Here is a 72,089-nt window from a genome sequence, read left to right as displayed (position 1 = left end):
TAGCTGCATACATTAACACATATAGCCCTGTTCTTTGCAGATAATTCAAAGCATATACACACACACTTTGCCTGTTTCAACTCAACAGAATAGATGATAGCTGTTTGCTGGCTCACTTCAAAAAGCAATGCTCTGATCAATCAGAGTCAACTTGCCTGGTTTAAAACTGAAACTAAATCTGGCTGTTAACTGCTTCTCAGCATTAATGGGTACATTCTCCATGGTAATGGCTTTACCACTAGGAGTCCATTGCCAATAATCAAGACCATCCTTTCATGTAGTGTAAATGTTGGTTTTCCCTTTCAAATGTGCCCTTTTTTCAAGCAATACACACATTACTATATTTTCCTTCATTCTCTGTTCCCCTGTCAATGGCTTCTTTTACATCTTCCTTTCCTTTCACCCAAACTATTGCTAACAAGGGTGTAAGCCGTACAGAGGAGACTCCTACTGCTCCACTAGTCATGAAAGAGCCTTCAGCTGCTGTGATTCCAATGCTCTGTAATTATCTTCTCAAACCCTCCACTTATTACATCTCCCTCTCCCCTAACTCTTCTTGCCCAACTCCTCATGTGCATGTGCCTTGAAGCTTTTGTGAAATATTCATTGACAGTTTGACTTTGATAAATGGCCTCTATAAATGAATGTCACCATTGTATTTTGTTAAGTTCCTCATTAACTGTTTTTAAAAAAACTGTAAATTTTAATTATTGTGGTTGACCGTACCCATATGACTTTTTTTGACTGCTGTTGAAATTCCAGGTTTGTGGATCACGTGTTGCAGAGCTGTGAGTGCAGTGATTGTAATACGGTCAGCTAGAAGGACCTCATAGCATATGAGTTCTCTGATTGGGTCTGTTAATCTGGTCCGATCAGGGACCTCTGGCTGACAAATATAAACAGGGGTGTCAGAGGTTCTGTTCACTCCGATAACTGGCTCTGAGGAAGCAGGTTCAGTGTCAAGGACTCTTGACATGTAAATAAAGAGTGACTTGGTGCTGAGATGCTCTCCTTAGTGGAGTTATTTCAGTGTGTTCCTGCAGTTCTATTAATGAAGTGCAATTTCAGAGTAAAATGCAATATTCTCTTGTTTCTGATCAAAAGGAGCAGCAGACAAGGTTGATGGCCTAGGGGGTGGCGAGGCCGAGTAAGTATTGAAGGAGGAGGAAGTAACGTCAGGACGAGGCATCCATGGCTTCACCCCAGCCTGTGGTCTCCTGGCGAGTGAGGAGCAGGTTGCAAGCTTGATCCTCTAGTCCAGATTTGCAGGCTGAGCCGAGGCTCCGGCTTGGTGGCTAGGCTCGGGCACCTGACAGTGGAGCCAGTGACAGCAGCGAGTTTGGTTCCAGCACAGGACCCTGTGGCACCAGCGATGGCTGTGGCAGTGATGTCAGCCCATGGCAGTGGCAGCACTGGTGGAGGTGAGATGGCATTGGAGAGTGGTGACTTTTTGCTCCAGCGGCGTGTCAAAGAGCGGTGGCAGCAGTGTTTGTCAGTGTAGCAGCAGGGACAGAGACAACGGGTGGAGGAGCCCAGACCCAGGCCCATCACTGAGCTAGAAGTGGGAGCTGTTCCACAGTCCACCTAAATTCATTGATAATAAGACGATAAGATGAATTTAATTGTTTTATTTTCCTGGCTTTTTATTCAGTGTTTTGGTTTACTTTCTGTGTTTTAAATGGTGCTGCAGAGTGGCGTGAGTAAACAACACTTTTGACTACGTTTGTAATAAATACATGTGACAACTAATAAATAAATCAAAAAATAAATGAATGAAAATATCTTTAATCTCTCAATTATTGTTGCTACGTAAAATGCAATCTAGTGAATAATTTGACAGAAAGAAAAGCTCAATTAATGACATAAACATAGCAATGCTGTATGTTGACAACAATGTACAGTACATGTGCTAAAGAAAATTCATTAAATCCACACAAAATTCAGCTACAACTACAAAGTAACTGCATTCAACAATGTAACCATAGGCAAGATGGTGTTGTAGTGATACCACTGGATGTCCTAATCCGGAGGCCTGGGCAAATGTTCTGGAGATTCCCATGAAGCCAATTCAGTTGATAAATCTGAAATATAAAGCTAGTCACTGTGACAGTGATCAGACAGCAATCACTATTGATGTTTTAAAACATATCTGGTTCACCGGCACCAATTAGAGAAAGAAATCTTCCTCATGGGGTCTGGCTGAACATGTGACTCCAGGCCCAAAGTCATGTAGTTGACTCTGAACTGCCCAATGAAATGGTTCATTAAGCCACTTCTTTCAAAAGCAATTAGAGAAGGACAACAAATGCTGGCATTGCCGCTGACATTCATGTCCCACATTTCACAAATGAACTTCTGACAAATCAGCTTTGCTGCTTATCTTTTAAGTGTTACATTCTTGGCTAGACAAAAGTAACATTTCCAGGTTCAAAAGCTTGTTTTTTTTTCTGATGTAGTATCAGAAGGCACAGCATCACACAAGCAGAAAAGGTTTCTGAGAATTCAAGGAAGGGAAGAGATACTCTGTTCCGCTGTTGAACAGTTCTGCTCATTTTCACTGGTGCGTCAGTAATCTTTCACTTTTTCCCCTTTTAGCATCATTCCAAATCCACCAGCCAGTAGTGGAGGGTTCCAGACCTGAAACGTCAGCTTTTGTGCTCCTGAGATGCTGCTTGACCTGCTGTGTTCATCCAGCTTCACACTTTGTTATCCTGGGGGCCACAGTGCCTCTTTGGTGATTACCTCAAACAAGATAAACTTACCTTCAGGCTGGGCCTTAGGTAAACCAGGATTCCAGCCTAGTGCCAGGGGCCAAAGAAGCCATTCTCTTTAAAGGCAGGAGACAATCCTTCCACTGCTACCGCACCAGGTACATGGATAAATTAACAGTTGATCTATACACATGCACACACAGCCTCAAGAAACCAAAACCCAAAGGTTTGCAGCCAATGACGTCAACTGAATTTTAAGATTGAAACAAAGTTGTTGTACTATTTAATAACGTAAATTTAGCTCTCGGATCTGGCAGCCATGTAAAACTGTTGACTGTTGAAGACCAGTACAGGCTATTGCTTATGCCTAACATTTTACAGGGAATAACATTCTTTTGTTTAAAGTATACAGTTGCATGCAGCGTTGTGAGAGACGCACTGACAAAATCATGCTGTAAAGTCATTCCTTTTTAATTTAATATCTTTTCCATGTGTCTTATGCGAAAGTTTAATTACACAGCTCCATCACAAGAACAGAGCAGAGCTAATTAAGAGATGCTGAAGCCACTCAGTTCTTGTTTGTACTGCACAGCACGCGGCTCTGTTTTCAGTCCTTAAACTCCACTCATGAAAGGAATTAGAAGCTGTATAGTTTGAGCTTCAGATAATCCCTGGCTGATTAGCAGAATTCTCATCAGTGCAGGTTCAGAAAGTGCTCATCTCGTGGTGTTGATAAAACCTTCAGTCACAAAACATGCAAAGAAAAACAGTGCCACATCTGATCCTTCCAATCACAGGGAGCTCTCAAGTTCAGTTGGTCAAGACAACTAATCCTGTGGCTGGTTTAAGCTTGTCACTGAACATCTCTGAGACACCCCAACTGGATACCCACAAATCCTGAGCTAAATTGTGGGCCTTACCAAACTGCAAATGAACAAACAAAAGCTTTAAGAATGGACTCCAAATTATTTATTCAATGGATTGGTTTTAATAAGAACTAAATTCAACAGTAAGCAAGGACACCCTCACAGGAGTATTGCTTACAGAAGTGATATATCAATCAGCTTGAGAGCAACAGGAGAATCTGCATATCCTGCTCAATATATGTCCTCATTTGCAAAGTTTGCAATGTGCGTGCTGTCTGGCTGAGTCCAAATGATTAATTCTGTCCATGCTCCATTTAAAAAAAACACTGAAGATAACTGAGATTTACAAAGCACATCTAATGAAAGTGAACATGATGTTAACCCTTGACAAGAACAGGATTTTTTTTATCCATAATCACCCTGCAGTAGTCTAGATTAGTCATTTAGAGTGCCTATCCATTAGCTTAACTGACATTTTCACTTCTCCACTCAGCACTGATTTCACTGACAGCTCATTCAGATATCACCAAGAACGTGTGGATGCCCTTAGTTCCTTGGGATTCAGCATCATTGACTGTCAATCATCTGAATCTGAAAAATGCACATTCAGTTTTGTTTTCTTAAGGCACGATGAAGTCACATTTAAATGACTTACATAAAATTTTAGTACATAAAGCTTACGACTGAATACAATACATATTTGCAAGTATCAGATACATGGGCTTGCAGGGTAACAAATGTTGTTTAGCTCAGTTAGCTGGGTAGCAGCAATGTAATGTCATGCTGATTGTGTGAGTTCAATTCTTTTAGCAGCCAAGGTTATTATAATTGATTCTCCTTCTCAATCTCTTCCCTTGCATGAGGTATGCTGACTTTCAAGTTAAATCAGTCATTCCCTCTCTCTCTAATGAAGGGGCTGGACTATTATGGTTTTATATTGAAAGGTTCATTTTAATTGAAGGGGAAGGCTTGAATTATTCAGAGAAGCAGCACAGCAAGTTTATTATGTACAGAGTTAATGGAAATGCATCCTTCGCACTCAAAATTACACATTTTGGTGCAAATGCAAATGTATTTTTTTGTGAGCTTATCCAGCAGACTTTGGAGATTTTACTACTATTAAGGATTGTAATTAGCATTTGATGGTCTGTACAGTATAATGATTTCAAAATATATGAGTCCCCATTCGGTAATAAAAGTATGAAAATTTGGCATCAATATGGTGGAGGATTTTGCTATTGTGTAAGAAAGATTGATGTTTCACATGTTTAGAAGTTGCAAAGGTTTGTGCGACAAAACCATAGTTTGTTTACAATGTTGGTTGACACCACAAAATAATTCTTACTCTGATTGCTCGGTTTAAGTAGAAGTTCAGTCAGTAACTGCTGCTAAGCTTTCCTTTTTTTCATTAATGTCATTTGGAGATTGGATCAAAAGTGTCATCATCACTCCCAAAGTTAATATACATTTGTAAAAGTTATGTTATTTTATGCAACAACTAAATTAATTCTTATTAATTGCCCTGTAGCCAGCAGAAGGAAGTTACTTCCTACATGTTAGCCTAAATTAGATTAGATTCCCTACAGTGTGGAAACAGGCCCTTTGGCCCAACAAGTCCACACCTCCCCTTGAAGCATCCCACCCAGACGCATCCCCCTATAACCCACACAGCCCTGAACACTATGGGCAATTTAGCATGGCCAATCCACCTAGCCTGCACATCTATGGGCTGTGGGAGGAAACTGGAGCAAATCCACGCAGACACGCGGAGAATGTGCAAATTCCACACAGACAGTCACCCAAGGCTGGAATTGAACCCCGGCCCCTGGTGCTGTGAGGCTGCAGTGCTAACCACTGAGCCACCGAGCCACCATGCCACCCCTAGGTGTGGATATTATCCAGGTCTTGTTGTACACTGACTCTGACTGCTTCAATGTCTACGGAGTCATGAATGGTGCTAAGCTTTGTGCAATCATCAGCAAACATCCCCACTTCTGACATTATGATGGAGGAAAAGTCATTGATGAAAGCAGCTGAAAAAAGCCTAGGCCACCGCCCTCAGGAACTATTGTGGAGATGGCATTTTCCTGAAATAGCAACAACCGCCACCATCTTCCTTTGTGTCCATGTACAAGCCCAACCAGTGGAGAGTTTTCCCTGATTCCCATTCACTCCAGATTGTTAGGTTCATGCAACACTAAGTCAGATGTAGCCTTGACGTCAAAGGCAGTCACTCTTGCCATACATTTGGCTTTCGGCTCTTATTCATTTTTGAACCAAAGCTTTCATGAGGTCAGGTGTTGCGTAGTCCTGTCAGAACTCAAAGTGAACATCAGGTTAGTAGGAATTGCACATGCTGGAGAATCTGAGATAATAAGGTGTAGAGCTGGATGAACACAGCAGGCCAAGCAGCATCAGTGGAATGGGACAGGTGAGATTTCGGGCCTCGACCCTTCTTCAGAAATGCATTTCTGAAGAAGGGTCTCGGTCCGAAACGTCAGCCTTCCTGCTCCTCTGATGCTGCTTGGCCTGCTGTGTTCATCCAGCTCTACACCTTGTTATCTGAGCATCAGGTTATTCCTTTTCAAGTATGAGTTGTTATCACTGGTGATGACCTCTTCCATCACTCCACTCATGACTGAGAGCGTTCAAGCTCATATCTTCAGTAATAGTGTTGGAAGGATACCAAGGCCCATAGCCTTCACAGAATCTAGTGCCTTCAGCTCTTTCTTGTTCCCATGTGGAGTGAATCAAATTGGTTGAAGTCTGTCATCTGTGTTGCTGGAGACCTCAAGAGAAGGCCAAGATGGATCATCTACTCAGCACTTTTGGCTGAAAATTGTGGGTCAGCATGATCCATTTCACTGATGTCCTGAGATCCCCCATATTTGTGTAAGTGTCCACTACCATTCAAAACTAGAGGTAGCAAGAATGCAACAATCAGATTGGATCCATTGGTTCTGGAATCCTTGAGTCCTGTCTGTCACTTGCAGATTGTGTTATGCTGTAATTTAACCAGGTGGATTCCTCATACTTAAGTTTGTCTGGTGCTGCACCTGACATTCCTTCTTGCACTCTCCATTGCACCTTGGCTTAATGGTAGCTCTGGAATTACATAGAGTTTTAGTTGCCATACTACCTGAAGGATGTAGAGGCTTTGGAAATGATACAGCAATGGTTTTCCAGGATGCTGTCTGGTTTGGAGGCTATTAGCTATGAAGAAAGATTGAAGAAATTTGACTTGCCTTCACTTGAACTGCAAAGGAGGAAGGGCAATCTGATAGAAGCTTACAAAATTATGAAAGGCGTGAATGGGATGGATAGTCAGAGTCAGCTGGGAAATCTCAGTTACCAGAGGGTATAGGTTTCAGATAGGATGGGATAAGTTTAAAGGAGATGTGGGAGGCCAATTTTTTACACAGAGGGTGGGTGAGTGCCTGGAATGCACTACCAGAGAAAGTAGTAGAGGCAGATACAATAGCAATATTTAAGAAGCATCTTTACAGATATGTGAATAAACTGGGAATAGAGAAATAACAACTGCATAGATGCAAAATGTTTTTAGTTTAGAAATGCATCATGTGTTGTCGCAGGCTTTGTGGGCCGAAGGGCCTGTTCCTGTGCTGTACTGTTATTCTTTGTTTTTTAAAAAGTGGGATATGCCAGGCCATGAGTTTGTAGCTTGTATTGAAATGAAGTTCTGCTGCTGCCGATAGCCCATAAAATCTCATGGAATCCCAGTTCAGAGTTGCCAGGTCTATTAGAACTCTATCAGATTTAGCAAAGTCACAGTGACACACCATATGTTGGAAGGGATCCTCAGAATGAAAACAAGACTTCATCTTGACATGGAATAAGTTATGGCCGCTCTTACCATTACTGGCATGGACTGGTGAAGTTGTGGCATGCAGATTGTTAAGGACGGGTCAAATACATTTTTGCTTGCTGTGGGCCCAGTCTAGTAGCTATGTCCTTTAGGGCTCAGCCATTTTGGTCAGTGGTAGTGATGCTGAGCCAATCTTGGTGATGGACATTGCAGTGTAGCCACTTCTTCCTAGTCCACAAATAGAAATTGTTGGTGAAACTGAATAGGTCTGACAGCATCTGTGGGGAGAAAGCAGAGTTAATGTTTCCAGTCCAGTGACTGTTTACCAGAATTGATAACAGGAAGGAAAATGTGATATTTATGATGGAGAGGAGGTTTGGAGGAGAATTAGGAGGGGTGAGTGGATGGGTGGAGACAGAGCCCAGAGAGAGAGAGGATGATATGAAAGGAGTAGGAGATGAAGGGATTATTAGTAGTAGACCAGAAAGAAGAGAAGCTGAATAAGTGATAATGAGAGCTGCGAGTAGGAGAGAATGGGTTGGTTGTGCTGCAAACAATCCATGTCATAGCAGGATAAGGGTGAATGATTGGGTAAAACACAAGGAAGGACAGAATCAGGATCTAAAATTATTGAACTGAATGTTGGGTCCTAGAAGCTGCAGGATCTGCAAGCGAAAAATGAGATGCTGAGATAACAACGTGTAGAGCTGGATGATCACAGCAGGCCATGCAGCATCTTAGGAGCTGAAGAGCTGATGATTCGGGCCTAGACCCTTCCTTTGCATTCAAACAATGCTGGTTGCTACTTGGACACTTGAAAGGATGAGCTCCAAACTTTGTACAATGGCCTGTGTTAAATTGTGAACAATTAATGAACATGAACATCAGGAGCAACAGGAGGTAATTCAATCCCTCAGTTCTGCCCTGGCATTTATAAGATCATGGATGATCAGATTGTAACCTCACATCGGCATTCTCTATCCCTGATAGCCTTTCACCCCCTTGCTTAACTAGAATCTGTTTAGCTCCACCTTAAAAATGATCAAGGATTTTGCTTTCACGCTTTACCATTCAATATGTAGATTAAAACCTCCCAAGGTTATCAGTGTTTTCGGACAAGCTGTCATTATTTGTTCCTTGATGCTGCACCTTTCTATATTTTTGTTGTTGGGGGAGATTGTACACAACTCCAACAATTGCTCTCTTGCCTTTATCATTTTCATTTCTTTTCAAAATGTTCCTACATCCTGGTTGGTGGAACATTGATCACTTCTCTCCATTGTGCCAATATCAACTTCAGCTGCACCTTTTTCTAGTCCCCTGACAGTCTCAAATGTCCTGGACCCTTCAATATACATGTCTCATTCCATGTCATCCTGCAGCTATGTCTTTGTACTAGCTATCATTTCTTACTTATTCAATTATATTTGTCTGCCCACTGCATCTGCTTTGCTCTGAATGCTGTGTGCGTGCATTGCAGAGCCTTTAGTTTTACTCTTTTACTCTTTATTCAAGTCTTATCTGTAGTTGGCTCTTATTTTCATACTGTCTAGCCCTTCCTGTCATGATCTGTTTACCATTTCAGAGACAGTTGATATGACTTGTGAAGTTACAATCATTGACATTGACCACTTGGAGTGAGGTCATTCAATTTCTTGCTGCACTGCGTTCAGGACTTCCAGGCTTGACCTGAAGCTGTGCAGCCATCTGCTTCCACTGCCTTTGGCTGTCATCTGGATGGCATCTTTTTGCATGGAAAATGGAGAGGATCCATTTCAATTCTGGAGCCATCCTGCAAATTGTCCAAAAAGCTTAAAACCCACTCAGTCTTCTCTGCTGTACCATTCCTCAGTCACTTCTATGTCGGATTCTCTTCAACCGCAATTGCTAGCATATGTTCCAGTCAGAAATGTATCTTGAACTAAAGAAATGAACAGTAGCTTAAAGTGTGGGGTGGTGACTCATGATCTTGGCCCCTTCTGTTGTGTCCAGTGAAGGAACAGCATAGTTATTGCTGTTTACATGCATTGTTCATGGCACTTGGTAGGCAGTGTAAAGTTAGTGTGCTCTCTGCATTGCAATCAATGAGCGCAGGTATTTGTGCTTTGCAAATCCTGGACTTTTTGTGGCAGGAGGAGGATTCTATTCAAGTTAGCCCTGTAATGGGAGAACATGCTCTATCATGACTACTGCTAAAGCAAAATAGCTACCATGTAGTCCCTGAGGCTTATAAGACTTTCCTTATGTTAAGGGTCTGATGGGAAGTCTTGCACTGAGGCTTAAAGTCTTTAGATTGTTAACATTCTCCATCACTCAGGCAGTGGAAGTAAAACTAACAGTTTAATCCCTACGTGGAATTACATGTTTAAATTTTTTTTGATGTACTGGACAAACTTACATTTCTGCTGCTGCATTAGCTGGTCATGAGACTGCTATCCAGGCTCCATTTTCAAACACTCAAGGAGTTGCTGTCTGGAAGATTTCTCACAGTAAAACAGCTGTGGTGTCTTGTGAGAGGATCCGAAGACTGGTATTCAAATCCATTAAACACGAAGCAGAGAACTTTTGTCCACAAATGCTGAGTAATTTTGTGACTGTTTCAGGTTTTCCATTAGGTTGTTTTAATTTTAGATTATCAAGTGGTAAATTACTTGGCAGTGCATGCTTTATCTATGTCAATGGAGAAAGAGCAGATGATACTTAACCCAGTCTTAACAGCAGATTGTTTTTGTCTTCTTTTCCTGTCAGTAGGGCACCAACACTGTGATGGAGTATTGTTCCATAGAACAAACTGTCAGCCTTGTTTCCTCATCCTTGTGGCTATCATTTTTACATGAGCCTGAATGAATGTTTTGAGAAAAACTATGCAAGCCTGTATTGTACCCTTACCCAACTTTTGAAAACAAATTTTTTACCCCATGACAAATGATGCCTTTGTGTCAAGTCTGTTTTTTGTATCATTTAGATTAGAAAGTGGACTGTTTTGCCTGATCAAATTTTAATATGAAAGCTCAAGGGTGGTTCGGCTGAACTTAAGTCCCAGCAAACTTAGAACGGAAATTGATCGAGATCTTGTTCCTTCGACAGTCAATTGATATTTTACGCAAAATTAACAGCATCTCACCGTGAGTGCTTGGAATCTGAAATAAACACAAAAAGTGATGAAGTAACACAAAGGGTCTGGCAGTATTTGCAGAGGAAGGAATTGAGATAATGTTTTAAGCATACATGATTCTTCTTTAGAACTGGTACTTTAGATTTATACCATTGGACAATGGGACATTGCACATTGCAGTGGATAATACCAGTAGCACCATGCCAGTAAGTGAACAGTTCATTTTGAGTTGGTTGATTTCACAGGTCACCACCGTTTTCCTTCGACTGTAGTCTCACTTGCTTTCTGGCTTCAGTAAAGAGAGTGAGAAACTTCTTTTCATTTTCGCTGAAGTGGCCGCGTTCGCCAATAGGACAGATGGACCAGCATTGGAACTGTATTTTCACCCCTGTAAATTCTTGAATCAGGAAACACAACTACATCTGCAGCTAGAAATGTAATCCGCAGGAGGTGGCCTTCTACCGAGGGGTGACGGCAGTGGTCAATCCCTCTAGCCATGCAAGATCAGAGCTCAATTTGTTTTAATTTCTAATAAACATGCAAATTAGTATCAGGAACCATCGTTCAGCACCTTGAGCGTATTCTGCCGCTCAACAAGAGAATAGCAGATCTGATTGCAACCTCTACTGTTGTAACCTTTCACCATATTCTTTCACAAGATTCAATTTATCTTTGTCTTAAAAAATATTCAATGACTCCACTTCCACAACCTTTTCAGGGAGAGGTTTACAAAGACTCTCCAAAATCTGGGAGAAGAAAAATTGCCTCATCGCATTTAAATAGGCAAACCCTTGTGTTTAAATGTAGCTCCTAATTCTAGATTCTCGGAGAAGAGGAAACATCCTTTCCATGTCCATTTGGCAAGATCCCTCATGATCACAATTAAAATAAAGCAAAGAACTGTGGATGATGGAGCAACAAAAGCAGAAATTGGCCGAGAAATTCAGCAGGTCTGGCACCATCAATCGGAAGAAAGCAGAGTTAATGTTTTGAGTCCAGTGACTCTTCATTGGAACTTTTAGTAGCTAGGACAAAATGATATTTATGCTGAAGCTGATGTGGGGGAGGGAGGGTGGGAAGATCTCTCGGGATTGTATATATATTGATCAAGTTGCCTCTTACTTTCTTTACTTCAGTGGATGTATGCCTAGCCCACCCAACCTTTCCACATAGAACAACAAGGAATCACTGGAATCAGGGAGAGACCCAGATGAATAAGTGCAGTGAAAAGTCTAAAAAAAACCCCATGTAAGAAGGGAGGAAGCCAGAAGATGGGAACTTATAGGCCAATTAGTTTGACCTTGTTTGTTAGTAAGACATTAGATTCCATTATTAAGGATGAGATTGCAAAATATTTGGAAGTACGTTCTAGGTGTTAATCTAATAAACCTTCTTTGAAAAGCTTCCAAAGCACTTACATCCTTCCTTCAGTAAGATGACCAACACTGTAAATGATATTCTAGATGTAGTCTCATCAGTGTCTTGTATAACAGAAGCGTAACCTTCCTACTTTTCTATTCAATGCTCCCCTGCTAAATCATTAAATTTTATTCCGTTTTCTTACTTCCTGCACCTGCATTACTAACCTTTTTATGATTCATGAATGAAGACAACCTCTGAATCCCAGAGCTTTGCAATCTCTGACCATTTAGTTAAAATGATTTTTCTTCTTCTTCCTGCTAAAGTGAACAATTCCACATCTTCTCACATTATTTCTCATTTGTGACGTCGTTGCTCGCTCACTTAATGTAACTTATAACTTTTTAGTTGGTTCCTTACATCTTCTCCGCAATTCACTTTCCTACCTACCTTTGTGCCGTCTGCAACTTTGCAAACTGTGCTTTCGGTCCCTTCATTTAACTCATTTGTTTAAATTGCAAACAATTGTGATTCCATGATCAATCATCAATCGTTGCATCTCTCTGACCTGAAACAGACCCATTTATGCCTACAAGGCAGAGGGACAAAATAAGTACGTTGCATCAATCTGCACACTGGAAGACACCAGCAACATACCAGAACCACAAGAGAGTCAAGGAGCAGAGGTGAGTGTAGTGGCCATCACTAAGGAAAAGGCACTGGGAAAGCTGAATGTTTTGAAGCTAGATAGATCACCTGGATCAGATGGACTACTCTCCAGAGTTCTGGAAGAGATAGCTGAGGAAATCGTGGACATTGGGAATGATCTTTCAGGAATCACTGGAGTCCGGGACGGTCCTGTATGAATAAATGCAATAGGAAGTCAAAGAAAAACCCCTGTTTAAGAAGGGGGGAGAGGGAGACAGAAGATAGAATAGCCTATCCATGTTTGTTGGCAACATTTTAGGGTCCATTATTAAGGATGGGATTGCAGACTGTTTGGAAGTACACAGTAAAATAGGATTGAGTCAGCACGACTTTGTCAAGAGGAGGTCATCCCTGACAAATCTGTTAGAATTCTTTGAGGAGGTAATGAGCGAGTTAGACAATGGACATTCTATGGGCATCATCTATTCGGATTTCCAGAAGGCCTGTGACAAGATGCCAAACATTGGGTGCCAGAGCAAAATGTTGATCCATAGCAAGCACATTATCTGAACCCTCACCTCCTTCCTTGTCACCTAATGTTGGGTTTCTTAATCATGATTTTGACAAAGGTTTGCTTTCTTACAGCACTTGCAGTCATAGAGATGTATAGCACTGAAACATGGTCCAACTTGTCCATTCTGACCAGATATCCTAAATTAATCTAGTGCCATTTGCCAGAATTTGGCTCATATCCCTCTAAACTCTTTCAATTCATGTACCCATCCAGATGCCTTTTAAATACCCCCAGCACGTCTCTGGCAGCTCATTCCATACACGCACCATCCTCTTTTAAAAGTCCCTTTTAAATCTTTCCTTTCTCACCTTAAACCTAAGCCCTCCAGTTTTGAACTCCCCCTACCCTATGAAAAAGACCCTGGCTATTCACCTTATCCATGCCTGTCATGATTTTATAAATCTCTATAAGGTCATACTTCAGCCTACAACCCTCCAGAGAAAATAACCCCAGTCTAGTCAGCCTCTCCCTATAGCTCAAGCCCTCCAACCCAAGCAACATCCTTTTAAATCTTCCTTGCATCTTTTCAAGCTTATCATCACCTTTCCTATAGCGGGGAGACGAGATTTGAGCACAATTGGAGCATTCATTGGAAGGTTACAGCTAATGAGAAGGTACAGAGAAAGATCAACTCTAACATATGAGATGTCTATGCTTATGTCTGGTAAAAGTGGTGACAAACTATTCTTGAATCTGTTGGTACGTGTTTTCAAACTTTCGTATCTTCTGCCAGATGAAAGATGGTGGAAGAGGGTGGGAGGCATCATCAATTGTGTTGGCTGCTTTCCTAAGGCAGTGGGAAGTATAGATGGAGTCAATGGAAGGAGGGCTGGTTTGTGTGATGGACTGGGCTGTGCTCACAGCTCACTAATTTTTTGTGGTCTTGGACAGAACAGTTGCTGTATCAAGCTGTGTTGCATCCGGATAGGATGCAAGAAAGATTCCCAGTAAAAGAACTACCGTTCATGTTGCCAGGTGTAGTTTGTGACATCTGCTCAAAAGTTAGGATCAACTTAAGGAAATGGCATATAAGCAAGCAAAGACAGGAGGCACGACAGGAGATTAGACAGAAGATTTTAAAACCCAGCAAAGAATGACAATGAAGTTAATAAAGAGGGATACCTTAGACTTTAAGAGAAAGTGAACCAAAAACGTAAAAGAGATAAGAGCATCTACAAATATTCAGAGAAAAGAGTTAACAGCATTTGCATTGGTCCAATTGGAAATGAGACTGGAGAGTAAATAATGGATATACCACATGAGGTGAACAGGCATTTTGCAGCAGTTTTCACTATAGAAGTTATACATAACAACGCAGAGGCAGAGCTAAATTAAGAATTGGAAGGGAGGAACTCAGAAAAATCACTAATCATTATAAATCTTTGGAGTTACAGGATGTCAAGTGCCTGGGCCCTGAAGGATGTAATGTCAATGTTTTAAAGGGAGTGGTGAATGAAACTGTTGATGCATTGGTTTTACTTTCAAAACCTCCCTTGATTCATAAATTGTCTCATTAGGTTGGAAAATAGCGAACATAATTCTTTATTTGCAAAGGGAGGAAGACAAATATTAAGGATCTACAGGCCAGTTAGCTTAACATCTGTCACAGTGAAAATGCTAGGTGGTATTATTAAAGATGTTACATCAGAGAACTTGGATAAATGCATGATGATGAGTTAGAGTCAACATGGTTTGGTCAAAATCATATTTGACCAGTTTATTGGTGTTTTTTGAGGATGTAACACATTGTAAATGAAGGGGAATAGGTGAATATACTGTACTCAGATTTCCAGACCATATTTAATAAGGTGCTACACCATTAGATATGTGGAAAGTAAGAGGTCTTGGTAAAGGAGGTAGCATGTTGGCATGGATAGAAGATTGGCTAACTAACTGGAAGCAGGCAATAGGCTTAAATGGTTCTTCTTTTTCAGGCTGGCAAGATGTAACAGATTGTGTGTCACAGGGATTAATGAAGGGGCTTGAACTGTTTAAAATCTTGATAAATAACACAGATCAAGGAATGGAGGGCTTTTGTAGTGCAGTGGTAGCATCCCTTTCTCTCAGCCAAGAGGCCTGTGATCAAGTCGCAGCCATTACAGATATATTTGCACGAGTTGATATAAAATGCATGGATTGAAGGACAGAAGATGCGATTGAAAAATTTGTTGATGACCCAAATTTAGAAAGAAAGTTATGATGTGGACTCAAGGAGCTGACAAGGTGATATAAGTAGGTTAACTGAGTGTGGAAATATGAAGTATAATGTGGGAAAATGTGAATTTGTCTATTTTGGCAGGATGAAAGAATGGAAAAAGAAACATTATCTAAATGGTGAAATGTTCAGCGGTTTGAGATGTAATGGAATCTGGGAGTCTTCATGCATGAATTGCAAAATGTTAGTATGAGCTATGAGAAAGGATTAGAAAGGCTGAGTAATTAGGGCTGAGCAAGTGCATGGCCTCTGATAGTCTGCTGTGTGCTAAAGGCTTGGGGTGTTTCTCCCTCAGCCAGCTGCTTGTCTGTGATCTGCTCAATGGAAGGTTTTCCTCAATCTAGTCTAGAAAGAGATCCAACTGAGGCGAAAGTCTTGGAGCTGGTAGTGTTGCTGCTGAAAGTTTTGTTGGTGCATCCTCTGAGAGTTCAGTGGCTTCCTCCAGGTGGCGCCGAGGGTTTGAGATGCTGGTATTTTCTTGGGGTGGTTCATTCAATGCCACTGATGTCTGAGTAAGTGGACAAAATATAAACTGTTGGAAAGAGATAATAGCTTGTGCAGTTTGTAGGCCATGAACCTTGGTGAGAAGTGTGTGCAACTGGCAGAATTCGGTTGAGCGTAAAGGACCAAATCGATTAACGATCTTCTTCCTGTATTAAACGTGTGCTTTTTCATCCAGGGTACAGCACTGATAGTCAGCATCCAGGCTGGCTTGGTCTGATGGTGTGGTCCCCTGTAGCAGTCAGCTAGGAGAAGGACTGCCTTCCTCTCCATCATACATACAACAGCCCCTTCAGGCCTCTGTGCCACAAATTGTAGAGTGAGCTTTCCTTTCCTTTGGGCTATAAAGCTGGAGCACCAGAGTGTGAGGGTCTGTTTCTGGCAAGCAGCTTCTAAAATGGATGTACAACTAGGCTTTCCTATATGGAACCGGTAGCTAAAATTGCTGAGGGTTTCGGTAAATGTGAGAACCTTCACCTCTCCTGCCTCATGGGATTCCTTGAGGATTGAGCCCAAGAGCAAAGAACACTACAGCACTGGAACAGGCCCTTCAGCCCTCCAGCCAACACCACCACACTTTGCACTTTCTCACCGAACATAGAAACAAAGAAGTTGGAGCAGGAGGAGGCCATTCAGCCCTTTGAGCCTGCTCCTCCATTCTTCATGATCATGGCTGATCATCTAATTCAATAACCTGATCCTGCTTTCTCTGCATAACCGTCTATCCCATTTGCCCCAATTGCGGTATCTAGTCACGTCTTGAATACATTCAATGTTTTGGCATTAACTAATTCCTGTTGCAATAAATTCAACATGCTCATTGCTCTTTGGGTGAAAAACCTGCCATCTGAAATTGTCTACCCCGAGTCCTCAGACTGTGATCCCTGGTTTTGGACACACCCATCATCAGGAACATCCTCCCTGCATCCACCAGTCTAGCTCCTGTTAGAATTTTATAAGTCTCTATGAGATCCCCCCTCATTTGTCTGAACGCTAGCAAAAACAATCCCAACCGAGTCAATCTCTTCTCACACGTCAGACCCGTCATCCCCACAATCAGCCTGGTAAACCCTTGAGAGAAAGAACATCCTTCCTCAGAAAAGGAGACCAAAATTGCACTCAATATTCTAGATGTGGTCTCACCAAGGCCGTGTACAACGGTAGCAACATATCCCTGCTCCTGCACTTGTAATCTCTCACAATGAGGTCAACATACCATTTGCCTTCTTTATCCCCTGCTGCACCTGCATGCTTACCTTCAGTGACTGGTGCACATGGACACCCAGGTCCCACTGCGGACTCCCCTCTCCCAATTTTCAGCCATTCAGTTAGTAATCTGTTTTCACTTACAGGATCTGTATCCCTCTATTCCATTCCTATTCATGTATTCACCCAGATGTTTCTTGAATGCTGTTAACGTGTTTACTTCCACCACCTCCTCTGGCAGCCTGTTCCAGGCACTCACCACTCTTTGTGTGAAAAACCTGCCTTGCACATCATGTTTAAACTTTCGTCCCCACACCTTGAACTTGCGTCCCCTAGTAATTGACCCCTCTACTGTGGGAAAATGCCTCATACTTTCCACTCTAGCTATGCCATTCCCAATCTTATAAACTTCTATAGGTTGTCCCTCAACCTCCTATGCTCCAGTGAAAACAAAAGCCAACATTTCTTCATAGCTAAAATCTCCCATACCATGCAACATCCTCGTAAACCTGTTCTGTAGCCTCTCCAAAGCATCCACATCCTTCTGGTAGTGTGGTGACCAGAACTGTATGCAATAGTCCAAGTGTGGCCTAACTAAAGTGCTATTAAGCTGCAGCATAACTTGTCTATCCTTATACTCAGTGCCCCTTCCTATAAAGGCAAGCATGTTATAATTAGCAATTTTAACTAGCTTATCTACATGTGCTGCCACCTTCAGTGATCTGTGGGCCTGCTCACCCAGATCTTTCTGCCTATCAATACTCCTAAGGGTTTTGCCATTCACTATATAATTTTACACAGGTACTTGACAAATGCATTACCTCACACTTGTCTGGATTAAACTCCATCTGCTACCTCGCTGCCCATGCCTCCAATGGGCTTATATCCTACTGTATCCTCTGACAATCCTTCTCTCCATCTACAACTCCACCAGTCTTTGTATTAGCCTGATTGTATGATTAAGTTTAATCACATCTACAGTACTGCGAGAAGTTTTAACTCCCTTCTTTGAGGAAAGACATAATTTCATTGGAAGCAGCTCAGAGAAGAATCACGAGGATGATCTCTGGTGTGGAAGGATTGTTTCATGAGCAAAAGCTAATCAGGCTGGGACTCTACTCACTGGAGAATGAAAGGGAATGCGTTGAGACAAATAATATTCTTAAGGGGCTTGATGTATGTAAATACTTGGATGATGTTTCCTCTCACAGATAGTCTAGGACTAGAGGGCATAGTCTCAGAATACAGGGGTGCCAATTTAAGTCTGAGAAGATGAGGAATTCCTTCCCTCAGAGGGTTAAGAGTCTTTAGAACTCCTTGCCACAGACAGCTGTGGGAGCAGTGTTCTTGTGTATTTTTAAGGCTTAGACAGATAGATTTGTGATCAGTAGGGGCATCAAGAGTTACGGAGAAAATGTGGGAAAGTGGAGGATCAGCCATGATTCAGTTAAATGGTGGAGTAGGCTCGAGACGCCAAATGACCTACTCCTGTTCCTATTTCTTTTGTTCTTCTGAATAGCAGAAGATGGCATAGGCAAGGTGCTCAATGCCATGGCTGACTGGGTGTCATGAATCTCACTCCACAAACACTTTAAACAAAACTGGTAAAGTTCTGTCAAGAGGAGGCACTACATCAATACAAGCATTTCTTTCTCATGATCATGTTGCTTTGCGGCCAGTCAATTGATTGCAGTATTTTTTGAGAGGCCTTTGATAATGTTGATCTGAATGTGATGCACGTGCAACATTAGCACTCTCACTCACTAAATCCTTTTATTAAAGTGAATATGTGTCAAAAGGAAGTTCCAATCTGCAATTTTTCATGAAGGACCCAATCCAAAATGAACTTGAATAATTTATAAATGCAGCTGGAAGTTCTTTTACAAAGAAAATCAATTTTTAAAAAGCCCCGGTGTGGTTGGAAACTGCATTCATCAGTACGTCCATGTGAAATAACAGAAGCCGATCATCAGGTCACCTTTTATTTGCACATGGAGAGTCCTTGACGCCAATCCAGCTTCCTCAAAGCCAGCTCTCAGAGTGAACAGAACCTCTGACACGCCCATTCTTAGCTGTCAGCCAGGGCTCCCTGATTGAACCAGATTAACAGCCCTAATCAGGGAACTCATATTCTATGGGTCAACCTGGCTGACCTTGTTACAATCACTACACCATAATATAAAATTTTAAAAAAAGCACAGTAAGAATCAAAGAGAAAATATCAGGTGCAGAGTATTTAAAAACAAGAGCAGGAGTAAGCCATTCAGTCCCTCAGGCCTGTTCTAACAGCCTCTCACATTGTGGCACGGTGTTACCTGAGCTCCATTTGCCAGCCTGGTTACAGATACTTCTTGATAACCTTATGTAACAAAGTTGCAATGCTGTCGGTAGGTGTGTTGCCTGAGAGTCAGAAGGTTGTGGAGTCAAGCTTCACTCAGTAACGATTGGGACGGAGATAACAAAGTGTCAAGCTGGATAAATACAGCAGGCCAAGCAGCATCAGAGGAGCAGGAAGGCTGACATTTCAGGTCTAGACCTTTCTTCAGAAATGGGAGAGGGGAAGGGGATTCTGAAATAATTAGACAGGGTGGGGGGGAGGTGGATAGAAGATTGATAAAGGAAAAGATGGCGCGCGACTGGGAGGTCACAAACAACTGCATCTCCCAGTCGCGAACCACTTCAACTCCCCCCCCTTCACTACTCAGACGATTCCTTCCTGTGCATAATATTTACTTCCCAGACAACATCATAAGAAAAAGATAGTTGCATTGCTGATTGTAGCTGTTTGCTGCAATTGTCTGTCATATTTTCATCAAAAGTACTTCAAGTAAATCATATCGCGATGTGCTGAGTCCTGAAAGGAGCGTTGTAAACAGACCTTTTCATATCTTCACAATCTTCCTGCCAACTTTGTGTGTCCAACCACCATCTCCATGTAATTCACTTTCCTTTATCTCTGAATGCATATAATACATCAAAGAACTGTGGGTGATGGAGGTTCAAACAAAAAATAGAAATAGCTGAAGAAGCTCAAGAGGCCTGGCAGTGTCTGTGAACAGAAAACATAGTCTGAATGTTTCGAGTGCAATGATCCGGAACTGGCAGCAGTGAGGAAAATATGGCATTGACATTGATGACAGGTAGGGTTCGGAGGAGGCATGAGTGATAAGTGGAGAGGGGGCCTCGGCAGAAAGAAAGCAGAAAAGCTGGGATGACAGGGGGATGGTTGATAGTGAGTCAGGGAAGAGAAGCTGGGTAGGTGATAATAGTGTATGTGAGTAGTTCTCAAAACTCATTCATGGTTTTTCTCGTCCTACCTGGAGGCTGTTGATGAAAAATTGCAGCATTTTGAATGTGAAAACCCTTGTCATTATCCTGGAAATGCTCGGTAGATGCCAAAAGTGAGATGTGAGTTTTAAAACAGGTGTGCCATATGCCAGATAATAAAATGTGAGGCTGGATGAACACAGCAGGCCCAGCAGCATCTCAGGAGCACAAAAGCTGACGTTTTGGGCCTAGACCCTTCATCAGAGCGTCTGCAGTTCCCATTATCACTGTGCCATATGCCAACTTATCCCAGATAATTTGCATCAGCAAGCTGCACAGACTACTTTCTAAGCCTTTATTTCCATATCCAGGTCTCTCACAAATGCATAGTCCCCTGGGTCCTTGGGGAATATCATGAGTCATATCCAGCCAGTCAGACAGGATTCCCTTTAATCCTTTTCTTTTGTTTTGCAAATGTTTATCAGGAAAAAAACCTTTTTGGAAAAAATTGTTGTATGGTTATTCAGTTTAAGCAAAAAAAACCTTCAAAAAAACCTGAAAATCAATCTCAATTTTTGTATTTTGAAACATATAGTAATATTGGCACTATACAATGTACAGATTGTAATGATGAAATGTGGTCTGTAATGGAGACAATTCAAGTTTTGTCTACCACTTGGAGAGCTGGTGTAAGCTGCATATCTCCTCTCTTTGAAAAGGCCCAGGAAAATATGTGCCACTGGTATTTAACAGGGGAAAATGATTCAACTTCCCCAGGATCAAGACTCCATGGCAGAATTCATACCCACTCAGAGGTACTGGTCAATCAGAAATGGACAGATCTTTTGAACCAGGGAGATGGGTGCTGCCCCTTGTGTTGAGACCAGGGATTGTCACTGGATCCTAGGCCTTAGGTGAGTGATGACATATGAGATGGGAATTGTGGGAAAGGGAAAGAAGCTGTAAGTGCGGGGGATTAGCACTGGGCACCTTTGACAAAAGGATTTGACCCATCTCCACCTCCCCAAATCCAATGCCACAAACAACCTGCATGTGTTTCTGTCTTATGTCCCTCTGGAAGCCAGTGATGATGGAAGGAAGCCTTAAACAAATATTAATTAATTAATGAGTGATAGAACAGCAAGGCTGTCCACAGGCCTCACCACCACAGACTTAATCAACATGGAAGGGGGATGGTCTCCACCCAATACCCTTCTACCTGATTAAGTGCCCCGTTGTCACCAACCACACCAAGTATAAGATCAATAAATACGACACAAATTGTGCTTTCTTTAGTTAGTCCTTGCAAATATTTGAAGCTTGACTGTAAGTTATTGCTGGAGTCAGGGAACAACAATAGTTACAGTCACTGAGGTGAAGCAATTGCTGGAGATCAAATGCAGTCAGATATGTACCTTGTTTTCTTTTGTGAAGAATGGGAGGTCAGAGAAGGGACAGAGAAAAGGAAAATGCTCCGAAATGTGGTTAAAAGAACCGCAGTGAATTAAAGATGGTGACTTGTAACAAGGCCTCAAGTGTACTGGAGGATAATTGGTGCCCGGTTAACTGAATACTAGAAAAAGTACAGCACTAATTTAAATTTTATACTGTTTATTGAGAAAAATGTACATTTATTAATTGCTTCAATAGTTCTGCAGAGATTTAAACAATTAGTGGATGCACAAAGTGTCTACCTGCTGGGTAACAAAACTAGAATCAAAGTAAACTTCATTTAACCATGTAAAATTTGTGAACTGTACTTAAACATTTGGAGTTTATGTGGACCAGAATGTCAATCATATATACTTTCAACATCAGCACTTCAGAGCTAAGCTAATCTCGGATATCATAACAAAGACACACCATTGCTTTTTTTATTGCACAATTTTTTCTTTAAAGATTGTTGCAATGTAAACAGAGGAGCTTTTGAAAATGAAAAAAAAGTACATGGGATCTATCTGGCTTGAGAGACATACTTTTTAAACAGAATTGCTACAACTACTGATTGATGCAATTAAAATACACAAAAAAAATCTAGACCATGGTAATTAATGCTGGAACTAAAATAATTAACATATTTATGAAACACTGCAGTCAATGAAAGGACTATTAGGTCTTCACGCATGGTGTAAAGGTTATTATAATGCTCTGATAATATAATGTAAATGTTTACTGCACAAGCTTATCTGGAAAGAAATGTCCTTATCCTGATGCCTCAAAAGTTTATCTGCAGTGCAATTACCCTCACCTAGAAAGTTTTAATTTTACATATTCAAACTAGATTGCATTTAATTTCAAATGACTGGAGCACAGTGCAGGACTTCTTCTCTAGATGGCAGTCTTTAACTTTTTTCCCAATCGTCGTGTAGCGATGACATTAGTATAATCTTTTTGATTCCAAGTAATGATCAGATGTTCGAATAGAAGCTCCATCAAATGAATTTCAAAAGTTATCATTGTTAAGTCAATATATATCGATGTTGAAATGCCTTTATTGCCTTTGCAGAAGATGACATCTGGCTCAATGGAAAAATAAAGGTTAATAATGAATAATACTGAGAAATATACATACTTTGTTGACAGAACATCGACGACATGTCAATCACTCACCGATCCATTTAGCACCAACACCTATTTACTCTATGGGAGTCCCTGATTTATGAACATCCAACTTACAAACGACCGCAACTCACGAATGTGAACCCATATAGGTACGTAATTTTAAAGACCTGACATACGAAGACCTTGTGTACTTACAAACAGCTGCTTTATATTATCCTGCACTGTGTTCCAACTTGCGTACTTAGCATCTTGTGGACTGACTCCAGAGAACGGAACCTGTACACAGCCTGGCGACTGCTTGTACAAACCTGACTTGAACTCTGTGTAAACTTGTTGGGTTTGAATGTTAAAATGTCACCTGCATACGTGTAAGCATTCAGTATATTCATGGGAACAAACTGCTTTGTCAAACAGGGAGAATCAGATCAATAATAACTAGTTGAAAAGTGAGTAGAGTTGTGAAACTTCCAGGGTGGCCCTGGCATCTCAAGGAGTTAAAGACTAATCCCCAGGACAACCCTGGAGTAAAATCAAAGCAACATTTAAAATGGCAAATACTTTAAAAACTTTGGCTTGCTAATAAAAGGCATTAAAAGAAGAAAAGGGAAGTTTGATTAATAATCAAGAGCTATCCTATCAGGCAAAGAAGAGCAGTTGCTTTTTGGTTGGTTTGGTCAGGTATATATAAAATTTAGAGTTTAGGCTTATCTTTATTGTCACAGGAACTCACATGAATGCAGTGAAAAGTTCATAAGGTGGCACTTATAGCACCATTTTAGGTGCCAGAGTACCTAGATACATATTCCTAAATGCAAATTTTTAAGGGAAAAAAATAGAAAAATAAAGAAATAAGAAGCCCAGCAATGCATTAGAAAAATAGGAGAAATAAGAACAGGCATTATTATAGAAATGCTGGGGAATTAACAAGACAGAGTGTGAGCCAGGGGAGTCAGTTAATGCCATTTAAATGAATAGAAACAATTAGGTTTTGCAATGCTACGTACAGCAGTTTGAAATGGGATGAAATCTTGTGAAAACTGACATGGACAGAAAATAATAGGTAGTACAATTAATCTTTATCTCCCTGAATTCTTTGCAGCTTTGAGCTGAGAATGGATTCCGAAACATCTTTTTGCATTAATGTGATAATTACTGCATTCTCAGAGTTTCTGTTCAGCACCACCTGCTCATTTGAAATAGCTAAGAAACATCCTCTCATTATTAACAGCCTACCTGCTTAGTGTCCAGTAAGCAGGCTATGTTAAGACTGACCCCATTGGATAATTAACACTAATGACAAATTGTCAACAGGAGTCCATTGAGGCATCTATTTGCAAACCAATTATTGTATTGCTAACAAAAGTCATTAATCTAATTTCCTCATCTTTATCAGAATGCTTTACAGATTAACTTTTAAAAGTTAATCCCTTTAAAGTAAATAGTCATTCACTAATCTGTAGGATTTATGAAAAAGTGGATGCATACTGTAAGCATTGCTGGAGTTCAAGATTGTGAGTAAGGGCCTAGATGGGTTGACCAGTCACAGTGGACAACACACCCAATTTGCAGTCTTCTCTAATTGTTAAAATGAACAACAGGAAAGTTAGGGAGCCCAAAATTAGTTTTACATCCATCTGCTTTGTCAGTGAGTGAAGTGCTGCACCCTAAAAAAACCTCTCTCGATGCAATGTGCTGCGGCTGGGTGCTTTCTTCAATCATATGTAACATAATTGATTGATCCCGGCTGACTGACAATTTCAAGTAGACGAATGCTGGAGATATTGAATGCTACATGCATATGTCATGCATCATGAGACAGTAATATAGAAATGTAGAATGTTGGCCTGCAAAATTCTTTCTACCAGTAATTTAGTTCGAACATTAAATCAATCAACTTTTCCACTAAAACAAAAAGTGGAGAGAGAAAATAAAACTTTTATGCTAGTACCCTAAGGTTTAATATCAGGTCATCCATAGGTCTCACATCTGTCTTAATTATGTATAATGCTGAAATGATATTGCAAGTCTAATGTGATTCTCCACGGTCAAAATTTCCTTTAAGGTGCACTATCTGGGATACAGTCATTTTTGATCAAAAGCAGTGCATGTTCCTTCAATATTTTGAAGCAGAATTTAGTTAATATTGGAAGCTAATAACAAACTTGGATGAATCGCTTAAATGGCAGTTTTCACTGGAGATTCACTATTGCCTCCTCTGAACTGATCAAATTTTATTTCTCGAGTAACATTGTGACTTTCCCACCACTGCCTGTGGAGGCTTACATCTGAACTTAAAATGCAGAACCCTGTCTGGTTCCAGTCATTGTTCCTGACAGCAACAACCTGTCACTCTTGTTAACAATAATTTATCTTAATTGGTTCATGGTATATGGTACAGATCGAGTTGTGTAGCACAAAGCTGGAGCAAAGGGCCAAAGAACTAATCTGTGTCAAGCAAGATGTAAGTATTGTGCAATTTGCAATGCAGCATTCACTCTGTAAAATGCCATGACCCAAGAGAGCACATAATCCCCTTTGTGTTATTTTTCTACATGGATTTAATGTAAACATTTTAACCAAAAAATAATTCTTTCATTGATGGAATGCTAAGTGAAATCGATTGAAAACAGCAGAAGTGCTAATGTACCATAGTAACATGATGATTAAAATGCCTTTACCATCAGAATCAGTATCAGAATTTGCTGTTTTGTAAATTCAATAAAAAATGTTCTTGGATCCACTGTTAAAACTCCATTATGTTTGCAGTTGAGTATGTAGGAATTTAATTATGTGTGTAAGTGGGCATATATGTGAAGATGGGCTTGTGTATACATTGCTACACGTGTCATAATGGATAATTTTTGCATAACAGAATTTGAATGTATTGTATATATGTCCAAGAATGAGTGGCTTTATATTTTTAAAGATCCATGTCAGAGTCAAATGCTCCTTAAAGGCAACCAGACAATACATTTGTTAAAATTCACTCAGGTAAGTGATTAGGAAGACTCTGTCAGAATACATCTTCCTTGTTTTTAGCCATCTATTGACTGCCTGAAACCTATTGGTTGACAGCCACAACCATGGACATGGTATTACTGCCACACAGAAACATCATCACATTGTGAGGGAACTTAAGAGAATGTGTACATGTTCATGTGAGCTAGAATATTTGTTCCATAGCAGAAAGTTACAACAGTATTTCAAACGAATAGAACTCAGTATGCAATTGACATTAACTGAGCATTCTTATAATGATTCTGACAGGGAAACTATAAAGCCTCTGTTCAAATATGGGGCCTTGGGAATGTGACGGCATTCAGTTCTGGTTTAGGCAACATTTTTTGCACCATTGCAAAGAAAGTTAATTTTGAGCGCGTATTTGTAATCAGCCTGATCAGATGTGCTATGATGCACCCTTGGAGCAGGTGGAACTAGAATCCTGGTCTCCTGGGACACCATTACTGCACTGCAAAAACCTAATCCCTGACGTAAAGATTAAGAGTGTCATGGTAGTACAGAGACTAGGATCAGGGTAGGCCATATTTACGCTTCCTCCCCAAACCCCTTGATGCCTTTAAAATCTAAAAGTGTATCCATCTCCATCTCTTTCTTGAAAATTTTCAGTGACTTGGACTCCGCAACTTTCTGTGGTACAGAATTCCACAGATTCACTCACCGCTGAGTGAAGAAATCTTCCTTCATCATAGTCCTAAACAATAAACCCAGTATCCTGAGATTGTGTACTCAGGTTCTAGACTCCCCAACCAAGAAAAACATCCTCCCTGCATCCAGGTTTCCCAGCCCTTTTGGAAAAATATATATTTCAATTGTATTCCTTCTCTCCTCCTCAACTCCAGTGAATACAGGCACAGTTAAACCAACCTACTGTGCAAAAGCAGTCCTGCCATCCCCAGTATGAGCCTAGTGAACCTCTGTTTCACTCTCTCTGTGGCAGGTATATCCTTTTTTCGGTAGGGAGGCCAAAACTGCACATGATACTCCAGGTGTGGTCGCACCAAGGCCCTGTATAGCTGCAATAAGACATCCCAACTTCTGAATTCAAATCCTCTTGCAATGAAGGTCAATAAGCTATTTGCCTTCCAAATTATGTGCTGCATTTGCCTGTCCGCTTTCATTGACTGGTGCACAAAAGCATCTAGTTCCCTCACATCATTACTTCTCAATATGTCACCATTTAAATAATATTCTTCCCTTCTGTTTTTCACAGCAAGATGTGTAATTTCGCATTTAGCCATACGAGATGTTTGAGACTATTGACTGAACTAGCCAGGGATTGCCAGGTCTTCCACAAGGTTAACTCCTATACTTCATTTTCTCGGCCACCTTAGCGGATTCCTCGTGATGTACCAGTAGCAGCAGCAGGGCCATTACAAATTGTGCTAAGTCGCTGATGCATGGCTGACTACATTGGTCATTTTTCAGCTGGACCTAAAGTGGTGGAGGTTGGCAATGGGAATGCTGAAAGGTGTAGGGAGAACAAAATGGAAAGTGAATTTCCCTTCAGAGCCTACATGAACACGGTGCAACTTTCTGCTTCCTGGGTGCTTCAGTCACTTTAATGAGATGTCTCCAAATATTAATATTTCCGAGTAACTAATGAACCTTGTACCAATCTAATTGTGGCCTCCCAGTCAGCTTTGTGCTGGTGTGACCTGAATATCTGAGTTATGTCTTCTTGGCTTTCCGCACTGAGAAAAATGGGGTCATGTGCCTGGCATGCTTTTTCTCATCAAACATTGTCGACCCAAGTTTCTGCAGCACAGTTATTGTCACTGATTAAATTTGACTAAAGCTCAATGAAGTTATATTGAATTTTAAAAAACAGACAAATTTAAATGCAAGTCTAAATCATTATCTTTAACAATCACCATCACACTCATTCAGCTCTCAAGATAAATACTGTCTCTTTAATCAGTTTGGTAGCGATTGGCTCATGATGCACCTATCTCTATGTTTGTGTACTGAAGAACTAATTCAAATTTAATCATGAAAAGCCCAACTGCTACAGCTTGCAATGCCATTCAGTTCCAGTTTGCATAGGAAAGCCAATTTCTATTGATCTGAACGAGGGACGAATATGTAATGTGAAATTGTTTATCTGCTGTATGGGCTGTGCACAAACAGTATCGAGGTAGTTGGTAATCCAGGGGAAAATATACTAGTCCAAACTGCAGCTGTGTAATCATAGGCTTCTGAACAGAGGAGGACATGCAGTACAATAAGTGCGATCCATTCAGCACTCGGTTTCCATCGCTAGCTGGATGTCATATCGTTATACCTGGTTATTATGTGAATGTTAGAATATTACTACAACAGGAAGTAGTTGTCTTTGCTTCAAATCAAAGAGCTTTCAGTACTTTAAGGAATTAAATCAAAGTAGACATATGTGGGTAAACAAATATTGACTTAAATCACAAAAGGAAGGACTATAGACTACATGGCCAGTGCTTATTTATTCATTTTGTTGCAGTGTATAAACAGAATGTGTGCTGAGCAATCAGAGGACTGATAATATATTGTCAGAATATAAATGAAGTTGGCATGAAACACTTAGAGGCCATGGCCTCTCCCAAACTTAAGCTCTCCAGGAGCAGCAACTGATGATAGCCAGTGTTACAAGACAACACCCATACACCAAATAAATTGTTTAGAGACTTTAACTCTTTCCGAGTTGAAGAACATCAAATAATCTTTTCTCAAGCATTACCTGAGAATATTAATTGATGCCACTCTTAATGGGTAATGTTATGATTGTGCACAGTCAGTGATGAGTTTTTTTTATAAAATTTGTAAATATGTGGCAAACTATTTTCCACCAGTATAGGTTAATGGTCAAAGAACTTGCACAGCTTGCCCCTGAAAATATAAGGCATAATCCCAGCTGGCTGGTTTCACCATTGGAAGTGTAATGATGAAATAGCTGTACTATAGACAACATTGATTTGAACAGTGTCATAAAAATATCGATTTTTTAAAATGGATATAACAAGCACTCAAGGAATACAGGGTATACAAACTCAAAGCTTAATATTACTTAATCATTACTAAATATATTGTCTTTTTGTTTCATCCCCATGAGAGAAAGAACATGGACTTCAATAATAGGACTATACAGTAATTCAGAATGATCAACATCTTTTATTCTGCTACTGTTGCTCTGATTACTAAGATTGGGTATAATATAAACTATGACAAAGATTCTATGCTAAAATATTATCTGAAATAAAGAAATAAAATGGAGGCTCCTCAGTTGGCCTGAGTTGGTCTTAAAAAAATCACAAGTCTTGAAAACAACTCTTAACCAGTACTATCTACTGGTAGAGGTGATAAATATCACAAGGTACCCAGAGTGATCATTTGGCAAAATACCACAGTGACGTTGTGTAATTTGTTATCATCACAGTACAAGAACATAGAACATTACAGCACAGTACAGGCCCTTCGGTCCTCGATGTTGTGCCGACCTGTCATACCGATCTGAAGCCTATCTAACCTATACTATTCCATGTACGTCCATATGCTTATCCAATGACGACTTAAATGTACCTAAAGTTGGCAAATCTACTACCATTGCAGGCAAAGCGTTCCATTCCCTTACTACTCTCTGAGTAAAGAAACTACCTCTGACATCTGTCCTATATCTTTCACCCCTCAATTTAAAGCTATGCCCCCTCGTGCTCGCCGTCACCATTCTAGGAAAAAGGCTCTCCCTATCCACCCTATCTAACCCTCTGATTATTTTATATGTTTCAATTAAGTCACCTCTCAACCTTCTTCTCTCTAACGAAAACAACCTCAAGTCCCCCAGCCTTTCCTCGTAAGACCTTCCCTCCATACCAGGCAACATCCTAGTAAATCTCCTCTGCACCCTTTCCAAAGCTTCCACATCCTTCTTATAATGTGGTGACCAGAACTGTACGCAATACTCCAAGTGTGGCCGCACCAGAGTTTTGTACAGCTTCAGCATAACCTCTTGGTTCCGGAACTCGATCCCTCTATTAATAAAAGCTAAAAGACTGGTGTGCCTTCTTAACAGCCTTGTCAACCTGGATGGTAATTTGCAAGGATCTGTGTACATGGACACTGAAATGGCACTCGGTAAAATTAAAACAGGAACAAATTCAACAGAGAAATTGTCATTAGTCTTCCCCATTTGTTGTCAGACAGCTGCTGCAAGGGAGGTGTTATGTTGGAGGAAATACAATGTCAAGGGGATCCATCCAGCTATTTTAGTTTGCCAACAGGCAAGGATTGTGCATTATGGATAAACTATAACAAGTGAAGGTTGGATTTCGGTTGGAATGCACTCAAAATGTTTCTGAAGCCCACATCAGCTAATGTTAAACAGGCCTGGATGCCTGCCTAAATTGTCTGTCAAAACAATGTCAAACATACACACCACTGAATACATATAATGCCAGCTTCAATATACCTGGATTTCAATTAAGCGCTAAATGCAGTATACGACAATATACTGTATAGCAAGCATCTGCTTCATAGTGAATATTTCCCAAATTCACTTTCTGAGTGAAAGATATGTTTTCCAGTGTTTACTCTGAAGTAATGCAAATCCTTTTTCTGTGGTGGACATGACCGGTGTCTAATGTATGATGCTGCAGTTATAGTGATTCAACAGTCGTCCTTTATTGTGTATATCTAAATGGTGAGTGTCTGTGGCTTAACTGTGAGCTTAAGAACATGTGCTGCAGTGAATGCATCCCTGCCTTTGACCCAGAAGGGTTATGTTTGAATTCCACTGTGGGAGTGAAGGGCCACAGAATGTGGGTTCATAATGTGGCCAAACAAGTTGCCGATCAACTTGCAAACATCTTCCCAACGTAACTGTGGCAGGTGGTGAGAGTCTCCTGGTCAGCCAAAATTGTGCGATATCGGTGAATGCAAATGTATCCCCATATTAAAAGACTCTCAGTTGAAACTCTTGCCATGGCTGTGTTCCATAGCAAAGTGCTGTTCTTGCCTGGGGGTCTGTTGCAGGTGAGTGTGCAACATAGCTTGACCTGACCCTGACACACTTAGGTAATTCACTCTGAGGCATCTAGCATTCCTACTAATAAGCTGCACAGATCACCCACATGACACCAACTAGGAATTAATTCTACATCTTCTAGGATAACATTGCTCAGTATGGACATTGCACCACCAATAAGCCAGCAGTAAGTCACATATTCAAACTTGGAAAAGAAATTCAGATAAAATACCGCAAAAAGAAATACTGTAAGCAATTGCTTATAGAGAAGGGAAATGGATTAACACCTAATGTGAGGAATGTCAAGGCAGGCTGCAAGGCACACCTGAAGAGGCTTATTCAGAATTTAAACTAATTTGTTCCTCAGATCTCATTACTATAAAGCTGGCAAGCTGCATGTCCTAATAACTTAGCTGGCTTGTCAGGTCCAGAGCATGACTGGCCACCTTGGGAGCTGGAAGCTGGCCATCAGGTAACTTTTGTAGAGGTGGAGAGTGGGGGTGGAATGAAGCATTGTGTGGAATGAAGTGCGGTGTGGTTGGATACTAACAGGACAGTGGGGAAACAGGAGATAGCACAGTATTATTAATATAATTGCTGTTGTTTTGGAGCTAAGAGAGACTTGCTTCTTCCACAAGAAACAAGTTAAGTAATTTTTACGTATCTCCAACGGCAACTTTCATAGAATCTTGTCAAAATTGTTGGTTATATAGGACATTAGAGAGCTTGAAAATCTAGTTGATATAACTTATGATTTGGATCCTTAAACAGAGACCATCAATAACAGTTCCAATTGCTCTTCAGCTGCCAAAAATGATGCCTGCAACTTCTGAATTTCTTCTGTGATAACATGGGTGTCAATGTGTTTCAAGCCCAGTGCATGCATGTTGTAATAAAAGTGAACTCTGTAACTTTTACCTCACAGCTGAGAAATGGAAAAATCAAAGTCTAAATTTGAGCCCTAGTATTCTCAAAATTATTTGTTGAATTTTCTTTGATTCACCTTTGGAACATTCTTGATTGTATCACAGGGTCCGCTACTGATTTTACACTGTGGCTTCATGTCGCAATGGAATCAAGTGGAAGTTTTTTTCATTAAGAGTATTATAGATTGTAAACTATAAACAATTGAAACCAAACTTCTTTTGAAGAAAACCGAGGGAGATTAGAAATTATTTAAAGCAATTTCAGCTGATTCAGAATATTAATACTCACTTTAGAAATAGCTGAAAATAGCTTGTTACATGTCTCTAGCAATTTCCGCTTTTACTACAGCTTTTCAATATTTACAGCTGTCTCCTGTTATTTTTAAAAGAAAGAAATGTCCAGAGACTCTTCACCAAGCTGTGTCAATCCACAAAACAGTTTTCCTCAGTATAAAATTAGCCTGTAGCTCCTGTAGAGAGAAGGAGAAAGAAATATGATTAACACTAGGTAATTTGTATTGCAGCAGAAGACTTCTATCAGTAGGGGAATGGGCGAAAGGTTAATTAGATATTGATAAGATTCTGGTCAAAAGCTGCACAGTTCATATTTTTGTATAACATAGAAACAAACAAAGGAACAAGAGTCAGCCATTCAGCCCATCAAGCCTGTTCAACTGTTCAGTTGGATTATTTACCTAAATGCTACTTTCCTAGGCAAACTCCATATTCCTTTGTTTCATTAGTATCCAGAAATCTATCAATTTTAATGATTGAACTTCCACAGCCCTCTAGAGTAGTCCATTTCAAAGATTCCCCATCCTCTGAGTGAAGAAATTTCTTCTCATCTCAGTCTTAAGTAGTTTACTCCTTATTTGGCAGTTACATCCCAAGTTCTGGACTCAGCAGGCATGGGAAACAACGTATCAACATCCACCCTGTCACACTCTGTGAGCATTTTCAAAGTTGCAATGAGATCATCCTCCATTCTTCAAACTCGAGAGAGTTCAGACCCAGTTTCCGCAATCTCTTCTCAAAAGACAACTCTGCCATGCCAGGGATTAATCTGGAGGACAACTGCACTCCCTCTATGAAAGGTTTATCCTTCCTTCGATAAGGAGACCAAAGCTGTTCATAATACTCCAGGTGCAATCTCACCCAGGCTCCATACAATTGCAGCAAGACATCATTACATTTGTTCTCAAACCTTCTTACGATGAAGGTCAACATACCAATTGCCTTCTTTATTGATAGTTGAATTGAATGCTTGGACTAAATGACTCATGTGCAAGGACGCTGACCCTTTCCAACTGCTCACTGTTTAAGAAATATTCTGTCCTCTGCTTTCTCTACTGAAGTGGATAACTTTGCACTTATTCACATAATATTCCATCTGCCACCTTCTTGACCATTCACTTAGCCTGTACAAGTCTACTTGAAATATCTCAAAATATTAAAAACCAGTAGTAAAAACTGAAAACACTGGAAATTTTTTGAACTAGGTAAAAAGGATTTTGAATTCACATTAAAATGCCTTATTATTGTTGACCAAATGAATGACATGTCTAAAAGCCAGGTCAATGACCTTTGCACAAGAGGAGAATTCTGATAGGTGGGAGCATTTAATTGGATCACTCCTTGAAGTAATGTAAATGCCTGGCTACTCTTTTGGCAGCTGATAACACAGAAAAGGGTTTATCTAATACAAAATGATTTGTTTATCCTTATGTTCATGGTTTAGCTATGTGCTGAGGATCCTTTTGCAACTCCTGTGAAGATTGTGCAAACATTTACTGAAGAAATCCTCCATTTAGCTGTGGTGGCTAGGTTTGTCCTACAGACTCAGAAAGAATACAGCCAACATTTGGCCTAATTTATAGTTAAATGAGAAGCTCATGGCTGCAATTTTGAGCAATTCCTCTATGTTTTGAATGGAGATCGAGTCAACAAAGATTGGAATGTTTTTTGACAATCTTCTTAATAAGTAATTCACTTTAATTAATCGATAGTAATTTTGAATTCTGACTCAAATTTGTATGAATTAAGTCTTTAAAAAAATTGTCATTAATTTCTGGAACAAACAGAATAGTAAAGAGTAGAAATGAAAGTAAATCATGGCTCTTAGTATATGAATAATAATAGTCGCCATAATTCATTCACATCCATAAATTAACCATCCTTTTACTCTTGTGGAGGTATTTCCTCAACCAACTTCTGTTCACCACATATTTGCCGTTTAAATATATGTCAGCCTATTCATAACACATTGTTATTTTTATACGCATTGACTCATTGATGTCATGCCCGCAATGTAAATTCTCCAAGTACGGACTTAAAACATATTGCGAGATTTTGCTACTATTCTACATTTAATTTCACGATGTTTTGTTCCACTGAATTTGTCTTTTAAGTTGTTGGCTCTCTAATTTCATGGAAATTTACCTGCAATCGAGGAGATGTTTATTCATATACTTAAAACCAAGTTTTCCTCGGTGTATTCTGTATCTCATTTATCTACAGAGCACATATTTGACATTACTGTGAAAAATTAAAAAGATATTTCCACAGTACAATGTGAAAGAATAAGTGGTACTATAGGGAATCATTATAATTCGGCAGACAACCAGAACAATCAGAGGCACAATGTAGTTAACCACATACATTGCATATTTCATTGTGGCCACTAGGAAGTGAACTCTGTAGATCTTAGACTATGGGGCACAATACATTCCCAGAATCTGTATGCAGAATATGGAGTGGATGTTTTTTTGCTCAGTTGGGAAGATGGCAAATGGTGGTTTAGAATAGGGCCAACACCATGGCTTGATACCTCTTCAAGGTGAGGTTGATTTGGGACATACACCTTTGTCCTACTCCTTATCCTTAAGATAAGCTTTGAGTCAAGAACCCACCTTTGGAAAGCACATAAAAGAAAAATATCTATGAATTAACTATATACATTATAAACTTATAGTAAAACCAAAATAAGAATGAATTACATGGTGGAAATCTGACTGAGGAATTCAAAAGGTGTCTTTTGCTTTTAAAATGTTTTGTATTGTTGGATGATTTTTTTTGAGTTGTACCAAGTAACTCAGTCAATGAGCCAATACTGCTTAATAATGCTGATTTCAATTCCTATGCAAGGTGACATTGTTCCTGTAGCCAACTTATTCAACATGTCACATTGTGACAATATGTCATCACTGAGCCACGATCAGCAATAACAAGGGCACTATGAGGGAGGAGGTGATTGTTTCTTCTCTAACCTCAGTGACAATTCGAATTCTCTGTTCCATTGCCATCTGCGAATAAAGCAAAATTATGCAGGGAATATCATGTTCCTCTCGAAAGCAAATAGCAAAGGAAATTCCCAGCATCTATATCAAAGGAGTAACAGGGAAGTTTATGTGATACATGATTTGTAGAATATAATTCCTGATGAAATGTTTCATGCAAAGAGCATTGTACTCTTGAGAATTATTACTTTTATGTGTGGGCTGTTTCCAGGACTGCTGTAATCTCCTCACCTTGGAACAAACCCACTCCTTCTTAACTCTTGTCCTCAGTTTTTTCCAATTTTCTAACATAGTTCTTCATTCAGTCTTGTAAATAAAGCGAAAGGTTATCCCCACCAGCTCCCAGTCTGAAATTGGAAGTCTTTTTCTTTCACTTTTTTCATGGGCATCTCTGGCTGCTGATGTGCTATGTCTGATGAGAATATAGATGCAATTTGAGCACATGGAGTGTTGGAAAGAGATGATTTTACTCCTGTATTTCATTTAAATACCATCATTTCACTTCTTGCACTTCAGCACATGCCAGTTGATGAACAATGTTAGACCTGCATAATTGAAAATGCTGCTTGAGCTCAAAGTATCAATAACACAATTCAACTGGTCCTAGTGTCTCCACTTATGAGATTTTCTCATCAGTGATAAGTGACTGTCCCTTTTTATGGTGGCACCGGGGAAGGAACAAGGATGATGTTGGCTTTGAGTTTATATGTCAAAATCAACAGTTCATTGTCTGAGGTAGGTCTGGTGATCTGTACATGACCAGGGAGGTCTGCTGTATCCTCTAGTATTGTTGACAATTTGCAAGCTTACATAGCTTGCTAATAAAACATGAAAAGGTAGACTTGCCATTGAGATTCTTTCCTGCCTTGAGATTACCCTGACTGGCCTGGTACCAGGAAGTACTGTGGGCTGGTAGATTTCAGAATGTTTCTCGTTAAACATCAGCGCTGACTCTGTTCATAACTAGGGTTAAAGGCTGCCGTATGCTAAGGCATCTGGATTTGGGTAACTGCCTAAAGCAATGGTTCCCATACTTTCAGTAACATGACACACTTGAACAACTACACAAAAAATTCCACGGCACACCCATATTTTTTCGGCAGAACTAAGTGCTCATAAATATCATATTTCCCAGCATTTACTATGGTTACAATCTTACTGGAAAAGTTTGCAACAGAATGCATACAACAAGCTAAACAAGGATCAGTTGAATTAATGTTTCAAATCCACCAGAGGAAAAAAAAAATACACAATCACTTATTGCAAGCACAGAGTTTTAGGATTTGTACTTTTGGTTGTCGTTCAAGCTAAAACAGTATTTGTTTGACATTGATTTTCATTACTTTCATATAAAATTTCACACACACTTGGACAGGTTTCATGGCACACCAGGTAAAACCATTGCCCTAAAGGGAGAGAAATGTGCTTCACCTTAGAACCTAGCCTCATGGATTTATCAGTGATAATGGGAACTGCAGATGCTGGAGAATCCAAGATAATAAAATGTGAGGCTGGATGAACACAACAGGCCAGCAGCATCTCAGGAGCACAAAAGCTGACGTTTCCGGCCTAGAACCTTCATCAGAGAGGGGGATGGGGTGAGGGCTCTGGATTAAATAGGGAGAGAGGGGGAGGCGGACCCAAGATGGAGAGAAAAGAAGATAGGTGGAGAGGAGAGTATAGGTGGGGAGGTAGGGAGGGGATAGGTCAGTCCAGGGAAGACGGACAGGTCAAGGAGGTGGGAGAGGTTAGTAGGTAGGAGATGGAGGTGCGGCTTGGGGTGAGAGGAAGGGATGGGTGAGAGGAAGAACAGGTTGGGGAGGCAGAGACAGGTTGGACTGGTTTTGGGATGCAGTGGGTGGCGGGGAAGAGCTGGGCTGGTTGTGTGGTGCAGTGGGGGGAGGGGACGAACTGGGCTGGTTTTGGGATGTGGTGGGGGAAGGGGAGATTTTGAAGCTGGTGAAGTCTACATTGATACCATTGGGCTGCAGGGTTCCCAAGCGGAATATGAGTTGCTGTCATCAAAGTGGACTTCACCAGCTTCAAAATCTCCCCTTCCCCCACCGCATCCCAAAACCAGCCCAGTTCGTCCCCTCCCCCACTGCACCACACAACCAGCCCAGCTCTTCCCCGCCACCCAATGCATCCCAAAACCAGTCCAACCTGTCTCTGCCTCCCTAACCTGTTCTTCCTCTCACCCATCCCTTCCTCCCACCCCAAGCCGCATCTCCATCTCCTACCTACTAACCTCATCCCACCTCCTTGACCTGTCCGTCTTCCCTGGACTGACCTATCCCCTCCCTACCTCCCCACCTATACTCTCCTCTCCACCTATCTTCTTTTCTCTCCATCTTCGGTCTGCCTCCCCCTCTCTCCCTATTTATTCCAGAACCCTCACCCCATCCCCCTCTCTGATGAAGGGTCTAGGCCCGAAACGTCAGCTTTTGTGCTCCTGAGATGCTGCTTGGCCTGCTGTGTTCATCCAAACTCACATTTTATTATCATGGATTTATCAGCTTGGTTTGCAGTCGTTTATGCATGGTTGTGTGTTGCTTTGTGTGTGTGTTAATGTCTAGATATTCAGTCACTTAGGAATTTTCAACTCTTAACAAGGTCATCATAATAAATCTGGCTATTCCAAAGTAAAGAAAACCATTTTATCATCCATCCCTTATATCTGTCAAACACTTGGTTGCTCCAAAGAATATCCAGTTTCCTCTTGAATTAGCTCCTATCAATTCATACCTCAGTCTCCACAGGCATGTTATATTCTGTCACTAGTCTTTGTGTCAAGATGCTAAAATTAAACTGACTGTTCGCTTTCAACAATCTGAGTTTAAGTTTGCAACAGAGTTCATATTTAGGTCAAGCAGCTTATTTTTTGTTAGTTTATCCATATCCCTTCAAATTTGAAATGTCACTATATCCCACACTTTCTCTGCACTGAACTAATTTCCCTGAGCAAACCTCCCTGAGCATCTTACTTCTTTCTCATATCTATTGTGACTAATCCCTTATTCTTAACATAAGTGTTAATTAATTCAGGTGGAAAAGTTTTGCTTTTGGAATTTAATTTTGTTCACCTTTTTGAATGAAGCAGAAGACATTTACTGTTGTACCCAGATGATATACATTACTTTTCCTCCTTCCTTTCATCTTAGTATGAATTTGAGAATAACATCCTAACTTTTTTTAATCTTTCATGCGATGAGAGCATCATTGGCAAGGTCAGCATTTGTTGCTTATCCCAAATGGTGCTTGAGAAGTGGTTTTGTTGAGCCACCTTCCTGAATCACTGCAGTTGCTTAGGTGTATGTGACCCACAGAACTGCTGGGAAGGGAGTTGTTATGTAGACTTCATCTTCAACTTCCTTCTGTCTGTAAAAAATGATGGACATGGAAAAAGTGACTAGTGATAGAATGTTTACACAGAATGCACTTTTTCTGAAGGCTGAAGAGACCAGTCCATGAGAGACAGTTTCTATATATGAGGTATTTATCAGATCTCACAGTAGGATGATGTTTCCAGTGTTGGTGCCTTCCATGTTGTTGTATCCACTGATCTTCATGGCCAGGCCTTGCCGCCAGATCTTCCAGCTTGTGATGTGCCTTGCTGGAGCGCCACAGCACTGCCACCTCTTGTTGGCTAGCATCTCCCAAATGTGAAAGTTGATGCTTAGAGCTTTATGTCATGATTATAAACATCCTTGAAGGAGTGCTTTGAGTCTCCGGCTGGTCCTTTAACTCCAGCCATCTACTCATACGGAGCCACCTTGGGCATATACCTGTTCTCCATCATGCAAATGTGCTTGAGCCAGTAAAGCTGTCTGTTCGACAAGAGCTTGCATAATTAGCAGATTTACCTTTCGGAGGGCTGCCATATCCAGAATTTCAAACTTCTTTGAAATACTGAAGACTTCAGAGCTTCTTTTCTTCAGAGCTCTAGTTGGCCATCCTTCTTAGCCACACAAAAACACAGGTCCTATAAGCTGATAAGTCGGTTGTGAGAGTCAGTTTGATGTTCATTTCCAGGTAAGTTGCATAAATGAGCTAACAACTGTGGCTGCTGTCTCCTTTGTGTTGACTTTTGTATTCCGACTCAGGCTGTGTATCACTCGGGGTGCAGTTAACTAACTTCCAGTGGACTGTTGTTTGTGTCATCAGGAGATGAGGTGAGACATCCTGTTCCACACCATGGTTTTCTTGAAGCTATTGGTGAGGGCGAACAATCTACAGCCATAGAAGAGAAAATCCACAGGGTGGAATCTTATAAGGGCCTGAACAGTGTGAGCTCTGGCTGTGGAATCGCTTAAGCAGTACAGTGAGGAGCTTCTTGATGTCAGGAGTAACTTGTTGCATGTTTTTAATGAAATTCTGGATGATTTACCTTTTACAGGGGATTATTTCTTAAGAATGACCTTATAAAGTGCAAAATGTCATCTCATTAAGATGCAGCTTTCTGTTCTACCATCGACCACAAGCAAACAAGATGTCAACAATTCTTGGTGTTAAAGTCAGCCCAGTACCTGGTGACTCCAGCTTGCTGTTTGCTGTAAAGACCTCCATGTAAGATACTGGGCAACAGCACCTCAGGGAAGGCCCCATGGGCGCATGCCCAACATTTGTGAATAATGGCAACTGCCATGTGTCAGCTTCTAAGAAACTCACTGGTACATCTCTGATCCACTTAGTGTGTTACTGTGCTTCAATGCTACAGCTTAGGGCACAACAGCAACTATGATGGTAATGTTGCAGCAAGGACTCTTTGTGTTCAGCGATAAGCACCCTGCCAATACAGTGGACCAGGCTGTATCTCTGAGCCATTCACTTGCCGTCACTTTGAGTCAGAGCGTTGCCTTGCCTTTTTGCACTGTGCCTTTCAGCCAGAGATACTAGCCTCACTATACTACTACACTACCTTGCCATTTATCACAGGGCAATAGGTGATAGCAGAAAGCTTGGTATTTTGACAAGTTGATACTTTGTACTATACCTTGAAGGGTTTCCCAATGCCAAATTCTCAACCATTATCCCAGTGGAAGGCACCGTACCTAACAGTGATGAAATGAAATCAGTGGTACACTGGATGGTTAAAAGATGGGAATCTCCAGTCCTCATACACTTCAAATATAAAATCAATATCGTCAAAATAAACAAATACTTTATTATCAGGTTCTAGAATATATCACACCAAGTATCTTTTCCTGTACAACTACAATGTGAGGTATCTTATCTTGTAACATAACCGCAATATTCAAGTACACAGAAATAATGTCATGTTTCAATCCAAAGTAAAGGCAATGAATTGTGCATTTACTCTCAATTAGCAGAATACAGATTTCAGACAACTGCCAGAAAACCTTCTCCTAGATGTCAAACACAAGTGACAGGACACAAATGGCCTGTCAGCCTGCCTTTACTTAGCAAATTCTCTGTTTTAACAGGGAAGAACTGACCTATTCAACACTTGTTTACACGGGAGAAAATTGTTTGCACTTGTAAAAACAAATTAAAGTGGTAAATAGAACATGCATAAACACTCAGTGGATCATTTCACCAAGTGCACAGTTTGTTGCCTCAAAGGGGATATAATATTTGAAAGATTCCTGGATGTGTAGGTGAAAAAACTTCTCACCTAACACAAAAGTGTAATGATTTCAGGTTCTTTTAAGGTGTCGATAAGCTTGCAAGTTTTGATTCCCAGTCTGTGTTGTGCTAATTGACTCAGGATACTACAGATTACCTCAGCACCTCTCGCTTAGAAAAGGAGAAAATCACTCAGGAATTCTACATGCAATTGTTGTCTAGTAGGCCTTTATGGGAGTTGTAGGCTTCTCAACATTGTGTAAAGGCTGGATTAGATTTGTCTTTTAAAACTCTACAACTTGAAAGCTAATAGCCATTACGTTCTGTTAAATAGAGTAATAGTTCTGTCGGGGTTAATGTTGAAGCTGCATTAAGATTCACACAATCTGAGGTCTTTGGGTTGAGATGAAGCAGTCCAGCACAAGATTCCATTGGAGACAGATATGTTAGCTCTCGTTCCTGATGGTCTTTGTATTTCTTCCTACCTAGACAAAGTAACTTGTACCTAACTGCATCATGTAATAAATTACATACAGTCTGAGAGCTGTAGAGTCATACAGCACAGAAACAGACTCTTTGGGGTGACTCCTCCATACCAACCAGATACCCTAAACTAATCTAGTCCCATTTGCTTGCATTTGGCCCATATCTTTCTAAACCCCCTCCTATTCATATACACAACCAGATGCCTTTTAAATATTTTAATTGTAGCCACCTCCACCACTTCCTTTGGCGGCTCATTCCATACATGCACCATCCTCTGTGTGACAAATTTTCGCCTCAGGTCCCATTTACAACTTTCCTTTCTCATCTTAAACATATGCCCTCTAGTTTTGGGCTCCCGACCCTAGGAAAAAAATTATTGGCCATTCCCCCTATCTATGGCCGACATGAATTATAAATCTCTATAAGGTCACCGCTCCCCCTCGGACACTCCAGGGGAGAAAGCCCCAGCCGACTCAGCCTCTGTCTAGAGCTCAAAACCTCCAGTCCTGGCAACATCCTTGGAAATCTTTTCTGCAGCCTCTCTACATCTTCTCCTTAAGACCCAATAGTGATTTATCCTCTAAGATAACAAGGTGTGGAGCTAGATGAATACAGCAGGCCAACCAGCATTCTAGGAGCACAGAAACTGACATTTCAGGCCTAGACTCTTCATCAGAAATGGGGCGGGGTAAATGCTTTTGAAATAAATAGTGAGGGGGGGAGGCAGATTGAAGTTGGATAGAGGAGAAGATAGGTGGAGAGGAGACAGACAATTAAAGAGGCGGGGATGGAGCCAGTAAAGGTGAGAGAAGATTGGGAGGTAGGGAGGGGATAGGTCAGTCCAGGGAGGACGGACGGGTTAAGGGGGCAGGATGAGGTTAGCAGATAGGAAATGGGGGTGGGGCTTGAGGTGGGAGGAGGGGACAGGTGAGAGGAAGAACAGGTTAGGGAGGCGGGGATGGGTTTGGCTGGTTTTGGGATGCAGTGGGGTGAGGGGAGGTTTTGAAGCTTGTGAAATCCACATTGATACCATTTGGCTGCAGGGTTCCGAAGCGGAATATGAAATGCTGTTCCTGCAACCTTCCGGTGGCGTCATTATGGCACTGCAGGAGGCCCAGGATGGACATGTTGTCTGAGGAATGGGAGGGGGCGTTGAAATGGTTTGCGACTGGGAGGTGCAGCTGTTTATTGCGAACGGAACGTAGGTGTTCTGCAAAGCGGACCCCAAGCCTCCGCTTGGTTTCCTCGATATGGAGGAGGTCACAAAGGGAACAGTGGATGCAGTATACCACACATTAGCAGATATGCAGGTGAACCTCTGCTTGATGTGGAAAGTCTTCTTGGGGCCTGGGAAGGGGGTGAAGGGGGAGGTGTGGAGGCAGGTGTAGCACTTTCTGTAGTTGCAAGGAAAAGTGCTGGGTGTGGTGGGGCTGGAGGGGAGTGTGGACAAGGGAGTCACCGAGAGATTTGTTCCACCGGAAGGCAGACAAGGTTGGGGAGGGAAAATTGTCTTTAGTGGTGGGATCGGATTGCAGATGGTGGAAGTGTCGGAGGATGATGCGTTGTATCCAGAGGTTGGTGGGATGGTACGTGAGGATGAGGGGGATTCTGTTTTGGTTGTTATTACGGCAAGGGGGTGTGAGGGATGAATTGTGGGAAATGCGGTTGACATGGTCAACCACTGAGGGGGAGCAGTTACGGTCCTTGAAAAACACGGACATCTGAAATATGCAGGAGTGGAATGTCTCATCCTGGGAGCAGATGCGGCGGAGGTGAAGGAATTGGGAATAGGGGATCGCATTTTTGCAGGAAGGTGGGTGGGAGGAGGTGCATTCTAGGTGGCTGTGGGAGTTGAAATGGATATTAGTTTCTAAGTGGTTGCCCGAGATGGAGACAGAGAGGTCCAAGAAGGTGAGGGAGGTGTTAGAGATAGTCCAGGTTGGAACTTAAGGTTGGGGTGGGAGGTGTTGGTGAAGTGGATGAACTGTTCAAGCCTCTTGTGGGAGCACAAGGTGGCACCAATACAGTCATCAATGTAACGGAGGAAGAGGCGGGGGATAGGGCCTGTGTAGGTGTGGAAGAGGGACTGTTCCACGTAACCTACAAAGAGGCAGGCATAGCTTTGGCCCATGCGGGTACTCATGGCCACCCCCTTTGTCTGTAGGAAGTGGGAGGAATTGAAAAAGAAGTTGTTGAGGGTGAGGACGAGTTCAGCTAAGTGGATGAGGGTGTCAGTGGAGGGGGACTGCTCAGGCCTGCAGGACAGGAAGAAGCAGAGGGCCTTTAGGCCATCTGCATGAGGAATACAGGTGTATAGGGACTGGATATCAATGGTAAAAATGAGGTGTTGGGGACTAGGGAATTGGAAGTTCCGGAGGAGGTGAAGGGCGTGGGTGGTGTCACGGACGTAGGTGGGGAGTTCCTGGACCAAAGGGGAGAAAATGGAGTCCAGATAGGTGGAGATGAGTTCGGTGGGGCAGGAACAGGCTGAGACAATGGGTCGACCAGGCCAGGCAGGTTTGTGGATTTTGGGAAGGAGAAAGAAGATTACTCCTCTGCTATTTAGATAGGTTCTTAGACATGAATTAATCAAAGTATTGTGGAGGGCAGCGATGGTGTCGTGAGATTTTCTTCGGACAATTAATCCAGTGAGCCAGGTCATGCTCTGAGGATACGGGGTTAAATCCCAGCCGCGCAGGTGGTGAAGTTTGAATTTTAATGTAAAAATTGGAAAGGACGATTGGTATACTCTACCTCAAGCTGCAGCATATGACAGCTGCTTACTGGTTAAAGATATTAATGGAGAGCTGATGTAGGACAGTCCAACACAAACCTGTGCCTTCAAGAACGTAGATGGAAAAAAAATGTTGCGGCATTTCTTTTGATTAGACCTTGACTCAGAAAGTGCAGAAGGACAGCTTGGGTTCACCCCTTTTCTGATTATTTAGAACAGCTTAGTCTGATATATTAAGAGCTCAGTCCCTGGAAAGGATCCGGAGATTGTGAGTCAGATGGCTCTAACTAGAAGGGGTTAGTTTGAAAATGAAAAGCAGAACTACTGGAAGCAGATGTAGTAATGTTAAACACAGGCAATAGGTCTACATGTTGCCATGGCAATGTCTCCTTGTTCTCTTTGGATTAGGAGGCCTGGGTTCAACTCTTACCTACCCTGGAGCAGTGTAATGACTTCTCTGAGCAGGTTGGTTAGGAAATAGCTTAAACACAATGAGTACCACAGCCAAGTCAGCGCTGATCATCATTGCGATAACTTACCGTGGGCTGTGATTCTTTAATGCAAGTGCCATAACATCTACTTTATATCAGCAACAATCAGCTATTTTCAAATGGGACCAAAATGGAGCCAAATTGAGGAGGTGAGTTCAAGGTTCAGTTAAGGTGGGGATTCAAGCTCATGCTCCCTTGATGTGAAACTTTCTTCAATAACACGTTACTGTTCTGTTATACCACTACAACAGCTGCAAAATCGCTTGCCAAAACTCACAAACAAATGTTTGTGTACAAGATGATGAGAGGCATAGATAGAGTGGATAGTCAGAGACTTTGTCCCAGGGCGGGAATGACTATTGCGAGGAGATCAAATTTTAAGGTGATTGGACGAAGGTATAGAGGAGATGTCAGAGGTCAGTTCTTCACACAGAGAGTGGTGGGCGTGTGGAACACGCTGCCGGCAGTGGAACTGGAATCAGATACTTTAGAGACTTTTAAGCAACTCTTCAATAGGCACGTGGAGGATTGTAAAATATAGGGCGTGCAGGGTAGATTGATCTTAGTAGGGATAATAGGTTGGCATAACATTGTGGGCCGAAGGGCCTGCAATTGTGCTGTACTGTTCTATGTTCTAAGTTCTAAATAATCACAACTTAGACAGAACAGAAGGCCAATTTCTCACCTTGAACTAAACTGGCCATAAACTAAACTAGCCATACAAATACTGTGCCCACAACAGCAGGTCAGAGGCTAGGAATTCTGCACTGAGTAACTCATCTCCTGAATCCCCAAACCCTGTCCAGCATCAACAAGACACAAGTTAAGAGTGTCATGAAACACTCTCCATTTTCCTGCTGCTCCAACAATACTCAAGAACCTATCCAGGACAAAACAGCCATTTTTTTGGCATTATATTCATAGGAAACGATCTGTTCCCCCACCACCAACACAGCATAACAACAACATGTACCATCGACAAGATGCACTGCCGAAATTCATCAAGCATTCCTAGATAGTACTTTCCAAACCTACAGCCACTAACATTTAGAACAGCAGGCTTGTAGATACATCACCACTCTGCCTGAACACAATAATTTTCAAGTTCCCCTCTAAGCCAATCACAATCCTGACTTGAAATGTATCACATTCTTTTACTATCACTGGGTCAAAATCCTAGAATTCCTTGCATTACCGCATTGTGGATCTACCCTGTGCCAATTGATTGGCAGCAGCCCCAAGAAGGCAGCTCACCACCACCTTCTCAACAGCATCTAGGGATGGGCAGCAAATGCTGAACCAGTCAGCAACTCTTACATCCCATGAATCGATTTTAAAAACCTGGTTCATCATCCCATGAGAAACCTACTGAGCCTCATCATGGGGTAACCCAAGCAATTTTCTGACTCACTACGTGTTAGAAAGGATTCTGAGGGATAGAATTTATGACCATCTGGAAGAGCATGGCTTGATTAAATGCAGTCAGCATGGGTTTGTGAGGGGCAGGTCATGCCTCACAAACCTTATCGAGTTCTTTGAGGATGTGACTAGAAAAGTTGATGAGGGTCGAGCTGTGGATGTGGTGCATATGGACTTCAGCAAGGCATTTGATAAGGTTCCCCATGGTAGGCTCATTCAGAAGGTCAGAAGGAATGGGATACAGGGGAACTTAGCTGCCTGGATACAGAATTGGCTGGCCAACAGAAGACAGCGAGTGGTAGTAGAAGGAAAATATTCTGCCTGAAAGTCAGTGGTGAGTGGTGTTCCACAGGGCTCTGTAATTGGGCCTCTACTGTTTGTAATTTTTATTAATGACTTGGAATACTGCATCCAGTTCTGGTCACCCTATTATAGGAAAGATGTGGATGCTTTGGAGAGGGTTCAGAGGAGGTTTACCAGGATGCTGCCTGGACTGGAGGGCTTATCTTATGAAGACAGGTTGACTGAGCTCGGACTCTTTTCATTGGAGAAAAGGAGGAGGAGAGGGGACCTAATTGAGGTATACAAGATAATGAGAGGCAGAGATAGAGTTGATAGCCAGAGACTTTCCCAGGGCAGAAAAGGCTAACACGAGGGGTCATAGTTTTAAGCTGGTTGGAGGAGAGTATAGAGGGGATGTCAGAGGCGGGTTCTTTACACAGAGAGTTGTGAGAGAATGGAATGCGTTGCCAGCAGCAGTTGTGGAAGCAAGGTCACTGGGGACATTTAAGAGACTGCTGGACATGCATATGGTCACAGAAATTTGAGGGTGCATACATGAGGATCAATGGTCGGCACAACATCGTGGGCTGAAGGGCCTGTTCTGTGCTGTACTTTTCTATGTTCTATGTTCTACTACCTGTGATGATGTGCTAATGTTGCCTTAACATTCCCTGGCTTTTGCACTAAATTACTCTTACTGGCAAAGAGTATCCCTCCACAGAATTTCCCAGATATTTGTGGCTCCACCCCCACCAACCCCCCACCCCCCACTGTGATATAGATATGACCAAACCTTTCAAAGAGTCAAATATAAGAAAAGAAAGGAAACTGATGTCTAATACATTTCAAGCATTCCTAACTGCTCTGCGAGGGATGTAAGTTGCATTTCTAATGTTTAATGTGGGGAAGTTATTTCTGTAACAACTGAAAGCAAGATCCTGATCTTAATATCATGCAATGGGTGAATTTTAGTGGGTTAAAATTGAGCCAGCAAAGCCCAGACTCTCAAAAACCAAAATTACAAGCCACTCTTGGCTAGATTTTCAATTTACTGTGCAGGTATAGATCTACTTGTTTAGGGTGACCATTCATGATAGAAATTGACTAATGTTCAATGCCATTGATTTAGTTTTGAAATCCTGCATGCTTTAGTGCTGTTCTTTTGTGTCACTTCAAACTTGGCAGTGTTTATAGTGAAATACTGATCACTTTTCTACAATAATGACTTTAGAAACATGAGCTAAAATTCTGCCATGGCAAATTAGGGGAAGCAATAACCTAGTGGTATTGTCACTTGACTGTTAATCTGGAGATCCAAGTAATGTTCCAGGGACCTGGGTTTTAATCCCACCTGGCAGCTGGTGAAATTTGAATTCAATAATTATCCAGAATTAAGCACCTAATGATGACCATGAATCCATTGCTGGTTGAAGGAATAACCCATCTGGTTCACTAATGTCCTTTAGGGAGGGAAACTACTATCCTTACCTTGTCTGGTTTACATGTGACTTGAGACCCACAGCAATGTGGTTGACTCATAACTGCCCTCTGGGCAATTGGGGTGGGCAATAAATGCTGCCTGGCCAGCAATGCCCTCATCCTGTGAATGAATTTAAAAAAATTGAGAAATTGTTTTCAGTTCATTTTCTTTTCACGAAACTAGAGGTACAAAGCTTGTATTAGTAAAAGTGACCAGGAAGCTGAAGATTAAATAAAATCAAATAATTGTCTTTAAGTAAGGAAACATACCATCCTTGTCCAGAAAGGATAAGTGTCTTTAGTACCACAGTAATTCGATTCTGAAGTGACCTCATAAGCTACTCAGGCGTATTAAACCAATTTGAGTTCTCAAGGAGAAGGACCAACCAATAAATAGCAACTTTGTTCACAATTCCTGGAACATGTCAAGAAATATTTACATTCTTGCTAGTAATCTGAGGCATTCATTCTGGGCTCAAGCCTCTTTACTGCTCATTTAGCTCTACACTTTAATTATTGCAATATGCACTGGACAGGGAAACTAAACTGGAAGAGTTAACATTACTGATTTGGAATGACCATTTATTTATACTCTAAACATAATATGCACGGCTGCAGTTTTATGAAGAAACCCCAATGCCATTTTAAAGTAATTGTTATTTAATAAGCTTACCTTTGATTTCATTTCATACATAGGTGCTGTTAAAGTAGACGGCCAGTTTTCTGATGGCATTGGACAATCATGTTTAATGAAGTCTCTCTTCCTAACATGTTCAAGGTTGAACCTAAAGTCACCTACACATGCACAATGATGTTGCTGCATTTGCCCTAATCTGGCTGCTGGTATAAGTTTATGGTGGAGTTCTGTGCTCCAAATCAAGCTGGAGTGTATCTGTTTGCTATTGGTTTAAGCGCAGTGTTTTGCTTTATTAATTCATGGAGTACTGGCATGGCTGGGTGAACCAGGCACTTATTGGCCATGCTCTGGTGCCCTTGAGAAGGTGGTGGTGAGCTGCTTTCTTGAAATGCTGCATTTCATTTGATTTGGTTAATACAATGCCTTTAGAGATGGAATTCCAGATTGTTGACCCAGTGACACTGAAGAAATGGCAATTCAGTTCCAGGCTCACATTGATAATAAAATGTGAGGCTGGATGAACACAGCAGGCCAAGCAGCATCCCAGGAGCACAAAAGCTGACGTTTCGGGTCTAGACCCTTCTTATCTTGGAATTCTCCAGCATCTGCAGTTCCCATTATCTCTCTCCCAGGCTCACATTGCACTGTTTTGCTATGATTGCTGCCCAGTTCTATTAAATGTGCACCTGACTTGGAAATTTCTCTGTTTGCCTCTAATCGTAGAATTTTACAGTTACAGAAGTTACCATTATATCTGTACTGGCTCCTAAAAGTGTCACCCAGCTAAGGTAAGGGAAGGTTTCTACAGAGCTACTCACTAGATAGAGACAATTGGTGGTGGTTTAACCTGAGAGTTAACCTACTTTAGGCAAGGGGACAGGTTAAGAAGGAGAGCTCTTTGTGGTAAGCTCAGCTAGTCACCCAGCCAATACTGCCAACCATCCCCACCCCCCCACCTTATGATTTCTGTGCTACTTTAAGGCGACAAATAGGTCATCAATACGTGCTGTCTTCTTTGTCATCTTCCACTTTCTGGCACATCCTATGTTAAACTGTTTTACTGGTTCCTCTGTTGCAGTAGGAAAGGTCAGAGAAAACTGGAATAAAATTACACGTGCACATGGGGTGCTGAATCTGGCAAGGCCATTGGCCACAAATATTTACTAAGAATTTTCATTCAAACATTGTAGAAATATTTAAAGTTATGTACTAACTGTATTACAGATTCATGGAACAACACCGTTGCTCTGATGCAATTGGTTTTACTTGGGGGAAAAATGAAGTGGGAAGGAAGAGAAAGACCAATATATAGTGATGAACCCAGAAGGGGCTACAGTGGGACAAAAGAATGGTCACTGGGACACTGACAGACACTGATGACTGCATTAGATCAGCGACACAGTTATGTGTGTTTATCAGGGGTCTTGTCAAATGTGAAGTCGATTTGACCTATCAAAAAGAATATTAGTGGTAATCTTTTAATCTCAATGTAGTTTAACACCTTTCTAGAGTTAATCTCGCATGAAGATTAATTAGTACGCTTTAACCCACTTATTCAATATTAGCTTCAACCAGCAAGAATAAGACTGATGCACTGAGGAAATCTTATACATACCTAAGCACTAATCATGAGACTTCAACAGTCAAATGATAACTGTTAACAAGAACAACCTATACACTAGTGTATGTATCACATTGTAGATCAATTGTAGGTTAAGATTAGACTAATGTAATAATAATTTATCCAGGACCAGTGCCTTGAGGAAACTTCATAATTTGTTTAAACGGTCTGTGCAATCCATAATTGTCTTTAAAAATTTTTGCAATGACTTCATAAGTGGTTGCATCAAATGTATAGGGATTAATTGTAATTTTCTTGAATAATAAGATCTACTGGTCTGTGACCTGGTGACCTTGACTGAGAAACAGTAGTACCAGGAAGGACGTAAAGAAAGAAGTCATTTCACTGTCAGCCATAAAGGAAAACTCCAGATACGAAGGAGAACTATAGGCAGAGGAGCTGGAGAGTGAAGGCATTCAGTGCACGGATGAAGATACAAACGTAGTAGACAGTGATGGAAAATGGACTACAGAGATTTCTTTCCAGAAGAAACAAATTAATCTCTGAACAGAGATAACAAAGTGTGGAGCTGGATGAACACAGCAGGCCAAGCAGCATCTCAGGAGCACAAAAGCTGACGTTTTGGGCCTAGACCCTTCATCAGAGAGGGGGATGGGGTGAGGGTTCTGAAATAAATAGGGAGAGAGGGGGAGGCGGACCAAAGATGGAGAGAAAAGAAGATAGGTGGAGAGGAGAGTATAGGTGAGGAGGTAGGGAGGGGATAGGTCAGTCCAGGGAAGACGGACAGGTCAAGAGGCACCTACACAGGCCCCAAACCCCACCTCTTCCTCCGTTACATTGATGACTGTATCGGCGCCGCCTCTTGCTCCCCAGAGGAGCTCGAACAGTTCATCCACTTCACCAACACCTTCCACCCCAACCTCAAGTTCACCTGGGCCATCTCCAACACATCCCTCACCTTCCTGGGCCTCTCAGTCTCCATCTCAGGCAACCAGCTTGTAACTAATGTCCATTTCAAGCCCACCGACTTCCACAGCTACCTAGAATACACCTCCTCCCACCCAACCTCCCGCAAAAATTCCATCCCCTATTCTCAATTCGTCCACCTCCACCGCATCTGCTCCCAGGATGAGACATTCCACTCCCGCACATCCCAGATGTCCACGTTCTTCGAGGACCGCAACTTTCCCCCCACAGTGGTCAAGATGCCCTTGACCGCGTCTCCCGCATTTCCCGCAACACATCCATCACACCCCGCCCCCGCCACAACTGCCCCCAGAGGATCCCCCTCGTTCTCACATACCACCCCACCAACCTCCGGATACAACGCATCATCCTCCGACACTTCTGCCATCTACAATCCGACCCCACCACCCAAGCTATTTTTTCATCACCACCCTTGTCTGCCTTCCAGAGAGACCACTCTCTCCGCGACTCCCTTGTCCGCTCCACACTCCCCTCCAACCTCACTACACCCGACACCTTCCCCTGAAACCGCAGGAAGTGCTACACCTGCCCCCACACCTCCGCCCTCACCCCCATCCCAGGCCCCAAAGTGACCTTCCATGTCAAGGAGATGTTCACCTGCACATCTGCCAATGTGGTATATTGTATCCATTGTACCTGGTTTGGCTTCCTCTACATTGGGGAAACCAAGCTGAGGCTTGGGGCCCACTTTGCAGAACACCTCCACTTGGTTCGCAACAAACAACTGCACCTCCCAGTCGCGAACCACTTCACCTCCCCCTCCCATTCCTCAGATGACATGTCCATCATGGGCCTCCTGCAGTGCCACAATGATGCCACCCGAAGGTTGCAAGAACAGCAACTCATATTCCGCTTGCGAACCCTGCAGCCCAATGGTATCAATGTGGACTTCACAAGCTTCAAAATCTCCCCTTCCACCACTGCATCCCAAAACCAACCCAGTTCTTCCCCTCCCCCCACTGCATCCCAAAACCAGCCCAGCTCGTCCCCTCCCTGCACTGCTTCACTAAACCAGCCCAGCCTGTCTCTGCTTCCCTAACCTGTTCTTCCTCTCACCCATTCCTTCCTCCCACCTCAAGCTCCACCTCCATTTCCTACCTACCAGCTCATCCCGCCTCCTTGACCTGTCCATCTTCCCTGGACTGACCTATCCCCTCCCTACCTCCTCACCTATACTCTCCTCTCTACCTATCTTCTTTTCTCTCCATCTTCGGTCCGCCTCCCCCTCTCACCCTATTTATTCCAGCTCCCTCTCCCCATCCCCCTCTCTGATGAAGGGTCTAGGCCCGAAACGTCAGCTTTTGTGCTCCTGAGATGCTGCTTGGCCTGCTGTGTTCATCCAGCTCCACACTTTGTTATCTTGGATTCTCATTATCACTAATCTCTGAACAGAACAAGTTTTCTGTTTGGCTGAAGAAATGGCAAGTTTTCTTGAAGCACTGTGCAAACTGGCTAAAATGATTGAAAACCTGGAAAGCTATGGACATAGCTATGATATCTGAATAGCAAACACTGAAGTACTGGATATTTTCCCAGAAGTGGTCAAACTGTGAACCATGTTGTTATTGGTTTCTTCGGCTGAGTAGGAACTCTGAAATCCTACACCGTCAGGACTGTTGTGGCCTGACAGAGGATTTGTAATTGTACCTGTGAAACTCTCAGGTAAAAGCCATTGCCAGATAGGACTCCAGACCAATCCTGCCTGAATCTTATGGAAATGCATCATGATATAGTGCCACATTTGTGTGGGAATGATGTGAATGCATGTGATTGCACAGAATATATCTTTGCAAGACTATATGAAGTGAAATATTTCTTTTTATTTTAAGTATTATTTGGTATTCAAATAGGTTAGAAGATTTCATGAATTAACATAACATTAAATTTGAGTGTTTTATTTTTTCTCCTCCACATTTGCAATTGCCTTAAATTTCAGTCTTAGGTTAATCTCCATCTAATTCCTGATTGAACAGTATAATTCAGCCTGGACTACGTGTGTAGTTTGCATTTCAGGCTGCCATTCTAAGATCTCACCACTTTGACATCAATTCTGTCCAGACATGCTTGGCATTTGTTGAATTAAAATGCACCTCAAAACAGCTAGTAAATATTAAACTTCATCACTTAGTTAATAGGAGGTTTTGTGGTAATGTTGTGAGCCAGAAGCTATGGATTCAATTCTGGCCAGAAAGGTGTTTTCTCAATATAAATGGATTCAGTATCATATTGTAAATCCTTTCAGTACATGTCACTGGCAGAAAGTAAGAGCTGGAGTAGTTCATGGCTAGTCAAGTGGAGGAATACCACCCAGTGTGGGGGTTTGGCTCAGTTGGATCAGATTATGGTTTTAGTGCTGGTAGGACCTGGTCCTACCTCCTTCCCTTATTCATTCTGCAGCTCAAAGGTGTGGGCCCAATGTGCCTTTTGGCAAAGAATCAAGGTGAACAGATATTTAATAATGCTGTAAAACATGCATAAAACGAAGACGACTGATTTTCTGATCTTGTGCTGAAATGGTAGGGCAGGACCACAATTTGGAACAACCAAGCTTGGCATCCTGAGGACTGAGAAGGTGGGGCACAGTGATAATGCAAGTCTCATTGAAGTACAAGGCTACTGTTGTAAAAATTTGCATTTATATAGCCCGTTTAACATAAACAAATTTTTCGGAGTCCCTTCACAGGTATGTCAGGAAAGGTAGGTGTCAAGAGAATGGAAAAAATTTGGATGATCAGCATTCTTTTTTCTGGGATGGAATTAACAATTTTAATTTATATAACACAATTACTGCTGCAAAATGTTCAAAGGCACTTTACAGTCGTGTTATCAAACAAAACCAAGACACCAAGATATATAAAGGAGCATCTTAACGTTGCGAGAGCAGAAGAATAGCTGAGAGGTATCCAGGGGGAATATCAGAGATTTGTACCTAAGAACGGAATTGAATTGAATGATTTATTGTCACTTGCATTTTACAGTGAACAATACAGCAAAATACAGTGAAAAGCTTCAACTGTCACCATAATCTGGTGCCATTATGAATCATTTAAGAATAAAGAAATATAAGTACAAGAGAGTCTATCTTTGTTCCACTCTATCATTAGACATGAGTTGTGCACTGGCTCACCAACAATACCTGTGCCTCCACCCCTCCTCCATAGATGAACTGGGAGACCCAACTGCAGCCCAAATCTGAGGTGTACAAGTCAGGAAACCCTGACCTATGCAGGAAACCCAGGTATAACATTCGGTAGACCAAGAGAAATGCCAAGAGGCAATAACAAACTCAGCTTGAGACCCAGACTAATCACAAACCCAGCCAGCATTTGTGGCAAGGCTTACACAAGGGGCTGCAAAGCGAAGCCGAACGGAATCTCAGGAATGTACATCCTGTACATCCCTACTCCATGAGCTAATGCATTCCATGCTCACGTTGAAAAGAAGGTCGGTGAAACAATGTCACCTACCCCAACAGCCTCAGATGCACCTGTACTCATGGTCATCACTGCAGACGTTAGATGGGCCTTTTTGAGAGTGAAGCCATGGAAAATGACTGGCCTGCATACAGTCTCTGGCTCTGCCCTCCGATACTGTGCAGACCAGCTAATGGGAGTATTTCTAAACACCTTTAACCTCTCCCTACTATGGTTTGAAGTCCCTAACTGCTTCAAGAAGACCACCAACATTCTGGTGCCAAGGAAACATGCAGCGTTCCTCAATGACTACCATCTGATGACTCTGACCTACTTAATTATGAAGTGCTTTGAGAGGTTAGTCACGGCTCACATAAACACCAGCCTGACAGATTGTCTTGATAATTTGCACTCATCTACCGGCAGAACAGGTCCACAGTAGACTCCATTTCCCTGGCCCTACACTCATCCCTGGAGTATCAGGATAATAAGGATACCTATGTCAGGCTCCTTCTTATTAACTACAGTTCTGTCTTCAACACTGTAGTTCCAAATAAACTCATCTCTTAACTTCAAGACCTAAGTCTCAGCTCTCCATCTGTAGATGGATCCTTGACTTACTGACCAATAGAGTGCAATCAGTAAGAATAAACAACAACATCTCCTCCACCATAATGCTCAAAACGGGTACTCTGCAAGTCTGTGTACTCAGCCCCTAATTTACACCTTGTACAAAGCCAAATTCAGCACCAGTTCCATTTGCAAGTTTGCCGACGACACCACCATTGTTGGTCGGATCTCAAACAACGACGAGACAGAACACAGCAAAGAAATTAGGTGGTTAGCGGTGGAGATGGTAGAGAATGTCAAGTTCCTGGGAGTGATGGTCACCAACAATTAGTCCTGGTCCAATGGTCCAGAAAGCAAAACAACATCTCTACTTCCTCCGGAGGCTAAGGTAATTCAGCATGTCCATGAAGACTCTTAACAACTTTACAGACTCACCATACAAAGCACCTATCTGGATACATCACGGCAATGGCAATTGCTCTTCCCGAGACCTCAAGTAACTACAGAGTTTACAACACAGCCCAGTCCATCATGCAAACTAATCTTTCATCCACTGACTTCATCTATACATTCTGCTGCATTGGGAAAGCAACCAACATAATCAATTGCCCTTCCCACCCCAGGTTTTATTCTCTTCCACCACTTGCTGCCAGGTCGTAGATATAAATGTTTGAATCCACCTTTGGATAGACACAAGAATAGCTTCTTCCCCACTTTCATTTGACTTTTGAAAGGTCCTCTCAAATGTTAATACTGATCTCCCTCTCTCTGCACCTTCTCTGCTGCTGTAACACTGTATTCCGTACTCTGTTCTGTGACCCTGATGCACTTTGTACAGTATGATCCGCCTGTACAGCACACAAAAGAATACTTTTCACTTTATCCTGCGACATGTGGCAACGATAAATCGATTAATCAATCCAACACTTCATCACCGCCTGCGCCAGACCCACCAACATTGGAGTCACCACTCTTTAGATGCCATCTCCTCGCCGACACCAATGTTGGGTCCCACGCTGAACCCACACTCACCCCACAGCAAGGTGTTGCCACCTCTGCTGCTGCCACCGCATTGTGCCAATAACCAGGAGTCCCCAGCTCCACTGCCGTGCCTCGCCATGAATCCCGCTCTGGCCACCCTCCTCCCAGATGTCACCTTGCCGGTGCTGCCATCTTGAGAAGTCTGCCACTGCCATGGTCGCCCTGATCTCTGGAGGAGCTATGCCATCGCTGCTGGCCTGAATGTCAGAAGGACATCCTTACCCCTGGGAGGCTGTTGCTATTCGGCACATGGTCTGGTCTTGCTGCTGATGCCAATGCAGCCGATCAGCCTGCCACTAAAGGGCTTTTAAAAAAAGAAAAACAAATGAAAAAATGAAACCTGTCTCCCATCATGGATAAAAGTCGGGAGTGTAATGGAACACTCCCCATTTGCTAGCATGAGTGCAGCTTCAACAACTAGAAGCATAACATTATCCAGGACAATGCACCCCAACTGACTGGTAGCTAACTCACCACATCACTGGATATACAGTGACAATAGTGTAGATCAGACAAGATGCACTTCAACAACTCATCAAGGCTCCTTCTACAGCAACTTCCAAACACCCCGACCTCTAAAACCTAGAAGGTTGAGGCTGGTAGATGGATGGAAACACCACTATTTGCTGGTTTACCTCCAAGCCAGACACCATCCTGATTTGGAAATATATTGCCTTTCCTTTACTGTCACTGGGTCAAAATTCTGAAACTTCCTTTGTAACAGCATTGTGTGCGGACCAAAGCATCATGAACTGAAGTGGTTCAAGGAATTAGCTCATTGTCATTTTCTCCAGGGCAATTTGCGATGCCCAGCCAGTGATGTCCAAATCTCTGAGCAAATAAAAAAAATCCCAAACTTGAAATGCTGTTCAAATCATGATGCATATTGACATGGACTCTTTGGTGGAGTTGCAAATGGTGTAGAACTCCATGCAATTGTCAACAAATATGCTCACTACTGACACTGTGATGGTGTGAAAGTCATGATGTTTATTATTTCTTTCATGTCAAGGTAGAATCTGTTGCTCATGGCTAATTACCCCAAAAGGGTGTGATTTACTAGCCAATTTCAGAGCACTGTTAAGACTCAACCACTTTGCTGTGAATCTGGAATCCATGTATACCAAATCAGGCAAGAATGGCAAATTTCCTTCCTCAAAGGGCACAATAGTTTCTAAACTACAGAAGTTTAGAAAATCATGCAGGGCATTGGAAAAGTGAATGACATGGGTCTTTTCCCTGGGCTGGGAGAGTTCAAAACTAAGGGGCATATTGTTAAGGTGCAAGGAGAAAGCTTTGAAAACGACTTACAGGGCAACTATTTTACACAGAGAGTGGATCGTGTGTGTGTGGAACTACGAGAAGAAGTGATGGATGCAGGTACACTTACAAATATAAAAGACATTTGGATAAGTACCTGAATAGGAAAAGTGTGGAGGGATAGGGGCCAAACTCAGGTAATTGGGACTAGTTTGGTTTAGGAACATGGCCGGTGTGGGTTAGTTGCACCAAATGGTCTGTTTCCGTGTTGTATGACTCTATGATGATAGACTCTTGGTCACAATTAGCTGTAAATTTCCAACTTTATTAATTGAATTTAAATTCCACCACTCTGGGTATGAACCCAGTATCCCCAAAGCACTATCCTGAAACTCTCAAGGATTATTACTTTTCAGTGGCATTACCATGACAGCATTATCTTCTGCTTCCTGTCATTGTTGAAGTCACTGGAGAAGGGTGGTCTTGGGAACTAATGAACTCCTGCAGTGTTGTGTGAACACTGAGATGCTTAACCTCCAACATCCACAACCATCATCGTTTGGCTATGACATCCTTATCTTACTCTTTACTGTACTCAAAGTTCTTTTGCCATATCCTTGGCCTCTCCAACTCTTCAGATTTTAAATTCTTACCCATGTGTTTAAATCCCTCCTCAGTATTACCACTCATTTTTTTTAACACTTCCAATGCAGAACTCAACCATAATCATCATTTGTTTTGACTGCACCTTTTAACCTGATCCTCGTTATCATTTCCCGTCTCTTCATTTCGGAAGTGCAGTCTGCGCCTTTTGTCAAGTCAGGCTCAATGTTCTAGAATTTTCTTTAATGTAAAGGGTCAATATGGATACATACAGAAGATGGTCAACATCATCACAGTGCTATCAATGTCTACTAGGAAATAGTTCTCTCCAAAAGCCTCATGGGACACAAAGTTTTGACCTATATATAGCTAATATTTACAATGTTCAAATAAAATGTAATCGTTACTTACTTACGACAAAAGACTTCAGCAATATTTTCCAAACTCTCTCCCAACCAAAGCAGAATACTGGATTCTCTTGTTAGATCTTTCTAATTCTTCATTTCTCTCACCTAAGGTTACTCTTTAAAAAATCATAATTCTGACCAAGATTTTGGGCAACCCTCTTGAAAAAATATCTCTACAATTCAAAAGGTAAAAGCTCTAAAATATAGTACTGTGATAGGTAGCCCCCATGTGCTGAAAGAGCAATATTTGTAATTAATCTTAGTTATCATTGTTAAAAAGTGAGCTTTTCTAGTGATTATATTATTTTGTAGCTAGTTAGTTTGCAAGCTTTATGCTTGATGTGTAAGAGCATTTTACTATTATAAAATGCTGTTAAAGGGGCAGCATCATGGCTCAGTGGTTAGCATCTCACAGCACCAGGGACCTGGGTCCAATTCCACCCTCAGGCGACTGTCTATGTGAAGTTTAAAGGTTTAGCTATCACTGAGAGTGACGCTAACATTTTATTTCCATTAGCAAAATTGTCAATATTTTATTTCTTGTCTGTTTCCTGTGCATCACATGCTATGCTACTTTCAAATGCTGTCAAGCCAACTCACCTGCTCTGTTTAATCTCTCCCTAAAATTTGACACATAGCCCAAATATGTGGTCTCTGAACTTGACTCACAAATTTCTCCTCAATTAATTTCAGTGGTCCTATCACCTTATATCCAAAATCTAATTTAAGTGGCCTGAATTTAGTTGATTCATTGGGTGTATCCCTAATTGTACACAGTACAAATGGAATTCCTTCACCCCAATCCTCTGGACAGTCTTTACTAGAAGCACTCAACATGGCCTTTAAAGTTTGACTCCACCATTCCAATGCTCCCTGCAATTCTGGATGGTACACAGTGGATTTGAATTGTTTTATTTTTAAGCTATCCATAACTTCCTTGAATAAATTTTATGTAAAATTTGTTTTTTGAGGTAATTGGATTTCTGTGGATCATTCTTATCTAGTAAAGGAAATGGAGTAACTCTTCTACAATCGTTTTAGCTGTGATACTGGAATCAGGAATCTAGTAGACACATCCATTAGGGTCAACAAATACTGATTCCACCTATTTCTTTTCGGTAGGGGTCATCCACAGTCAATTAATCCCCTTGTAAAGGGTTCCTCAAATGCGGGAATGGGCATTAAAGGTTTTGGTTTTATCACTGCCCGAGGTTTTCCAATTGTCTGACATGTATGACATGCTCAGCAAAAGCGGTCTTGAGTGGGAATTGCTTTTCTCTGATCTATTGTTCATCAAAGTGAACTATGTAATTTTTAACATAATAAAGTATACTTTATGGATCTGTTTTATTTTCTTGGAAAATGTTTTTAAGCCTGAAGTTTGAGCTCAGCTGCACTGTTTTGCAATGCCAACTCCAATCACCTGTCATTAGTCAAAATAGTGCATATGATCTGAAGAGGAATTTAAAGTGCAACTTTCTTCCAGGACGAGTTGAGTTTCTGCAACAACTTACAATGACGTAAAAACATCACGTTAGAAGATGGTCTAGCTTGTAAAGCTGGCGACACTCCCACCGCCCCCCCCAACTAAATTAATGAGCATGGGGAGTTTTTACTGATTGTGTTTGTTTGCAGATCTTCAAATGAGTGCCTGCAGTTTACCACCTTTTAGCTGCAAGGACTTGAGATGCTCATGTTAAAAGCTTTTACTTCCTCTTACAGTGTACAAAAAAACTGATCACTGTATTCCAATGGAACTGGTAAATGGTTCGATTTAGTTTTAAAGTTCATGTTTATCTATTTAAAATCATGTTCTTCACAAAATTTGACAGATACAGATTATACGTTTGCTTTTTGTGGTAAATCCTTTTTGAGCAGCATTAATCGGAACCAGGTTGTACAGTTGCACCAAGTTATCTCTCTTAAATAAACCAGGGGATAGTTTTATTTCAAAAATTATTATATTTAGAAACTACACTTTGAAATGTTATCTGACTGTACTAGGTAATGGAAGATTTTTTAGCAACATGCAAACTTGAGCAAGCATTTGGCGTTGTACATCCATCACAAGGTGAGGGCAATTTATTCCCAGGTTGCCAATTATCCACAAAGTCAGAATCTCCACTATTTTGTGGAAGGAATGATACATTTCTGAGGAGAATGGATTACTGTTTAAAAATTGTGTGGATGTTAATAAGGATATTGAAAATTAATGTGATTCAAAAGTTCTAAAATGATCAAGCAGGATGTGTGACATATTTTGACTAAATTATGACCCATTATTCTGGCAGAAAATTTCTTCGGAATATGCATTAGAATCTCTTAGCGACTACAAAGAAAGAAACAAATTTGAAGCATTTATTCATGCACTCACAAGTACAATACTCAACAGGAAATGTAGTAGGCTTCTTTTAATTTCAATTGGACAAACACCAGCTAATTTTATACACTTCGAAACAGGTATGAGAAACTAAAATGTTGAAGTTTTACTCAATTAATTATCAAAAAAATGAATTGAGAGTGCTCAAAATCCAAATAAAACAAACCTGTGATGTCTAATCCAAATTGCTGACTGACCAGAGATGTAGCTATGGCAACGCTGTTTTAGCTGCATGTATTACTTTAGTGGAAAATGCCTTGAATATATTCACACAATACAGGCAAATATATTCCACATATGCATGTTTACTTAACAAACATCCAGCACCATTCAGTAACCAAGGAAATAAAGCACTCACACTGATCAAGAAACACTTACGCACTCTGCTTTTTGTATTATTATTTTATCAACAAACATACAAAAAGGTCAAAGTTTACACACGTAAACTGTGCCTGCATAATTAAAGAGTCCATACAGCGAATGACAATGTTATCACTGATATTATTTTCATTTACTAATCAATTGTATCTCAATTCCAAATGAATTACATATGGCTAGAAGCTAATAGATTGATCAACTCTGTTCTAATCTGAAAAGGATTTAGTTGTCCACAAAAGACACATGAAAGCTTTTTGATCAGAGATGATGGGAACTGCAGATGCTAGAGAATCCAAGATAACAAAGTGTGGAGCTGGATGAACACAGCAGGCCAACCAGCATCTTAGGACCACAAAAGCTGACGTTTCAGGCCTAGACCCTTCATCAGAGAATGTTTTCTGATGAAGGGTCTCAGCCAGAAAGGTCAGCTTTTGTGTTCCTAAGATGCTGCTTAGCCTGCTGTGTTCATCTCGCCCCACACTTTGTTACCTTGAAAGCTTTTTGAAACCTTTTGTAAACAAAACTCTATGAAATGATTTTGAAATAATTTACTTTGAAGAAGAGTTGCTTTATAAAATTTCGCTATAATGTATTGATGTAAAATTACACATGAACCTTCTAGATTTTGTACTTCACAAACTGGCAGTAGCTTTTCTGCAGGTTTTTTGCGTTTTTCATTAATTTGCTTTGAGCATGAGTGAGTCTCATGTGTTTGATCACTGTCTGATTCAAATGCATATTCAAACTGACAGTCAAATATGTAACTTTGCAGCTGCAGTTTAGCTCATATTGGGCTGTATTTGATGAAGCCACTGGCACTGTTAGGAGGTGGGGAGGGGTATGTGATAAAATCTGAACAGAACATACTGGATCAGAAAAAAAGAAGCAGAAATTGCTGTGCTGCATCTGTGGAGAGAAATCAGAGTTAATGTTTCGTGTCCAGTGACTCTTCCTCAGGCCATAACTAGATATCTTCACACTGTTTCTTGGTTATAATGACAGTGGGCTTCACATGTATATCAAGCAAGAGGGCAATCAAAGTATTTAAAACACCAATTGATTGGAATTGTGCTGCTTTTTTTTCTGATTTTATAATGGTGCTGAGCATTAAAGACTCACCTAGATAAATGGGATAGCAAGCAAATAGGAACTTTGTGCTAGATCTCTCCAGCAGTCATTGTGGGATCCAAAGCACTATGTCATGAAATGTTGTCCACTGAGGCCATTGCCAAATAATGGCAGAAGAGGGGAAACGATGCTGTGTTAAGATGTCAGAATGGGCTATGATGCAATACAGGGTAGAAGGCTTCAGATTAAGAGAGAATCCACTTGCCTTGGCGCTTATCCACTCAGTCTTTGGGGCTTTTGTCGAAGACAAAGAGGTGTAATTTAGAGAGAGAGGGGGGAAGGTCCAGGCCCCAGCAGAGGCACATCACTAACCTCAGGTTCATCAAAAATGCACACTAGAGAAGGCTGCAGGGAGACACACCAACAACCAGTGTGCACAGAACAAACTATTCCTGGGAGAGAGTCCACTGCAGGACTGACCTATATGCAGATTTCTCAGAGGTTGTGTCGGTGCAGATTGCACAATTCTGTGGTGGTAGGCACTAATTTCTGTACAATGCTGCACGACAAGCTGAGATCCATGGGACTTGTTGGACATCTAATGTGAGCAGTGATGAAGCAAATCATCACTCACAACTGCTGTGACTCTGGATCTTTCCAGAAATCAACTTGGGCGTATGGCTGAGATCCCCAGAACGCAGCTCACCATTACCTCGATGAGGTGACCGATGGCCTTTTCAAAAGGCTTGGTGAACAAGTGCCTCACAAGTGCCCCCGATGTATCCACATGGTCAAACTGAGACCGCCATTGTGTTCAGGACCATTGCTCGAAACTTTGAACAAAGCTGTTCTGGACTTGTCCCAGATATTCTGCCACAAACCACATTGTAAGATTCTGCCCATTGTTCCTTATAAGCCTTATTGAAACACACACCTGAGTAGTACAGCTGGAAGCACAATTAATCTCTGTTACTGTATTACTGACAAAAGCTCTAGAAAAAATCATCTTACTGAAATGTCACAGCAAAGAAACTGGTGGATGGGTCTGGTGACTTCCCTGCTTTTCAGATGCTGTCTGACCTGCTGTGCTTTTCCGGCTCTACATTTACTGACTGTAGCTTCTAGCATCTGCAGTCCTTACTATCTGCACAATCCAGTTGGTAATTTGCCAACATGAGGTATGTTTCCCCTCAGAGAGCTTGCTGATCTGCAGCTAGGATACCATGCAGAAGCAGAGAATGTGAAAGGCCTGTTCCAGCTACACCGTAAAGAGTATTATTGGCTTCAGGAATAAGAATAAGGTACTGTGCAGTAACAAGTAACTTATGATCAGCATCTACAGCAGCGATGTGCATTGAAATTTGAAAGTTTTTAAGGGCTCAACAGTAGCAAAAACAGTCCACTAAATCCATGACCAGCCTTCCCTCTCTGAAAGTAAAGATACTTTTCATTTTCTTTGCAAATTGCTTCTCCCTGGTGAATTGGAAGGAATGGGAACTCTAGCTTTTGAGATGAATTGAGGTGAAACTGTTTGCATCCTAACTGTGGTTCTGGAGCTTAACTATGATACTTGTATGAAGGTCCTACGTGTTTATATGAGGTCCTACCAAGGGTGACATCCATCTTGAGTGAGAACAGGCAGACTCCCATCTGTAAGTTGTCATTCTGACCTGTCATGAGCTGTCTATTCCATTCACATCCCGTTCTCAAGCCTAAAAAAGCATCAGTGGCTGCATAATTGCCTTTGTATGTCAGAAGACTCAGTTGCGTTTCATCACTCAGGCCTGTAATCTGTTTGGTGCACATCTCACTTCAACCTCATTCCCCTAGTCCATATACCACTTTTCATTCTGCATCAAGCACCTTAGTGTAAAAGTAGTTGCTGGCACTATTTAACTCAAGCAGTTAAAGATGTAACAATTAGCGTGGAGTTTGTCGAATTTGTTATTTAATTTCATTTCAATAGCTCTAAATTTTCCATGATTAAACTGTTAGAGGGTGACTTATTTTCAACTAATTAATTTCGGATTTTCTATTATGCGACTGAAACTTTTCTGCCTTTTTTTACAACTCTTTCTAAAACAGTTTTAGAGAACTTTTAAATAGAAGTACCTAACAATGTTACAGATTAGAATTAGTCAAATTCATACACATGAAAGGACAGTGACTTTTTTTTTACTTATCTTTCCAAAATGTGGACTACAAGAAGAAAGAACTCTTTTTATAAACAGGAATTTACCAGGATGGCTGCAAAGTTTCCCAGCAAGGAATTTGATACCTGTTGGGAACTCTGTTTGGTGGTTGTGAATTCCTGGCATATGCAGATGATTAGAATCTGAGCATCTGTTTACAAGTGAAGCTGATTGGTTCTCAGCTAACAGAACATTTTAGAACTGGAACAAATTGCAGAGACCTAGAAACACACACGGAGAAAATACACAAAAGGATGTGCTGTTGTTCTCCCTAGAAGAAAATGTCTGTTCTCTGCAGTAAAGAATAACTTAGGTTAAATGGAAGAAAACCATTTTTCCTGCAGCAGTTGATAAAGCTGTGACATTTCTATTGATAAATCTGAGACATTTCTAAGTGAATCTGTCACTTTGTACTTCTTACAAACCAGGGAAGCTTCCAGACAAAGATAACTGAACACCAAGGGCTTGGCTGGCTAATAAAGGATCATCTCCAAATTTAAATTGGGAACCAAAAATCACAGTACTGACTTTCCAGTTTTTTCTGCCTCTGCCAGTAATCCATTTTTCTATTGTTTATCTGTGTGTGCGTGTATGTGTTTGCGTGTATGACAGAGTTTATAATGGGATACTCTTTTAGTTGATAATGTTATATGCCAATAATTTATATCTATTTACTTGTAGCTATGGTCTGATTATTGATAATAAATAACATTTCTTATTTGCTACTGATACCTGGTCTATCAAGTTTGGTCTGACAGTCAGGTAAATTGGGGTACTGTGCGAGCCTTTTTTTAAAAGCTAACTTTAACATATGTTATGACTCCAAAAATAGTGCGGCTCAATTTACAGCATCCTACTGCAGCAGGTTGTAAAAAGCAGTTAACATTTTTTTTTAAATTCTCAGCGGTCTATACATTTGATATGCAGCATTACAAGACCACCAGAACAGCGTACAGCTAGTTATATGTTTTCCACATCAAATGCCAAAAATTTTCAAGTAGAAAATCATATTTTAAATATTATGAACAAAAATCAGATTTTCCTACTTTTGTAGAATGTGCACTGTAGAAATGTACAGTTATTTGCTAATTGACTATTGCTTAATTACATGTTTTAACAGCCATCTTATTTACCGTTCTACTGATAATAAAATGTTTAAAATGTGTGTTTTTTTTCAGCTACAAGTATATCATTTCAAATTTAAATTCGTCCATCCTTTTCAAAGCTCCGAATGCAATCAACAAGAGAACATCTACTCTCAGGGATGAGCTATAAAGCACAGAGCTGCTTTAATGTTCAAAGGAACGAAAGTGAAAGTTTAATGAATAAAAATGCTCATAAATTATTAATGTCTACGCTTGTCAATTTTTTGCAAAATGACAGCTTTCTGTTCCGGGATGCGCAGCAGCATTCTCCCTTAACAGATTGCATTATTTCTTCTGCAGTTTGTTCGTCAGGCTTCACTTTGACAGGATAATCCAAAACTAATCCACAACGTTCAGTTTTCTTGTTGGCTCTCATGCAAACTGCTTACACAAATCCAGCTACCTGTCAGACCTCCTGTGTGTGCAAAGCAGGCTGCCAGTTTAGCCCCTTGGGAAAGAGAGGAAGACCTGGGGAATTAACCCGTACTTCCCTTAAAACATCCCCTGTAAACATCCCTGGTCTTTATAGGCTAACTGCACTAATCAGAACAAGAGCTGTAAAATCTGCTTCATACACCATCTTAAGAACTAGAGATTTGTACCTCACAGCTACTGACTGATAGGCACAACTGCAAATGATAAGCACATCAGAACTGGCAAATAAACTCATCACACTGATAGAACTTAATCCCTTTCAAACAATCACCACAAATACTTTTAACTTGATTCAGTAATGTGGAAAATACATTCTTGCTTAAAACTGCATTTAGAATTTATTTTCTAATACTTGTTAAAGATAGATACAATGCCATAAAAATACTCACTTTTCAGTCGACATTCAAGGCTACTTTGTTGTGATTCAAGGCACATCATCCAATCTGATTTAAGAGCTTAAAAAGCTCTGAGGAAAATGATAACTTGCATGAGCACGACATGCTTGGATATGCTTTAAACCCAGTTGAGCCCTCCACATGAGTAATGCAATATAAAAAAGCCTGCTCCTCTTCTAACTTGCCTTATTTTAAACTTTGAAGGCATCGTGTCCAATTTAGTATCTGCTGTTGGGGGTGGTGGGTGCAGGGCAAGGTGAAGGAAAAGGAAACACGGAGGAATTGAGGACTGTCAGAACGCAATACGATGGTCTCTTGTGTGTTCCTGTTAAGATAATTTACTGTGCATGTTATTAAATAAAAAAAGATTTTCCTCTTTCTCCCTGTTAAGAGTCTGATAAGCAGTTTTGCTACTGCAAACTCTTTGAAAGCTCAATAATTGTTGATGAGATCAAAGTTTTAACTTACAGATTTTCATTGAATTTTGTTAAAAAATCTACCAAGTGGGCTTGGTTCTCTATCTTAATTATCTTTTTTTGTTTTTTATTAATTAGCTATTAAATAAATTATCTTTCTTATCTATAGTGCAAGTATAGATTTTTCTTACATGAGAAATATACCACGCCCTATCGAGTGTGAATATTTACAAATTCATCACCTCTTTTGAACTTTAGCCTTTAGTAAGCTAATCTCAGAGAGGTCATTGGTCAAATTTGCTTCTTGCAAAAATCTTGCTGCATAAACAAATGCAATTTTATTGGAGAATCATTCTAGTTAATTTTCATACTGAGTTAAAGGGCCCAAATATTATTCATTTTAATGAATATATAACATTGATTGCACATTTCATAATTTTTAATTCAGTGCTTCATAACACTGAAAAAATGTGTAGCCTTAGTGACAATGTTTATTTAAGAGTTGTAACTTGTCCTCAATTGCTATCATGTGGTAACTACATCTTGTTAAGAAAATCTTCATGTTAAAACTCACAACTTGTTGCTCCTCTACCACTGTAAACCTTTAGATCGGTGTGAGAAAGAAGTTTGGTGAATGTATCCTTCTCTCACAAATTTTGTATAATGATCAGCAGTAGGTATCATTATTTATTATCACAATGTTCACAGGTAAAATCATTCATTTAACCCAAAAAACATTTCCAGGGGATCAAATGAATTTACAGATTTAATGACTTTACTTTCTGTAAAACAACTCATACAGAAGGTCAGTAACTGTAAGCACTTGAACAAATGAACATATATCAGGAACTTGTCGAAGGACTAACAAGGGAGAAATAGCACTATAGGCTAAAGCCTTTACTTGAGACCTAACAAGAAGCACAGAGAACCAATGTGAGCAAGAAAGAGCTTCAAAACTTGTCATACCTAACAGTTACAGCTTCCACTGAGAAGTAAGAGTTTGTCGGAGCGATAGTGTTAGGGCTAGGGTAAATGTTCACCAAGGAAGCAAAAAGACCAAAAGTCCTTTGTCAAAGTTTAAATACCCTTCGGAGAAAGTAGCAAAACTTAAAATCAGCCATGCAATAAACAGATTGAGAAGGTTCGAAATAAAAAAAAGTACCAACAGCTCACAAGGAGTTAACACCACTGTGAACAGGTACCACGAGGGACTGTTTTAGTAAAGAAATCAAATGCCATATAAGTATTGTATACTAAGGTCATGGTACCAGGATCATCTCAAACAGCAAATTAAGGTGATAAAGGGGCCAGTTTAAAAATTAACACAGACTGAATCTAACAGAAGAAGATGGTACCCTTTGAGGCTGTGATGTGACCAGGTGATGCATTGTTTAAAACATTCTAGAGGAAAGTATTATTAAAGCACAGACACAAGGAAGTTTATGTAGGAAGGTGTAGATAAGAATGTGTAATCTTTACTTGACTGTGAAAGTTAGGAAATCTGCAAGAAGTGGAAAATTTCCATTTGCCCTCGAAACTGTGGAAAACCCTCTGAAAATATTGTAATTATACACTATTACTTACAGGCAATGTCTTCACAATTAAGGAAAGAAAGCAATGTTGTGATATTGCACAGTTTAAATATTTTAAGTCAAGGAAAGTAAAATGACATTGCTATTTAAATGAGTAAAAGTATTAAAGCAAAAGAGATTGCAGTAGTGAACAGATATATCAGAATTTAAAAGCTTTAAATTAATGCAAATAAATAATTGCATCAAGAAGACATTGGAAGAGAAATAATACTAGCTACAAGACAAATAGAATATAAGGTTGGGCATCATGGAAAAAAAAGTTTTTAAGATACAGAACTTTTCAAGCTTGTACAATAAATCACAAGCTGAAGGAGCAAATATACAATCGTAAATGTTTTGAATCAGACCGATCAGCATGCTATGACACATTTCCACTCAGAATTTGAGACAGACTTTCGGGACCAGAGGTAGGGACAGTACCACTGCACCACAAGGCCCTCTGTAAAAGATCTAAATCTGCTGGCTTTATTGCGTATCAAAACATAAAACAAAGAATTAACATTTTTGTAAAGGCAACCTGTAGTCAATTCATTGATAATCTGTACAGATGTTGTGGCAAAATTGTGACTATGGAGATTTCAAATCAAAACTTAAGAGATAGAATTGTTGCTGGAATTTACTGATGAATCTTTGTCAGATTTGGTATAGTTGAAAAAAGTTTGACTTTGGAGAAAGCTGTTCAGATTGTTCTGGAAGAAGAAGCTATGAAGAATCACAAACAAATCCTGAGAGGAGAAGGATAAAATTTAGCACAGGCAAGTGAACAAATCCATTTGGTTTATAAGGTATTTAAATGCTAAAGATACACATAACAAGTCAACATAAAAAGTAGGCCAGGCAGAGAATACTAAGAGCCAATTAACAAGGACCTTTCAGCGACACAAGCAATGCCCAGTTATTCAAAAATAATATATCTGCACTGTTTGGTACAGAGCAGCAAAAATTCAAATGGCTACTCACACAAAGATGCTAATGTTTTAGAACAACTAGAATTTAAAAGCTATCCCTTGATTTTCTAGGGGAAGTTGGTGATCCGACCAACTTGAGTTTGACAGAAGTTATTTTTTCAATAAATGTTGCTTTAATTTTAGGCTCTATTTAGGACCAAATGTCACTGTTTTATCAGATTGCTTATCATGGGTGCAGCAACAGAAGTTACAGCCTAGAGAGATGAAACTGCATTGTCGAGTTTGACCTGGGTTCAATTCTAGCCATGGAGGTGGTAGAATTTGAATTTAATTTTTTTAAAGTAGAATTTGAATTCAATTTTTTTTAAACTATGGAATTAAAACTCTAAGGCTGACCATGAATCCATCGTCGATTATCAGAAAAACACAAGGTATCACTAATGTCCTTTAGGGAAGGAAGCTGCTATCATCATCTAGTTTGGCCTACATGTGACTCCAGACCCACAGCAATGTGGTTGACTCTTAACTCCCCTCTGGGCAATTAGGGATGGGCAATAAGTGCTGGCCTGTTCAGTGATGCTCACAACCCGTGAATGAATAAAACAAAACTGGACCAGCTCTCAGGATTAAAAGTATGCTAAAGAACACTGCAACCTAAAGGATGCAAAATTGTGATGTACTTGCAATTTATAATCAAGAGGGGTCACTCCTGAATATGCATACAATGCCTTCTCCTCAAACAAGTGGAAGTAGCAGCAGGTATTCAGCAAATTGCAATCAATAGCAATCAGGTCAAGGGAAACCAAATTATCCCTTCTACCCCAAACACCACAACATTTTGTACTTCAACAATTGGTAGCAAAGCTCCGATTATGTAACAGCTGGGAACAGCTTTCAAGATGTAATCATTTAAAACTTTGCTGAAGAGTGTTAGCAAATCAAGAACAAAAACGTTTACTGAATCATAAAATATCATTAATGAAAATTTTAATGAATTCAAAATATACACTCAAACATATCTTTGATGAGCTGATAAAGAAGAAAATGTTCTCTTCTTTTGCAATACAAATCTAGCAGAAACTATTGTACTGGGAGCCTAGACATTGGCCAATGTCTTTTTCTGCATATTGGCTGGAATTCTGTAGTTCTTAAAAAATTCCAGCATTTAAGGCAGAAAACTGTCCCTTACTCGTTCTGTTTTCTTTTGCTGGGCTGCTAGCTAGCAGTCGTCCAGCCTTCAAAGGTAGTAGGAGCACAGATGCTGGAGAATCTGAGATAACAAGGTGTAGAGCTGGATGATCGCAGCAGGCCAAGCAGCATCAGAGGAACAGGAAGGCTGATGTTTTAGGCCGAGACACTTGTTCAGCTTTCCTGTTTCTCGGATGCTGCTTGGCCTGCTGTGTTCAGCACCTTGTTATTCCAGCCTTCAATGTCTTTTTCTACAACAGGGGTATGAGTGAACATCTCTTTAACTATAATCTTCATAACATGCTAATACTCAAACCCAATGAAGGATCTAGGCCTGAAACGTCAGCTTTTGTGCTCCTAAGATGCTGCTTGGCCTGCTGTGCTCATCCAGCTCCACACTTTGTTATCTCGGATTCTCCAGCATCTGCAGTTCCCATTATCTCCGATATACCAGGAATAGTCTTTCCTATTAGCACACTGTAGTAGCATAAAACCTGTCTGCAGTTGGGACATAATCTGCAGGAACTGGCTTGTTGTTGAGCTGGGAGCTGTCAACCCCTCATTATTGTTGCATTCACAAGTGATCATAATCCAGTGTGTTTGAATTTGCCTCCCTTATCTTTGAAAAGCTGTTGTTTTGAGCTCTCTTTCCAGCCATAGGTGCGAAATTCCATGAATTCTTTCTCCAAACAGCCACTTAATTCGCATCTGCAGCCAAGATGTCCATGTACTTTGGGTTTTAGCCAGTGGTCATGATACAGGGGGCTGTAATTGTTGATCAGTCCATTGCTAGAAATATCACAAGCTGAATCTTCTTGGAAGTTGCCTGTCATTCTTGTCAAGTTTCATGACAGCTTTTACTCTAGAGGCCGAGTGAGTTATGTCATGCAATTGACCCATCCTAGCTTCATTAAACTGGTACCATGCCCTTTGGTGTCCTGCTTGTTCGATTCTCCCACTTGCTGTAAATGGAGGTACTCATCATTGCTGGGACATGCCAGGACTCCAGGTGCCATACTTAGAAGATTGTTTTGCATGTGGGGAAGTACTTTTCAGTGTGGAGCTGCCCTGTATGGTTCAGTTAACGTGCCTCAGGTAAGATAGATAAGGGGAGATTGGTGCCCCACTTTGTGCCAGGGCCGCAGAGGTCTGGTAGATTGTATTGTGCAGAGGAATGATATCATCTCCCTGGAGGAATGGCAGAGACAGACACCACACTAGCCTGGTTTGAGCTTGCCACCTGGGTCAGTTTGGTCTCAATTGTCTGGAAGAATTCAGAAAAATATAGGAAGAAAGTCAATGATCCTCCCCACTCCACCGAGGTAAGGGTCAATACATTTCATCTGTGACTTCAGACTCATTTGGTCTCTGCTACTGTACCTACCTCCAACCAAGGCTTATTCTCTACCACTGTCACTATTGCATGCAGCATCTTCATTCACTGACTCTCACCTACCACATTCCCCCAATGCCTATTCACTCACTCGGAACACCACACCAATTTTCCAACATCCACACCTAAAATCTTTCTAGGTAACAATATATTGTTTTTACATCACAGCCATTCATGGGATTGATTTATGGCTTTACGCGATGTGGTTAAGAGCGTTTGGGGCAAGGATTTGGACTGTACACAGGAGGTTAATGTCTAAGATTCATGTACAGTATAACTTATAGGCATATTTTAGTGTCAGTGTACGGGTGTCTGATGATGCTGCCCTTTACAGGGGGTTAGAGTGGCTCTCTCCATGTGTGGGTGCAGCCATTTTTACCTCCATTACATAATATTATTTACAGCATAATGGAAGGCAACAGCAGTGAGTCTCAGGCTCAACTCTTACTATTAGCAAGCCTCCAAAATGTAAACATTCAATTCTTGGTCACCCTCTCTGTCAACTCCATAGGCTTGAACCCAAGTCTCCACACAGTCTC

The 72,089-nt window shown here is 41.0% G+C and overlaps 1 long non-coding RNA gene across 1 annotated transcript; it reads right to left on the bottom strand.

The window, feature by feature from the left end:
* Window positions 1–21,922: 21,922 nt before the first annotated feature.
* LOC125458645 (uncharacterized) lies at window positions 21,923–66,181 on the bottom strand. Its single transcript, XR_007248877.2, has 3 exons — window positions 66,048–66,181; window positions 32,077–32,257; window positions 21,923–22,804 (listed from the first exon to the last, which is right to left on the bottom strand). It is a non-coding gene; the product is annotated as an uncharacterized LOC125458645 (long non-coding RNA).
* Between the last annotated feature and the right edge of the window lie 5,908 nt (window positions 66,182–72,089).

This window comes from Stegostoma tigrinum, chromosome 1 (genome assembly GCF_030684315.1).
Source record: "Stegostoma tigrinum isolate sSteTig4 chromosome 1, sSteTig4.hap1, whole genome shotgun sequence".
NCBI lineage: Eukaryota > Metazoa > Chordata > Chondrichthyes > Orectolobiformes > Stegostomatidae > Stegostoma > Stegostoma tigrinum.
The sequence above is the reverse complement of the archived record's forward strand: the minus strand, read 5'-3'. Positions and strand labels throughout refer to the sequence as shown.